The 62,247-nt window shown below is 44.2% G+C and overlaps 3 protein-coding genes and 1 long non-coding RNA gene across 4 annotated transcripts; 3 read left to right on the forward strand and 1 right to left on the reverse strand.

Annotated features, from left to right (window-relative positions):
* Positions 1-20,470: 20,470 nt before the first annotated feature.
* Positions 20,471-26,669, reverse strand: LOC123075364 (uncharacterized). The gene is made up of 6 exons (XR_006436121.1): positions 26,530-26,669; positions 26,346-26,435; positions 26,144-26,198; positions 25,612-25,686; positions 21,956-22,137; positions 20,471-20,915 (listed from the first exon to the last, which is right to left on the reverse strand). It is a non-coding gene; the product is annotated as an uncharacterized lncRNA (long non-coding RNA).
* A 5,214-nt stretch (positions 26,670-31,883) lies between these two features.
* On the forward strand, positions 31,884-32,656 carry LOC123075365 (protein LURP-one-related 11-like). Its single transcript, XM_044497990.1, has one exon. The coding sequence runs from the start codon at positions 31,927-31,929 to the stop codon at positions 32,518-32,520; it is 594 nt and encodes a 197-aa protein (XP_044353925.1). The 5' UTR covers positions 31,884-31,926; the 3' UTR covers positions 32,521-32,656.
* Positions 32,657-37,663: 5,007 nt separating this feature from the next.
* On the forward strand, positions 37,664-38,260 carry LOC123075366 (protein LURP-one-related 11-like). Its single transcript, XM_044497991.1, has one exon. It carries the CDS (start codon positions 37,664-37,666, stop codon positions 38,258-38,260), a length of 597 nt encoding a protein of 198 aa, XP_044353926.1.
* A 20,863-nt stretch (positions 38,261-59,123) lies between these two features.
* LOC123075367 (uncharacterized) lies at positions 59,124-60,521 on the forward strand. The gene is made up of 2 exons (XM_044497992.1): positions 59,124-59,995; positions 60,105-60,521. The coding sequence occupies exons 1-2, from the start codon at positions 59,306-59,308 to the stop codon at positions 60,129-60,131; spliced, it is 717 nt and encodes a 238-aa protein (XP_044353927.1). The 5' UTR covers positions 59,124-59,305; the 3' UTR covers positions 60,132-60,521.
* The last annotated feature ends 1,726 nt before the right edge of the window (positions 60,522-62,247 follow it).

The raw sequence follows: 62,247 nt of genomic DNA on the forward strand, positions 1-62,247 counted from the left end.
GCTGAAATTGTAGCAGCAACAACAACTATGGCTGAATGATGAACAGGTTATAGTGGTCAGATTAGTTCAGCAACAACAACTATTTTCAGTTTGTCTTATGGGTCATCTAAAAAAATTAGCTCAACAAGTTGCATCTGACTTTTACAAAGTTGTTTTGGCTTAAGAGGATAAGTTGTTGTATATACTGTCATAAAGTTCAGCAAGAACAGGGCATCAACAGTGCTACTCTAGTATCTAGTTGGGGAGGGACAAATGGACAGGCATCACTGTAGATGTACTGCACAACAAACTATTAGTCTTAGGATTAGCACTCCTCATATGAGATGAGAGGATTTTTTTAAATGGCTTCTTGCAGTTTTGAAAATTCAGTTTATTCGGTTACTGAAAATTCAGTTAATTCAGTTAGGCACACAAATTTCAGAACTTTTGTGTGCCCTAGTACTTGGTGTTTGTAGAAAACCAGGAGTGTCAATGTGACTAGAATTCACTTGTTCTTATATGGGTGAAACTTCACTTGTTTTTAGGCTAGTGCAGGGTGTTTCTTTATTCTGTCATCATTTGTAACTATGTCACAAATAAATTGTTCCTTCTTCTGTATTTGACAAGTAATGACTGTTGATAAGCTGAGGCATCGATTAAGCTGTTTCTTTGCTGTAACATACTGTATATCACTCCACAATGAAATACATTACATATTGATGTGCTTTGTAAAACTTGTTCATGTACTGAACTACTAATGCCTTGTGATGCTCTGAATTACTTGTGATGCCTCTGAATTACTTGTGATCCCATTGAGAAAGACTTGTAAAGATGGTGATCATCTTTTACAGAAAACAATTTCTGTAAACACCGAGAGGCCCTTGAGTTTGCTGGAATGTCGATTAACTTCCGTTCCGGCAAATTCGGGTACTCCATATGTCCTATTTTCAGCAAAGGTCATGCTGAAATTTTCCGTGAATGTTAGCATGACTTTGCTAAAAATAGGACATATGGGGTACTTGTGACTAATGCATGGGCCGGGGTCTTAGTACTTAATTAAGTAGGATCAACTGCCCCTTTATTCTTGCTGCATTAAACCATAGGTGGCAATAGAGCCAAGTGATTAGGCCCAACTTAGAATTCTCCTTCCCAGCTTAGCTTTTAGGGTGCCTCGGTGTCGATGAGAACCTAAATGATGTACGCTTAGGCTTTTAGGGTGCCTCGGTGTCGACAAACCCTAAATGATAAATGCTTAGCTTTTAGGATGCCTCGGTGTCGACAAACCCTAAATGATGAGACCATGATCTTGTTCCTTGACAATAACCAACTTTTTGACCAAACTTTTTCCCTATTTAGAGCGAAACATGGCCCACAACAATGAGGCTGGCGGTTCGGGCGGCAAGCAATTCTGGGAGCTGTCCCAGGAGATGGAGGAAGAACCTCACCGCTATGAGGACGCCGCCGTGGAAGACACCGATCCTGACTACACAACCCCTAGTGGCGTCGGGGATGACACCACTGATGGTGCCGCCGAGGATGCCACCACTGATGATGGCGGCGCACGCACAGATGCCAGCCAACCGAAGAGGCAACGGAAGGACCGGCGCCTGAACGTGCTCGGCACCGTCAAGGAGGAATTTACCGAAGTGAACTCCGACGGACATCCAACGGCACCCAAACAAGTAGTCAAGGGGTACTCGGTTCAGCTTGGGTGCATTCTCCGGAGCACCGTCTCGATCAACACCGAGAACCTAAGGCATAAGGACCGAGGGAATTTGCACAGCCTTCTCTTCACGAAGCTGCACGAATGATACAAGTTCCCCGCTGAGTTTGCAAACACACGCCTCTCAGGGAATAAAGTGAACAGTGCCGCCCTCACGAGGATGAGCACGGCCCTGTCTAATTGGAGAAGCACGGTGAAGGCAATGATTGAAAAAGGTGATAGTTATGAGAAGATCAAGGCGAAATATCCTTTGATGAGCGAAGATGACTACAAGGAGTTCAATATCAAGTGCGAGAGCAGCGCAACCTCCGAATCAAGTCAGTGGCGGAAAGAAATGCGGGAGTTGAACTTAGGGGTCCACCAACTCGGTCCCGGCGGTTACAGAGTGGCGGAGCCTATATGGGACAAGGAGGACGCGGAGCGTGCCGAGCAAGGCCTACCGCCCCGCTTCGAGAAATTACGTGACAAGCAGACCAGGAACTTTGTCAGGGCCCGGTACAAGGAGGACCCGGTAACAAAGGAGCTTACCACGGATCCGAAGACCAGGGCGCTTGAGCTTGTTCTGGTAAGGAATACACCCCCGCGTAATTAGCTCCATATGGTTGCATTCTAATTAATGAAGCCAAATTTCTAAATGGTTCACATTCCTTCCGCAGGAGGCTGAAAGCAGTAGCGCAGGGTCGTCTCAGAGCTCCCCTTTTGACACCCCTTTAAATAGGGCGTTGAACGTAATGAAAAACAAGGATAAGCTTAGTAAGCCGTCGTCAGCTAGTCGTGTGGCCGGCAAAGGCTTGTCCACAAAATGGTCGTCATACTATACCGTTGGTGGGTGAAAGGAGAAAAAGACCAGCTCGGAAAGCCAGTCGCGCGAGGTTCAAGAACTCAAGGCACAAGTGGCGCGGATTCCGGAGATTGTCCAAGAGCAAGTGCAACAACAACTGGGAACGACGCTCACCGCCATTGTGCCTACCTTGATTCAGGGGCTGACGACGTGGATTGCGGGCGGCCAACAGGGGCCTCCCCCAGTTCCCAGCTTCACGGCCAGCAACTCGCACAACGCGCAGGCAGCGCCATTGGTGTCTCCGGCGGAGGCGGTATTCGTGTCTCCGGCGCCGGCACGGGCATTGGAGCTTAATGCACCCGGGTGTATGCCGGCCGGCACCTCGCCAGCAAGCGGCCCCTCCGTCAGTTGCACGCCCGCCGTTGGCGGTGCCTCGACATTAGCCGAGCTCGACGGCATCACGGTAACTAAGCCTCTCGGCCGATGACTTCATCTCCTTGCCTTTGACTGGGCATCCCTGACGCCCTACATGTTTTCGCAGGGCGCCACCGATGTTCCTTGCACTCTCCTGCACTTCGTGGGCGGCGAGTTGGTCGATGTCGCCAAGGGCAGAATCGTTCAACCGGGCAACCGCGTGTTCCACGGTAATCCGATGCCACCCACCTTGTATAGGGTTGAACTGGTTCGGGTGCTGCCAGGCTGCGATGAGTTGTTACCTCCGATTCGACCCGCTGGGGCCGACGAAGATGATGTGATGACCCTCAGTGCCTGTGTAAGCTGGCCCCTGCTTTGGCCGAAGAGCCAGATTCGTTTGGGGGCGGGGGACACCACCCCACAGACAAGACCGCCAGTCGTGCCAGCGCCAAGCCATGGCAAGAACGCCGCAACGCTACCGGACATGCCGGACATCCCTATGGCACAGGATCCGGACATGCATATGGCATAGGATCCGGACGACGACGACAACGACGGCGGTACATTTTCCAACGTCGATAAGTACTTTGCCGAACATGGGTACGGTGATGAGTTCTGCGGGCCTCCTTCTCAAGAACCCAACCCTGAAAAAGACAACCGCGATCTAGCTGGTACGGCGGAGAAACCCAATTGCAACAGGTGTCGTCTGGCGTTCAGTTCTCAGGAGACGCCTCCAGCTGCCGCCTTCACCGAGCCTTAGATAGCTGAGGTGCCAAATATTATCAGCCCCAACACGCTCAAGAAGGCGGTCTGTGAGCAGAACTCGATCCCATTACAGCAGATCAGGAAGAAGGGACGGAAATGAAAGACTAACAAGGGCACCAGTGCGAGCCAGCCGGCACCGAGTACGATCCGTGCTCAGGACGGGCCACCTTCACCTAAGGATATCTCGAGGAGGGTGCATGTGGCGGGTAGGGCGATGCTACCGACAAATATGCTCAATGCTGCAATCGGTGCTATGCTGAGTCTGCATGACAGTGTTCTTTCTTTGGAGAAGCGGCGTCTCAGAGAGAATGATGTGGCATACCCGGTTTTCGTGGCCACGGTGCCAGAGGGCAAGGGCTTTGTGGATAGCGCCGTCGGGGGTACGATCGTCCTGCGGTTTGATGACATCTTTGCTATGCTTAACCTTCATCCGCTGCACTACACCTTCGTTCGGCTGTTTTCGCTGAGTATGGAGATGCGGATCATTAGAGACAAGACCCCGGACATTGTGATAGTCGACCCCTTCTACATGCGTGCCAAGATCTTGGGCAGCGCTGGGGACCGGCAAGTCGCGAGTTCACACCTCGAAGGCGTCATTCTGGCAAACCCAGATAAGGATAACTTCCTCGTGCCTTACTTTCCCGAGTAAGTCATCTCCTAACCGCCCCGTAACATATGATTTCTTAGATTTCGATCATTCTTTTTTTTTCTAACATTCCGTGTTCTGTGCAGTGACACACATTGCACACTCATCCTCTTAAGCTCGAAATATTCCATGGCCACGTATTTCGACCCGGACCGTGACTCCAAGATAGACTACACAAATATCAAGAAAGTTCTTGATGATGCTCTCCCCGGCTACGCCGCATCTGGAGCACCCACAATACGACGTTCCCCTGCGTCAAGCAGCCGCCTGGCGGTCAGAAGGATGCCTACTACGCCCTCCATCACATGCGGGCGATCATACGGGACCATAATCACCTTCTGCTACCAAATAATCTCAAAGATTGGGCCGCAAGCTTGGCGGCAATCCAGGACGCGGACATCCGACAAGAATTCTTTCGCATCCAGTCGGAGTTTGCAGAAATCATCCATCAAGATGTCCTTCGTACCTCGGGGCAGTTCTACCTCAAATTTCAACCGTCCAACAGTGACATAGACACAACGCTACAAATGCAGGCTGACAACGCCCGCGACTTCATGACCACCACGACAGACGGCGGCTGCATCCACGCTCCGGTCCCATGAGTCGAGTCGAAAGTAGTGATACTATGTGTAGTTCTGAAACATTGATTAGCTCATGTTGTAATTAAACTTTAATGAACTTGTATGTCTCTTTGGTTTGGACATTCGTTCAACTTAGATGTAATCGATGCTATTTATTAGTAGGACCATGAATCGTGCTATTAATGTCTTGCTTTTCTCTTCCGATCCTTTTGTTGCATACTTATATATTGCTTATGTATTGTCTATTGTTTGGCTAGTGCATAGAGATGCCGTCATATGTCGTGTACAAGGGTAAGGTTCCCGGAGTCTACGACGACTGGGAGGAGTGTCGGAGACAGGTTCACCGTTTCAGCGGTAACAGTTACAAAGGGTACACCACTAGGGCGGAGGCGGAATCTAGATACGCGCGCTATCTAGCGGGAGAGAGGAGGGAGCGTTGGAGGAACCGGATGAAGACCAGTTTCATTGCGATGATGCTCATCGTGATGACCGCAGCTCTCTTCTATGTGATGGTAGTTTAGATGATCGATATCGACTTGTAATATGAAGACAAACTCGCTACTCGCGGTCTCGAGACATGTAATGTTCTATCTTTGTTCGGTCTTTTGAATTCGGAGACTAATATGATGAATTGTATTCGGAGACTAATCTTCTATTGTATTCGATGAATCTGCTGTTGCTGTGTGGTGCTGCTTATATTCTATCCAATAATATATTTTGTAATCTGTGCAAAAATCAGAAAAGAAAAAAATCCCTAATATACATACTAATGGCGCATCACCCCAACGTGCGCCATTAGTATGCCAAAGGATACTAATGGCGCATCACACCGCAGTGCGCCATTAGTATGCCAAAGGATACTAATGGCGCATCACCCCGCAGTGCGCCATTAGTATGGCAAAGCACATGGGTAAATATGGCCCCCTGGGAGGCATACTAATGGCGCACCGTGGCCTATACTAATGGCGCACTGCCTGGTGCGCCATTAGTAAAAAATACTAGTGGCGTGGTACTAGTGGCGCACCAGTAGTGCGCCATTAGTAGGCAAAACTGGTGCGCCAAAGGCCTTTTCCTAGTTGTGTATCAATCCTCTATTCCTCTTCTCTTTTGATCGTTCTCTCAATCCCCAACCTCCTTAGTCGCACTATATCCCAAGAAGAACCACACTTGGTGCATGTGTGTTGACTACCAACCCCTAACCAAGTGATCAATTCCATGGCAGGTTGCGAGCGTTTGTGTTTTATGGACGCATATTCAGGCTATCATTAGATAAAAATGAAGTACTCGGACGATATCAAGACTTCCTTCATCATCCCGCCCTATGGAATTTTCTACTACATTTTCATGTCATTTTCTACCAGTGGCGTATTCGAAAATGTTTACACTATGAGGTCAATAGAAACGTCCACACCTATATCGACGACATTGTGGTAAGTCAAAGTGCGGGATGATCTCCTGGCGGATCTGGCAGAAAACTTCATAGACCTTAAGCGGATTAACTTGAAGTTGAACCCATAGAAATGTGTCATCAAAGTACCTGCAGGGAAACTCCTTGGTTTCATCATTTCTGGATGCGAGATCAAGGCAATTCAGAGAAGATCGAAGCGATCCTAAAGATGGCCAAACAAAAGAATCTGAAGGACGTTCAGTGATTCACCATGTGCATTGCAGCCTGTAACACCCCAGTGTAATGATGCTACAGTAACCCTGGGGTTAAGTTAATCCTTTTGCTTAACAAGTTTTTGATCACCCTTGGTTCTCTCTCATTTCAAATTCCAGTTGAATTCAATTTCAAATTCTGAGTGAAATTCAAAATTGCTCAAACATGAAAACTAAAATGTTCATCATGTGAAACATATTCTTCTGGTAATATTGGTGGTGAACCAACATTTTTGCAAAATGTCTAAGTGGCCTAAACTACTTAAAACAGTGACCTAAGCAATAAATTAAATGCCTTTTTAATTTATAAAATTGGCAAACTATTTCAAAAGTCTCACAATATTTTTGTGGTAGTGCACTTTAATTCTTTGAAATTGTTTTGGCCAGTGGCATAATTTTGCAAAGTCATTATTGGCTAAAAAGAAAATGCAAAAGCTGCTGAAAATAAAAAGAAAAACAAAAAAAGGAAAAAGGAAAAGCAGAGAGAGAGAAAGCCCCTGCCCCACTTGGGCTTCGGCCCACCCGAGCCAGCTGGCCCAGCAGGCTGGCCCACTCCCCCCTCACCGGTCGCTCCCTCCCCTTCTTGTTCCTCTGCTCCGTGTCGCTACAGGGGCGAGGTCGACCCCGACCACATCGCTCTCGCCCACACGCTCGCCTTCCTCTCCCCCGGTTCCCCATCCACTGCCCGAACGCACCTGCCGCCGCGCGCCGTCGTCCTCGCGGTCCCCGTCGTCTCCGAGCCGAGCCATCATACCGTAGCGCTCCCGCGCGGAGAGACGCGTTGTCTGGTGCCCCTCGTTGGAGCCGGAGAGCTCCACAGCGAGCGGTGCCAGCCGTCCCCTTCCGCCAGTGTCGCCGGCGAACTTCGTCATCTCCGGCGACTGCTGCTGCTACTAAGCTGACACCGGGCCACCTTGTGCCTCCTCGGTGAGCCCCTCATCCTTCTCCCTCTCCTTGTTGACTCTGGCACGCCCCCTAGCTGCTTTTCCCACGCACGCCCGAACGCGGCGCCGCGGAGCTCGTCGCCGGCGAGTCTTCGGTGACCAGTTGGTCACAGGCTTATGCCCGTTAGCTTCACCGCGCCGCGCAGCGCCTGCCTAGCCCTTTCTCCCGAGCCGTAGCATGCCGTAGGTCCGTTTCATCGTCACCCGTAGCTGCTCCGACGCAAACCTCGTCGCCGGCGCCGTTTCCAGCCAAGTCCGCCCGTGCCACCACTACCAATCGACGCGACGTCGAGTGGCCGTTCGAACGGACCCAGCCGCGTGTCGAACGGCGCCGTAAAACGCTATTCCGACGAGGCCCGAGCAGCTCCGCCGCCTCTCTGTGTCGCCGACGGCTGAACGCCGGCCGCGCCGACGTGGCCGACCGGGGGCCAACCCCAGGGCCACTGCCTGGTGGGTCCCAGGGGCCCCAGCTGACCCGTTGACCCCGGTTAACTGTGCTGACTTGCCGCTGCAGCCACTGACCAGTGGGCCCGTCCCGTTTAGTTAAGTTAATTAACTCGGTTTTAGTTAAAACCTAATCCAATCGTTAATTAGTCACTCACATGTGGGACCCAGCTGCTAATTAACCACGTTTAATTAAAATAACCCACTGTTAGCCCTCTGTCTATGACAGGTAGGACCCACTGGTCAGTTTGACCAGTCAGCGGGTATGTTGACCTGCTGATGTCATGCTGACACTCTGCTGACATCATAATTTCTTTTCTGTTAATTTAAGTAATTCCAGAAATATGCTTTAATCTTTGAAAATTCATAGAAAATAAACCGTACCTCAGATGAAAATGTTTTCTACATGAAAGTTGCTCAGAAAAATCCAACGAATCCGAATACGCGGTCCATTCATCAGTCAGATGTCTCTAAATATCTGAACATGGAACATTCCCCCTCCGATCATCTGTCTGACACAGGTCCGGAACCCGGAAAACATTCCCGGTTGAATTCCCCCTTCACCTATATCGTGTAGCCTTACGTTAGGTCACACCCGGCACCGCATATTGCCATGTTATGCTTTGTGATGCTTTGTCTGCTTTATATTTACGGTTTCTTCCCCCTCTTCTCTCTGGTAGACCCCGAGACTGATGCCGCCCCTGTGATCGACTACGTCGACGACGACCCCTCCTTGCCAGAGCAACCAGGCAAGCCCCCCCTTTGATCATCCCGATATCGCCCATTCCATTCTCTCATGCTTGCATTAGATTTTGCTACTGTTATTGTTTGCTCCTATTCTGATGCATAGCCTGCTTTTGTAACCTGCTCATTGTACCCTACCTGCTTATCCTAAACTGCTTAGTATAGGTTGGTTAGTGATCCATCAGTGACACCCACCCTGTCCTTGTTGCCCCGGCTTCATCATTGAAGACCCGATCAACGGGATCGAAGACCAGGCCCTGGCACCGCACATCACTTTCCCCTTAGTTGCTCGACACTACTGTGTTACTATTGAGTGCCGAGGGTGAGACCTCTATAGCACTTCTGATGTTAACCCTGTAGTGTAGCTATTCGGTCATGGTCATCGAGGGTGATTCTGCCTTAACCACTTCCGATACGACTCTGTCGTGCAACCCCTCAAGTGTGAACCTCGGGGGTGATTCCTCTTACGTTCACCTTGATGATTACATCGAGTGGAATTCACCGGGGGTGACTCCTCGGGTTTTCCCCTTGATGTTTGGACACATAGTTACTATGGTTACTATGACTTTACACTGAACCATGTTACTAAAGACGGGTCGGCCCTGAGGGGTACCCGCGCGAGCTTAATTGCGAGTGATGTGGAGTCGGGTTGACCTGGAAGGTGCCCGCGAGGTAATTACGAGGCGTGGCCGGGCATTCCTAGCCCTTGCCGCAAGTCCTCGAGACGGGGCGACGGGGTCACATCTTTCGTGAGTCTCTGCTTGTTACCGCGCGTTCCTAATCCACTATGATTTGGATATTTGATCCAAGGGGCCTCTGGCCTGATAGCACTAACCATCACGTGGGCATAGTATGGGTGTTCTGCGTCGTATGCATCAGCCGAAGCTTAATAGACGTCATGCGACTGAGCGGCGCGCGCCGGGTTGGACTGGCAAGCTCCCGCCTTTTTTAAGGAGGTAGCTAGGTCTGCTCACCGGCCGCCCACGCAACGTGCAGGAGTTCTCGGGGCGATGGCCCATGACCCCTGGGGGCATAGATTTAGTCCGGCGTGCTGACCTCTCTATTAAGCCTAGGTCGGGTTATGGTGTATTGTTTGGCCGAGGCCGGGCATGACCCAGGAAAGTGTGTCCGGCCAGAGTTAAGCGAGCGTGGTGGGTAAGTTGGTGCACCCCTGCAGGGAAGAAAACATCTATCGATAGCCTGTCCTACGGTAGCGGACACTTGGAGTTGTATCCCGATCGATACAACTAGAACTGGATACTTGAGATGAGACATGGATATGAGAATTGGATTATAATTGGAACTGGATAGTATGGCTCTGGGATTGCTTTCTCGCAGGGAGTCGAGAAAGGATCTCTGGCCGAGGTTGATAACACTTCTACTACTTTACTTTATGCTACTCTACTTCCTCCTGTTGCTGCAAGATGGTGGTTTCCAGAAGATGCTAGTCTTCAATAGGCTAGGCTTTCCCCTTCTCTTCTGGCATTCTGCAGTCCAGTCCACAGATACAGCCCATTTCATTGATACCGATGCATATGTAGTGTAGATCCTTGCTTGCGAGTACTTTGGATGAGTACTCACGGTTGCTTTGCTCCCCCTTTCCCCCTTTCTTCTTCTTTTCCTGTTGATGCAACCAGATGTCGGAGCCCAGGAGCCAGATGCCACCGCCGATGCTTACTACTACATGGAGGCCGCCGACGATCAGGAGTAGTTAGGAGGCTCCCAGGCAGGAGGCCTTGCCTTTTCGATCGATGTTGCTTTTGTGCTAGCCTTCTTAAGGTAGACTTGTCTAATTTATGTCTGTACTCAGATATTGTTGCTTCCGCTAACTCTTGTGTATTCAAGCTTATGTATTCGAGCCCTCGAGGCCCCTGGCTTGTAATATAAAGCTTGTATTATTTTAATTTTGTGTCTAGAGTTGTGTTGTGATATCTTCACGTCAGTCCTTGATCTTGATCGTACACATTTGCGTGTATGATTAGTGTACGATTGAATCGAGGGCGTCACACAACCTCAGTCGGTTCATCTCCAGGCTTGGTGAGAAGGGTCTGCCACTCTACCAACTCCTCAAGAAGTTTGATTCCTTCGAATGTACTAATGGGATGCAATCGGCCTTCAATGACCTCAAGCGCTTTCACTTCACGCCACCAATCCTCTCCGACTGGGCTGAGATGGAGCCCCTGGTCCTTTACATCGTCATCCACCAACCGTATGACCGAGCGTTGTCCTGGTGGTCATCATTTACTACAAAAGTAAATTTCTCTCCGAGTACAAGTTGAGATATCCACATTACCAGAAACTAGTCGACGGCGTGTTTCTGGCATCAATGAAGCTACTCCATTACTTACAAGCCCACTCGGTCATCATGGTCAGCAGTGCCCTTTGTCGGACATCATCGGCAAAAGGGATGTGATAATGACATCATTGGCAAAAGGGATGTGATAATCCACAAGTCTAGGGGATCGCAACAGTTTTCGAGGGTAGAAAGTTCTATATAAGGTTTTTTTATTTTCTAGGTACCTGAATTCTTTTGTTGCCTCAGTCATTTTCTTCTTCTTCCCAAGCGTATGAGATGTGAAGATCCGACCTGGCTGGACAAGAACCAGGCCCACTATCTATCTTACAGGAAAGCCATCTTATTAATTAGGGGGAAGCCATAGGCCCATTATCTATCTTAGGGGTGGGGGTTGCAGGGGATCGCCAGAGTTATTCACTTGTGTGGCAAGGCTTAGAGGAATGGTCGGGGCGGCGGCCAACACGGTGGAGGGGGGAGGTTAGGGGAGGACGAGGTGGCGAGGCGGCGATAGCCACCGGCCGCAGGTGGGAGGGGGTGGAGGCAGTCGGTTAGGCCTGGGTTGGCCGGCGGCTGCATCAGGAAGAGGAAAGTGGAGGTTGAAGATGAATAGTGCTTGATCTATTTTCAGCCGTTGGATAAAGATCTAAGGCCATTGATGAAGGTGACTGATAAAACATGTTTTCGGTTGTTACCTGTAAGGTTTTTGGCCCGGTTTTCCTCATAAACGGGGTCAACTTGTTTAGGTTTTTTATCCGGTTTCCCTTATAAACTGGATCAGCCAAAGCTTAAGGGGAGACTCTTGGCTTTGGCAGCTTTTTGAGCAATATATCCAGGTGGGGATCTGATACGTCTCTAACGTATCTATAATTTTTGATTGTTCCATGCTATTATATTATCCATCTAGGATGTTTTATATGCATTTATATGCTATTTTATATGATTTTTGGGACTAACCTATTAACCTAGAGCCCAGTGCCAGTTTCTGTTTTTTCCTTGCTTTTGAATATCGCAGAAAAGGAATACCAAACAGAGTCCAATTGACGTGCCAATTTTTGATGATTTTTTATGGACCAAAAGAAGCCCCCGGAGTAAAAGAGTTGGGCCAGAAGACTCCCGGGTTGTCCACAAGGGTGGGGGGCGCGCCCTACCCCCCTGGGCGCGTCCCCTATCTCGTGGACGACTCGGAGACCCCCCCTGACGTGAGACCTACGCCAAAAATTCCTATAAATACAGAAACCTCCAGAAAATAACCTAGATCAGGAGTTCCGCCGCCGCAAGCCTCTGTAGCCACCAAAAACCAATCGGGACCCTGTTCCGGCACCCTGCCGGAGGGGAGATCCCTCACCGGTGGCCATCTTCATCATCCCGGCGCTCTCCATGATGAGGAGGCAGTAGTTCACCCTCGGGGCTGAGGGTATGTACCTGTAGCTATGTGTTTGATCTCTCTCTCTCTCTCTCTCTCTCTCTCTCTCTCTCTCTCTTGTGTTCTTGATTTGGCATGATCTTGATGTATCGCGTCTTTGCTATTATAGTTGGATCTTATGATGTTTCTCCCCCTCTACTCTCTTGTAATGGATTGAGTTTTCCCTTCGAAGTTATCTTATCGGATTGAGTCTTTAAGGATTTGAGAACACTTGATATATGTCTTGCGTGGGATGCCCGTGGTGACAATGGGGTATTCTATTGATTCACTGGATGTATGTTTTGGTGATCAACTTGCGGGTTCCGTGACCTTGGGAATCTATGCATAGGGGTTGGCACACATTTTCGTCCTGACTCTCCGGTAGAAACTTTGGGGCACTCTTTGAAGTTCTTTGTGTTGGTTGAATAGATGAATCTGAGATTGTGTGATGCATATCATATAATCATACCCGCGGATACTTGAGGTGACATTGGAGTATCTAGGTGACATTAGGGTTTTGGTTGATTTGTGTCTTAAGGTGTTATTCTAGTACGAACTCTAGGAAAGATCGAACGGAAAGAATAGCTTCGTGTTATTTTACTATGGACTCTTGAATAGATCGATCAGAAAGAATAACTTTGAGGTGGTTTCGTACCCTACAATAATCTCTTCGTTTGTTCTCCGCTATTAGTGCCTTTGGAGTGACTCATTGTTGCATGTTGAGGCATAGTTATATGATCCAATTATGTTATTATTGTTGAGAGAACTTGCACCAGTGAAAGTATGAACCTTAGGCCTTGTTTCAATGCATTGCAATACCGTTTCGCTCACTTTTATCATTAGTTATCTTGCTGCTTTTATATTTTCAGATTACAAAAACCCATATCTACCATCTATATTGCACTTGTATCACCATCTCTTTGCCGAACTAGTGCACCTATACAATTTACCATTGTATTGGGTGTGTTGGGGACACAAGAGACTCTTTGTTATTTGGTTGCAGGGTTGCTTGAGAGAGACCATCTACATCCTACGCCTCCCACGGATTGATAAACCTTAGGTCATCCACTTGAGGGAAATTTGCTACTATCCTACAAACCTCTGCACTTGGAGGCCCAACAACTTCTACAAGAAGAAGGTTGTGTAGTAGACATAAAGCTCTTTTCTAGTGTCGTTGCCGGGGAGGTGAGTGCTTGAAGGTATATCTTTAGATCTTGCAATCGAATCTTTTTGTTTCTTGCTTTATCACTAGTTTAGTCTATAAAAGAAAACTACAAAAAATTTGAATTGAGGGTGCCTCATATGCTTCATCTTTTTAATGTCTTCCGTGAAAATAAGGATTCCGATAATTGTGCTCAATTGCTAGAGGAAGAATGCATTAAAATGTTTGGCACTAAATCTTTTAATGATGAGCATGATTGTACTGTTATTAGTATGAATTCCTTGAATATCCATGATGCTAATGATATGCAAAGCCACAAGCTTGGGGATGCTATGTTTGATGAAGATGATATTTTTAGTCCCCCAAGTTTTGATGTGCAAATTTATTATGATGAAAGCATGCCTCCTATCTATGATGATTATTGTAATGACACGTATGCAATAAAGAATAATGATAACCATGAAACTTGTCATCTTGATTTCAATTTTCAATCCCATGATAGTTATTTTCTTGAATTTGCTCCCACTATTCCGAATGAGAAGAATTTTGCTTATGTGGAGAGCAATAAATTTTCTATGCTTGTGGGTCATGAAAGGAATGATTTATGTGATGGTTATACTGTTGAATTCATTCATGATGCTAGTGAAAATTATTATGAGGGAGGAATATATGCTTGTAGGAGTTGCAATAATATCAAGTTTCCTCTCTATGTGTTGAAAATCTTGAAGTTATGCTTGTTTTGCCTTCCTATGCTAGTTGATTATTGTTCCCATAAGTTGTTTGCTCACAAAATCCCTATGCATAGGAAGTGGGTTAGACTTAAATGTGCTAGTGATATTCTTCATGATGCTCCCATTATGTTTCAATTCTTATCTTTTATGTGAGCATCATTGTCATCATCATGCCTAGCTAAAAAGGCATCAAAAAAAGCGCTTGTTGGGAGACAACCCAATATTTACCCCTACTGTTTTTGTGTGTTCACATGATTAAGCTACTGTATTAATCATGTTTTATAGCTTTTGTTTCAATAAAGTGCCAAGAAGAACCTTTGCGAAGACTTGGGTGAAGTCTTTGCGATCTTGCTGTAAAAAACAGAAACTTTTGCGCTCACGAGATTAGCTCCCATTTTTTACTGGAGAGTGCTTTTAGGTTGATTCTTTTTGAAGATGATTTATAGACAAATTCATCAGGTCCACCAATTTATTTAAGAATTGTTTGAGTTACAGAAGTATTCGAATGATACAGATTACTACAGACTGTTCTGTTTTTGACAGATTCTGTTTTCTATGTGTTGTTTGCTTATTTTGATGAATCTATGAGTAGTATCGGAGGGTATGAACCATAGAGAAGTTGGAATACAATAGATATTACACCAATATGAATTTAGAATGAGTTCACAACAGTACCAAAAGTGGTGATTTATTTTCTTATACTAACGGAGCTTACGAGTTTTCTGTTGAGTTTTGTGTTGTGAAGTTTTCAAGTTTTGGGTAAAGATTCGATGGACTATGGAATAAGGAGTGGCAAGAGCCTAAGCTTGGGGATTCCCAAGGCACCCCAAGGTAATATTCAAGGACAACCAAGAGCCTAATCTTGGGGATGCCCCGGATGGCATCCCCTCTTTCGTCTTCGTTCATCAGTAACTTTACTTGGAGCTATATTTTTATTCACCACATGATATGTGTTTTGCTTGGAGCGTCATTTTATTTTCTTTTGTTTTGCTTGCTGTTTGAATAAAATACCAAGATCTGAAATTCTTAAATGTTAGAGAGTCTTCACATAGTTACATAATTATTGAACTACTCATTGAGCTTCACTTATATCTTTTGAGCTAGATAATTTTGCTCTAGTGCTTCACTTATATCTTCTTAGAGCATGGCGGTAGTTTTATTTTGAAGAAATTTTTGATCTCTCATGCTTCACTTATATTATTTTGAGAGTCTTTTAGAACAGCATGGTAATTTGCTTTGGTTATGAATTTAGTCATAATATGATGGGCATCCAAGATGGGTATAATAAAAACTTTCATATAGAGTGCATTGAATACTATGAGAAGTCTGATACTTGTTTGGAGATATAAAGATGGTGATATTAGAGTCGTGCTAGTTGAGTAATTGTGAATTTGAGAAATAATTGTGTTGAGGTTTGCAAGTCCCGTAGCATGCACGTATGGTAACCGTTGTGTGACAAATTTGAAGCATGAGGTGTTTCTTTGTTTGCCTTCCTTATGAGTGGCGGTCAGGGATGCGCGATGGTCTTTTCCTACCGATCTATCCCCCTAGGAGCATGCGCGTAGTGCTTGGTTTTGATGACTTGTAGATTTTTGCAATAAGTATGTGAGTTCTTTATCACTAATGTTGAGTCCATGGATTATACGCACTTTCACCCTTCCATCATTGCTAGCCTTTTCGGTACCGTGCATTGCCCTTTCTCACCTCGAGACTTGGTGCAAACTTCGCCGGTGCATCCAAACCCCGTGATATGATACGCTCTATCACACATAAACCTCCTTATATCTTCCTCAAAATAGCCACCATACCTACCTATTATGGCATTTCCATAGCCATTCCGAGATATATTGCCATGCAACTTTCCACCGTTTCATTTATTATGACACGCTTCATCATTGTCATATTGCCTTGCATGATCATGTAGTTGACATCGTATTTGTGGCAAGGCCACCATGCATAATTTTTCATACATGTCACTCTTGATTCATTGCCCATCCCGATACACCGCCGGAGGCACTCATATAGAGTCATATTTTGTTCTAGTATCGAGTTTTAATCATTGAGTTGTAAATAAATAGAAGTGTGATGATCATCATTAATAGAGCATTGTCCCATGAAAAAAAGAAAAAAAAGAAAGGCCGAATAAAAAAAGGAAAGGCTAAAAAAAGAGAAAGGCCAAATAAAAAAGGAAGGCCCCAAAAAAAGGAAGGGGCAATGCTACTATCCTTTTACCACACTTGTGCTTCAAAGTAGCACCATGATCTTCATGATAGAGAGTCTCCTATGTTGTCACTTTCATATACTAGTGGGAATTTTTCGTTATAGAACTTGGCTTGTATATTCCAATGATGGGCTTCCTCAAAATGCCCTAGGTCTTCGTGAGCAAGCAAGTTGGATGCACATCCACTTAGTTTCTTTTGTTGAGCTTTCATACATTTATATCTCTAATGCATTCGTTAAATGGCAATCCCTACTCCTCGCATTGACATCAATTGATGGGCATCTCCATAGCCCGTTGATTAGCCGCGTCGATGTGAGACTTTCTCCTTTTTTGTCTTCTCCACACAACCCCCATCATTATATTCTATTCCACCCATAGTGCTATGTCCATGGCTCACGCTCATGTATTGCGTGAAAGTTGAAAAAGTTTGAGAATACTAAAGTATGAAACAATTGCTTGGCTTGTCATCGGGGTTGTGCATGATGAGAGCATTTTGTGTGACGAAAATGAAGCATAGCCAAACTATATGATTTTGTAGGGATGAGCTTTCTTTGGCTATGTTATTTTAAGAAGACATAATTGCTTGATTAGTATGCTTGAAGTATTATTGTTTTTATGTCAATATTAAACTTTTGTCTTGGATCTTTCGAATCTGAACATTCATGCCACAATAAAGGAAATTACATTGATAAATATGTTAGGTAGCATTCCACATCAACAATTCAGTTTTTATCATTTACCTACTTGAGGACGAGCAGGAATTAAGCTTGGGGATGCTTGATACGTCTCCAACGTATCTATAATTTTTGATTGTTCCATGCTATTATATTATCCATCTAGGATGTTTTATATGCATTTATATGCTATTTTATATGATTTTTGGGACTAACCTATTAACCTAGAGCCCAGTGCCAGTTTATGTTTTTTCCTTGTTTTTGAATATCGCAGAAAAGGAATACCAAACGGAGTCCAATTGACGTGCCAATTTTTGATGATTTTTTATGGACCAAAAGAAGCCCCCGGAGTAAAAGAGTTGGGCCAGAAGAGTCTCGGGCTGTCCACGAGGGTGGGGGGCGCGCTCTACCCCCTGGGCGCGTCCCCCTATCTCGTGGACGACTCGGAGACCCCCCCTGACGTGAGACCTACGCCAAAAATTCCTATAAATACAGAAACCTCCAGAAAATAAGCTAGATCGGGAGTTCCGCCGCCGCAAGCCTCTGTAGCCACCAAAAACCAATCGGGACCCTGTTCCGGCACCCTGCCGGATGGGAGATCCCTCACCGGTGGCCATCTTCATCATCCCGGCGCTCTCCATGACGAGGAGGGAGTAGTTCACCCTCGGGGCCGAGGGTATGTACCAGTAGCTATGTGTTTGATATCTCTCTCTCTCTCTCTCTCGTGTTCTTGATATATCGCGAGCTTTGCTATTATAGTTGGATCTTATGATGTTTCTCCCCCTCTACTCTCTTGTAATGGATTGAGTTTTCCCTTCGAAGTTATCTTATCGGATTGAGTCTTTAAGGATTTGAGAACACTTGATATATGTCTTGCGTGGGATGCCCGTGGTGACAATGGGGTATTCTATTGATTCACTGGATGTATGTTTTGGTGATCAACTTGCGGGTTCCGTGACCTTGGGAATCTATGCATAGGGGTTGGCACACATTTTCGTCTTGACTCTCCGGTAGAAACTTTGGGGCACTCTTTGAAGTTCTTTGTGTTGGTTGAATAGATGAATCTGAGATTGTGTGATGCATATCATATAATCATACCCGCGGATACTTGAGGTGACATTGGAGTATCTAGGTGACATTAGGGTTTTGGTTGATTTGTGTCTTAAGGTGTTATTCTAGTACGAACTCTAGGAAAGATCGAACGGAAAGAATAGCTTCGTGTTATTTTACTACGGACTCTTGAATAGATCGATCAGAAAGAATAACTTTGAGGTGGTTTCGTACCCTACAATAATCTCTTCTTTTGTTCTCCGCTATTAGTGACTTTGGAGTGACTCTTTGTTGCATGTTGAGGGATAGTTATATGATCCAATTATGTTATTATTGGTGAGAGAACTTGCACTAGTGAAAGTATGAACCTTAGGCCTTGTCTCAATACATTGCAATACCGTTTCGCTCACTTTTATCATTAGTTATCTTGCTGTTTTTATATTTTAGATTACAAAACTCATATCTATCATCCATATTGCACTTGTATCACCATCTCTTCGCCGAACTAGTGCACCTATACAATTTACCATTGTATTGGGTGTTGGGGACACAAGAGACTCTTTGTTATTTGGTTGCAGGGTTGCTTGAGAGAGACCATCTTTATCCTACGCCTCCCACGGATTGATAAACCTTAGGTCATCCATTTGAGGGAAATTTGCTACTGTCCTACAAACCTCTGCGCTTGGAGGACCAACAACGTCTACAAGAAGAAGGTTGTGTAGTAGATATCAGGATCTTCTCCCCCTGTGACCGTTCAGAAAAATAGACGGTTACATGTATGTAACGGTATATTGCATTTGCACGGCAGACATCATTACCTACGTGCATGTGGAACAGTTCAAAGTGTGGCTTCTTACCTTGCACACATGTTATAAGAATAGAAATGTACTACTCCTACAGTCCTACTTAGCACATGCATATGTTCAGAGGGGAAAAACTGTAGGATTAAGGTCTGCTTGGACTAGGTCTAAATAACAAGCAATCCAAGCAGGCCTAGATGTAAATTTTGTGTGCTGCCCAAGAAACACACAGGCAAAAAGTTCACTCAGACCAAGCACCATCATGTTTAGTTTGAAAATGCTTGCAAAAGGGAGGACTGGTGTGATCGATACATGCAGCTTGACACTTAACGCTCTTGCTCTGCAGCGTACAAACACATGAACTGTCTCGCTTTCCTCATTTCCAACGCATGAAGCTGAAACTCGGATCCAGTATCCAAGCAGCAATGTGTACCATGTGCGATTACTTGGATCTCAACGTCGATGACGGAAGTATCCTAGGGATTCTTCTATTTGGTGAGCATCTAATCCATAAAGCGGGTCCGACACGTACGTAGGCACAACCAAATGATGGTAGGTACTCCTTTTGTTGCATTGCACCCAATTAAGCTGCTAGCTAAAAACAGCTAGCTAGGTTTAGCTAACGATCGATCTAATCCTGTTCTTGTGTTTTTTCCCTTTCGTTGTCCTTGATGTCACTCCACGTAGCTAGGGCCACGACCCACATCATGAACTAACTGTTTTACAACAACAGTTATCCACACATGGCAATTGACAGAGTAACAAAAAAAATAAGTTTCATTCATAATTTTCCATGATCTAACTAGATTAGTGCGCATGAGTTTGTTTCCTGCATGCTAGCGGCAGTTTGTGATGATGACCTAATTAATTAAAATGCATATGGATGCCACGCATGCATGGTTCTGAATATATTTATTGGATTGATTAGCCCAACTGAGAAGAACAATGAAAAAAGATTGCCGGAGATGCAGTGTTAATCAAAGCAAGGGCATGCCATGAAATCGGGAGCCCTGTGCAGATCAGCAACTCTGCTAGTAATGGAGCATAAACTATATCATTTGGACGGGAAACTTCTCAAGATCATTTTTATTTGTTAATCACACAGTTAATCTTTTGGAGATAGCATGCAAAAACTGTTTGTACGTATGTGATACACTACTTTATATTTTACAAGAGACAGACAGGGAGGGGATCTCGAGAAGGTGAGCTTGCTGACCGAATTGATGCGCTTTCTCTGCAAGATATGGAAATCAGATAATAAACAGAATATGACACCTCATCGATTGGATGAGAACTAGGTGGGCGCGCCTCTTGAGGGGGAGCTGGGTGGTGCCTGGTTGTAGTCGACCCTAGCTTTAACACACTTTTCTATTCTAATTAGAGTGTGTGGGATGGTTGCTTTAATTAAGAAACTTAGCAGCAGAAATAGAAATATATATACAGAGAAACCCCATTATGGATCTGAACATGAACCATCTGACTAAGAATAGTGCACTTTACATAAGCAACAACATAGATTTAGCGTCTTCAAAAGCATGTGATAAGAGGGCCCAAAAGCAAACATATGTTATCATGGGATAGAGCATAATTAGGAGTACTTAGTGCTAGATTATATTGACACAGGGGTTACAGTGTCTTCAATGGTGCATCTAGAGGCGGTGCACGGTGAGAACCAGGCGGCACTTTGAAGTGATCCTGAAATGAAATGCACAGATGTCTCCTTCGTGAATGTTGGTGCGGCGACAAAACTCAGACCAGTTGGTGGTTATAGTGGCCCTCTTGTCAGTTCCTAGCATGATGCGACATTCGGTGAGCAGACGGCCATTTGCAAGTCTGACCATGAGTGTATCATTGTTTGGATTAGTGTAGTCCAGCAGGTTCTCTTCGTGCCTGAAAATACTGGTACAAGAAAGCAAGTAATTTACATGGACAGAAATTGTTGTGTGATATGGAAGATAAGAGCGTGTTCTATGGATATTAATGATATTAATGCTCATACAAAATTACTGTTATTGACTAAACGTCTTGAGGACCCAATTTATGAATGCTCAAGTAATATGGCTGATGAAACAACAAAGAGAAGGCAATATTTCTGGTCTCCAATTGACAATTTGAGTATGCACAACCTAGTGTATGAGCAGAGAACAAACGAATGAAAAAATGTTGTAGCAAAGTTGATATAGTAAGCAAGATAATGGTAAGCTAGAAAAGATGAAGTAGAAAACTTCCAAAGTGGCAGGAGAAAAATAACAACAGACCAGGTCTTGATCTATCTGGTATACAGTGAGAAAGGGAACATAATTGGTATTTGTGAGATGACTAAACTGCTGACTGTTAGGTAGTATGAACAGAACAAGAATTTTTTATATCTTAAGCATAGATAGAACAATAGTATAAATAAGAAAATCTGTAAGCCAACCTTCGTTTGTATCATCACAAACTTAGAGCTCTTAGGTAATTAAAATGCATAAGAGAACACCATTGTTTATTCTCTAAAATGGCTGGTGAAGCACATCAAAAGAGTGAAGCAGTAGAGGAAGATGAAGAACTAAAAATAGATGGGCGGGTAATCGAATGGTCGACTACAGCAGACTATAGAATTCTAAGAGAAACAAGTAATATTGCAAAAGTGAGTTCAATGACTCTCATTGAGTATAACAAAGTATTAGAGTGGGAAAGAATGCCGAAGAAAAAATTGGGCTTACAAAGAGACGTAGGAAAGCAAATATGTCATTTTCACATACAGCATGGGCATGGCACTAAAGCATTAGTAGTGGTGTTCAAAAGATAAAGGATAAAGCACAAATACTCAGTTTGAAACAATCAACATGTTTTCTGTTAAAAAAATCAATAAAAAGTGGGAGTTCTATAGTATGGAGATACAACTTGCTACATCATGAAGTTAGTAAACATTGGATAGGTTGTGCATTTGAGCATACCATATACTAGCCTGGTTTGGCAAACGTCTTGCTGATTGTGCACACTCAGTACTTGATGTCTGGCTCTTTGTGCCAAAACATAGCAAAGAGAGCATTTATGTGGTGCTCATAGAGCTTCACCTCATTACCCCAGTAAAAGTGGTCTTCAAGCTCACCAAAGTACTGGATGCCACCAGGTATTCCTGCATTCAATTGGAAGTAGGTGAGAAGCAAGTTAAGTATTGCTTGCAACAGCCGTAAATGTCATAGTTTGTTTGGGAAAGGAGATTTCAGTTATATAAGAGAGTAGGCTGGGTGTTAGGGTCTCTTTGGATTGAACCCAAACCAGCTGTACCAAAACGATGGGGTGCCAGAATTTTGGTGAAGAAAACTGTGAGCTGGAACTTGCTCGTGTGGTACTATAGAGTGACAAAGGTCGGCTAAAAAATTGGCAGCCATCGGAAAATTCGGCTGCAATCGAAACGGTTGCCCACGCTATGGTGAACGGCAAGAATTTTGGGAGGGTAGCCTTTGGCAGCCATCCAAACAGGCCCTTAGACATGAGGTCATATAAGTAAATTGAGTATTAATTTTTAAAATGAGAGAAGTGAAGTTCTAAAATATAGCAGATGGTGAAAGCAGATTGTAGAATAGAGAAAGCACAAACGATTGCATACAGATTCAGGTCTGCATTGTCTGACATGCTGAAGGAGATGACTACAAAAGGAAACAAACATTGAGCAAGCAAAAGTAGAACAGAGCAGTGTGATTGCCAATTTTGTGAGAGAAGTATGGTGAGACCAATCAGTAGGAAAGGAAATAAATATTAATCTAGCAGATGTAGTGAATAGTTGAAGGCAGTCGATAAAGAAATACACTGATACTTGGTTGGTTATGAAGCTGTGAGTTTGTTGTTTCACATATTAAAAACAAAGAAATAAGTTATGTGCTCACGGCGTATGATGTACTCTTGCTGCTCATTCTCTTCAGTCTATTCATCGTATCATAAAGTATAGTGTTAGAAATACGAAATGTGATTATTTCCACTGGAGATGGTGAAACATAAGAATGAAACTATTAACTTTGAAAGAGGAGTAAAACGGAAAGCGGGAGTGATGAATCTTAAAAATGTTTTGTTGCTTATAGAATTGCACAGAAAGCTAGTGAGCTACGTTCTCTGAATTAGGTTGAATTAGTGTGTGTAGTGTGCGACGTTCATAGAAAGGTTGAATTAGTGTGTGTAGTGGGCGACGTTCATAGAACAGGACAAACAGGAAATAAGCAAGTATGATATGTACTCCATATGGCGCTATAGATGTCGCTGAAGCAATTGATAAAATGGCGATATAATCGATATGGATAGCTGGTGGTGCCATTTAGAGATGGCTGTGATGAATGTATAGGGTTACGGATATATCATTTATTCTTATAGTTGTTTTACATCCACATAACGACATATGTGGGAACTAACTGAGACAGCACATGGTGGTAGAGTAGAGTACAATCATGAAAAACACTGATGAGAATTATGTGTACAGGTGAGCATGTATGTGATTAATCGGGAAGGCAAAATGTAAAACAATTAGTAAAATAGATTAATATATAATTGATGTAGTGATGACAAAGATATTCATGTAACTGAAACAGTAGGTGAAACTGAATCTTAATGTGCATTTAGCAGATTCGAAGCGCCAATTGATTCATGTGGTGTATGAGAACGAATCTGTACTTTTGGATGAAAAGTTGAATGATTAGAGAGTTGAATACTACTAACGTCAAGATGTCCCTGCCCAACAACGTCAGCAACACCTTGGAAATGCTCACATTTAAAGTCGTCTTGGTGCTCTGCTATGTATATTAGCCTGCCTTTTTCAACACTTGTGAAACTATCAACCTGGGTTGTACAAATAATCTTCCACAGCAAAGGAACGAATTGAATTGCTCTTTTTTATAATGACAGCAGTAGTAGTAGTACTCTGCCATTGACACACGACTTCTACCCTCAGGAACTTGGTGGTCACTCGTGATATCTACAGAGTGTACTACGTCTATTTCTCTGTGAGGTATGCCTAGCTGAAATAATCGTCGACCATACGGGGAAAATAAAGGGTATCGCAATGGCATGAAAGCAGGATGGAGGCTAGATACATGGTGTAGTCCATTTTCCACACTATCAACAATAACATCGTGTTTATAGTTTTCTACACAAAAGTCACCAATAATTAGACCAGCAAGTTCGTTGCATGCAGGGAGACTATACTGGACTGGATCATTTTTCTCTGCACCAACTGTTATAAAACCAATTCTTTCATCGCCTTGGTTTTCAAGTCGATATCTAGCCATTCTAAATGTTTGTACAAGAGGATTAAACTTATCAAGCATCTTCATTAAACCATCAGTTATTTCTCTATCAATGCCACTGTCTTTTTCTCCATCTTCGGTCATCACGGCATTAATTCGATTTTATACCTCATTTCGTGTGTCATGAATATATAGCTCAACAAGTTTTGGAGTGGCGCCTCTATTTGGCAGAAGTGATCCAATACGGTGATACACCTGACCATGAATTTTAAATACATATGGACCACCACCATGGTTAATATGTTTATCAATATCTGCTCCCATGGAGGTGAAAGCAAAAAGGGAATTATATTGCCTGCTTTTATCTAAGAACTGTTTAGAACGTGAATCACCGTCAAACCTAGTAGCTCTGATAGAAAAGGTGGTGGGTTTTTAAAAGCCGGCATCGACACTTTACCACCTTTGCAGCATAGGTTATATATGATGCGACGGTCAGGCACACATGTTTCATTCTTGCATCTCTCACGGAACCAAAACACAGCGCCACAGAACTGGCACCGGTACTCAGGCGCCCCCAAATACAACCTCTTTTTATATGCGGCTGTAGAGAGAATACATTAGATGTTTGCATAAAGCGTCTAAGGTCTAATACTTTTGCTCTCGAAGTTACCTTTTAAGAATTCTGTGTAATCGGAAGAAAACAGAGAGCGTGTGGTAGATGTAGTAGGGTAGGGGTAACCTTCAAACAAACGAAATAATTAATTTAGCACGCTTCCACAACCAGCAGGGGGTTGTTTGCACGGTGGATAGTGAGGTGACGCAAGGAGGGCAGACCTGTGCGACGCCATACACGTATCTTTCTCTTTTGCATTCCCTGACGACGTCTTAACTGGCTGTATGCATGCGACACAACTGGAAAGAAACCACCACCTGTGGTAGAATATTTGTTAAAAGGGTTCTACCGTAATGGCCACAAATTGGAACATTCACGAACCGTACCTATGAATGTTGTGTTTGCAGTAGGGGGTGATGATCCAGCCTCGGAATTCATAGCGTCTAAACAGGTGATTCACACATAAGTTGAGGTCGCACAAAATAGGATATCGAAGGATAACAATAACATAAGATCATGCTAAACCGTAACGCACTTCGGAACAAGGCTAAACGCGTTGCTACTCTGCTGCGGCGCCGGCAAAGAGATCGATCATGTGCAGCAGCACGATCCACAGCAGGATCAGTGGAATTCATGTCGTCTGCTCCTTTCACGCGTACCACAAATGATATCACAAACGGCGCAAGGAAAAGAAATGCGAACAAACATACACAATCAAAGAACAAGTATCACAAGTCGCATGGAAAAAAAGTGCAGACTGTACCTTAGTCCTATAGCTGACGCGCCGAGCAGATGAAACGACGATCCAAACACAGTGATCAATTGATCGCCACAATTTCTGATAAAACAAACGAGAATGTAGGTCAGTTAAGAGCAAACAGATGGCTAGAAGCGCATGCTATATGCTGAAGCTATATTCACTAATATTCATTTTCTTATCAAGCTTGTTATGATAATGTCAAAAACATCTTTGAACTCTTTTACGCTGTCATGGTCGTATGTGCTATTTACCCGGCGCCACGAATGGGGGGTGGGGGGGGGGGTGGTGATCTGTATTTATACATGAGTTTCGTATGTACACGCACCTATTCAATTCATCTCACACCCTATTTCTTTTAGCAGTTCTAAGATTTTGTTGCAAATGGCAGTCACATATTTTATGGTCTGCATCACAACACAACACATCTGATTTGACATGAATCTTCATGATGCCACATGCGACAATCTTGCTCAAAACAACATAAAATAAAAAGCAGAGCTGACCGGCATGGTAAGAAAGGTGCCGCAAACAGCACCTGAACGAGAGAGATGAACAAACCAAATCCGATGATGATCCGAGAACTGCGATTTCTGAAAAAAGGAAAGAAAATCCAAGGCGTCACACGAAGGAGACATAACAACAAACACGTGATGAGCGTGAATGAAGCGATACAGCCAGGAATCGAAAATGAACATATGGACACTCATCAATAGAGATGAACAGAGCATGAAACGTACCTTGCCAGTGATGAAAGGTGCAGCGAAGAGGGTGGAACCGGAAGAGCGATCGATGAACAGCAACAGATCTAGAAGTCAGTTAACACCAACCTGGTAAAAGAACACCACAGAGGAGCAGTAACAAGAGCAGCAACACCTATCAAAAAGAGAACAACAGGCTGGCTTAAGGGAAGAGCGATTCTACCTCCATGGTTCTTTACGAGCGGAGCGGAGGACTGGATGGGGCGACGCAGAAGGACGAAGAGGCGACGAGAGCGATGCATGTATATATGAAGGACACAATAGAGGGCAGACGCAGGAGCAGAGTGAGCACATCCAAACGACGGTGGCTGGATATGAAAGCAACCGAACCTCACTGAGCACACCCAGACAAGAGGTACACAGGAGGCATACAACGCGGGTCGGCCAACGTGGGGCCTTCACATCAGAGAGCATGTAACCCAGGGGGTGAAGAGACGTTGTGTGCCACAAAACGCGCCCTGACACCAGCCATCGCTATCCCCCACTCATCGCAGCCCAACCATCCATCGCTATCTCTCACACAGACGCAATGCACCCACACGCATCGCCCGCAATCCACTGACAGGTCGGCCCAGCATAAACCAGGCCCATAGGCCAGGGTGTGAGCGCCCGAGGTAGGCTCCTCCGATACTAGCAGCGTAGCTTGCGACGCATTGCCGACACGATTGGGCAGAAGAATTGGAAGCACGCGATTGGCGAGCACGAGAATGCACAGTAGCAGGTGATGACATGGATGATGCGAGCGGGCGCCTATGGTGTGTAGCTTATTGTTTTGGATAGTGCTAGCACAAGTCTAAGACTATAGCGACGTCCATGAAGAGCACACGTTTATCATCAAAAACCATTATGCTTCGCACCCTTCAGTTGCTTGCCTTTTTTTTTTTGCGGGTAATCAGTTGCTTGCATGCATAGTACGAATTTCGTGCAAATATTTTTTTTCCAATGGTTTAGGATGAAACATGCTCAGCTAAAACACGAAATTCGTTTAAAACAAGCTAGCAGATTTAAATACTTTGGTCCTTTAGAAAGCACTCACTGGAGAAAATTCCAAGGAAATTATGCTTAACCATAGGGGTGGCATTTTGGTTCTTGAGTCAATTTTGTTGACAAGAATGTTATTTGTCCAATTTTCAAGGAAACTGTCCACCATGAAAAATAATTAAAACTTCAATTTTGATACAGTACTACTTAGAGCATCTCCAACAGCCGCCGAACGCGCCGCGTGCTAAAAATCACTTTTCCGCGCGCCCTTCGCCTGGTTTTGCGCGGCCAGCAGCGCTGGCTCCAACAGCCGCGCTAAAATGCAGCGCGCGCGCGCCGCTCCAGCAGCGCGCGCGACTCGCCGGCGCATGCCATATGTTGCATTTTGGCACAAAATGGATTTCAAACATTCAAAATGCAATGAACATGGCATATAAATTTCACACAAACAAGTTGATGAATAAAAGTTCATGCCCACAAGTTCATCCAACCAAGTTCAAAATGCAAACCAAGTTCATGACACAAACGAAAGACACATCAAGCCTCGTCCTCGTCTTCGTCCTCATCTTCGGAAGACGATTCTTCCTCCTCCGAAGATGATTCTTCCTCCTTCTCCTCATCATTGTCGCGCACCGCATCACATGAAGCTCCGACGGTGTCGGCAAGATCTTCAACGGCATCTTCATGGGAAGGTGTGTGAGGAGGCACACCGGAAGACATTCCGCCCATGGCGGCCGGAGGTGCACCCATGCCTCCCATGAGAGAAGCAAAACTCATGCCTCCCATGGCGGCCATGGCGCCGGGCGGTGCTCCAAAGCCACCCATGGCTCCCATGGTCTCCATGGTAGCTCCAAAGCCACCCATGGCACCTAAGCCGCCCACGGTAGCTCCGAAGCCACCCATGGCGCCAAGGCTACCGCCACCCATGGCGCCAAGGCCACCGCCACCCATTGCGCGAATCATAGCTCTTTTTTGGATCAAGACTTCTTCATGGGCAAGATTGACATACTCCTTTTGCGCCTCATTGAGGATAGATGTGTCCAAGAAGAACAAGTGCTTCTCCCATTCCAACAATCTAGTTCTCTCCTCATTGCTCACCTTCCTCTCCTCCAAAGCCACCTTCCTCTCCTCGGCCGCCACCCTCCTCTCCTCGGCCGCGGCATCTTGGTTCCTTGCCATTTTCCTCACCTCGTTGGCTTCTTTTCTTGCCTTCACAATAGCTTCCATAGCATTTTTGAGCTCATCATCTCCTTTCCTCTTCTTCTTTTCTTTTGCGTCTTTCTTGCACCCATCTGGCCGTTTTGGCTTCGAGTATGAAACCGAGTTGGGTATGGGGCTTCTCTTGCCGTCATCAGTTGATGCATCCTCCTCCTCCTCATCATCATCATCCAACTCAATTGTTCGCTTGCGTTTGTTGCTCAAATCCAAATCATCACGCTTCTTCCATTTCTCATCATCCTTCAACACTTCATAGCAATGAGGCAAGGTAAATATCCTTCCTTTCTTGATCTTCCCCTTCTTGGTTCTCTTCTCCTCTCCTGTGAACAAGTTTTGTGCAATGTTGTACTACATGAAAGCAAAGCAAGTTCGCACTTCAAACACCAACAACAAGTATGATGAACATGGATGAAATGCCACTTACTCTATCGTCCTCATTGGTGCCACTTGGGTTCAACTTGTCAACCGCCTTTTGTGCGGCCGCCCACTTTTGACAATCCTTGTTGATTGTCGACCACCTGGACCGAAGTGATCGCTCGGAGCGGTCAATTCCACTCACGTTGCGAACATCAAAGTGTTCTTTCATCCGCCCCCAATAAGCATCTCTACTTTGATCACCTCCGACGGATGGATCCCTCGACACTTGCAACCAAGTATTGCATAGTAAGATGTCTTCGGCGTTGGTGTAATTGCCCGCTCTTCCTTTCGGCGCGTCGACAATGCCCTCACCATCCTCGTCCACCTCGAACTCATGGTCTTCGAAATCCATGTCATTGGTTTGAGACCAATGCGAATTGTTGGAGCCAACACCCATAGTTGACATGTATGCATCATCGTTGAGACTACAAAATATATAGAACAATGCAAATAAGCTATCTATATGAATGCATTCAAAAAATAACAAGAAAAGAAAAGTTGGAAAAAAAATCTACCTTTGGGGCATATCGTCGAACACGTTGTGCGCATCGGCCGCCGGTTCAACGAGTGAGCTCGCCGGCGCTTCGGTAGCCGCCGCGCCCGTCACACGCCCTGCAAGCTTCTTCCTCCTCGCCTTCGAGGTGCCGGAGCCGTCCGCCGCCTTGTTCTTCTTCGCGGATGTCTTGCTCTTCTTCGGCCGCGCGTTGGGGAGCTTCGGGGGGGGGGGGGGGGGGCGCCGGCGCGACGCCACCCGCCGCCGAGGTCATCCGTGGCGGCATGAAGAGGCCGCGCGCGAGGCCGATGCTCGGAGGAACTCCGGCGGAGGCGAGGCCAACGCTCCCCGCGCTAGGGTTTGCGGAGGCGGCGGCGGCGGTGGAGGGGTCGCGGCTGTAGGATGGGGTGAGCGGGGTGCCGGCGTGTGCGTCCATCGGGTCAAGTTCGCCGGCGCCGGCGCGCGCGGGGCGAAGTTGGCGGGGAGGAGAGAGTGTGGCGCGAGCGCTCGTGTGTGCCGCGCGCGAAAGCGGGCGCCCCAAATACACATCGCGAGTTGGCGATTCGGACCGCGCGTCCAACTCCATATGCCGCGCGCACGGTTATTGCGCACCCGCCGGAACCACTCTACCGGTTGCGGCGCGTTAAAATGGCCAAATTTGCGGCGCGACGCTTGTTTAACGCGGCTGTTGGAGATGCTCTTACTGTGAAAAGCTGTTTATATTCTCTGGGGAAAAAAGGCGTCAAGCTTCTACATATACTCCTACGGTCCTACCTCACATGTGAAAAGGAAGAATTGTTTAATCTATTCTTGTTTTGACTTAGGATGGAAAAAGTACATAGTGAAGTGTCGAGCAGCTGATCTATGGAGCAAAGACGCGGAGCAAGTCAGCAGTCACACACACCGTTTATTCGACGCACTGTCCTACATTTGAGAAGTCTCAGCTGTAGCGTATCGAATGCAGCACTGCTCACGTTTGAACAGATTCTCACCTCAACAAGAACGTGCAAATAAAAAAAAAATTTAACAAGAACGTGCAAATGAAAGAGCACCATATACTTATAGATGTTCGATGGGCAAGATACACGTGTACACAGTGTACAAGTACAATCAGTGTACTTGTGTAGCATCATCACTTTACAAAAGACGATAAGCAAAGGGAGGGATGGAGCTCGTAGAGTATCTGATTCTGATCCCTGCAGGTTAGCCATGTACCTGAACATAGTTTAGTCGAATTAACACACATATCCCTAAAGAACTCGTCATTGACACACATATCTCACAAGCACGTTGCTAGCTGCTGGCTAGACGTGTTTCCATAATTCTCCACGCATGTATAAAACTATAAAGGAGAAACATACTGCGTGCAGTGCTCATCGTTTTATTTTCTAAATATGACAGTAGAATATATTTTATTTTCCAACTAAGAATAAATGGGGTGAGTGTTTGTTTAGCTATATCATAACTTTTTTTAGTGTATTCTAAATTTCCACATGGATAATTAATGCGCTTGCCTATGGTTCACTTGAGAACTGAGTCACTTGACTAAGAAATAACTATTTTCTTACTTAATTTTAGATAGCCGGCTGATCAAGATTTTTTTTGTACTTGCAAGTACCAAGATGTCCCGATCGAATCGTTATTAGTGGCGACTTCAACGGTATAGTTATTTATTATTTTCCATGGAAATAACACAACAAATAAAATTTGTATTATTGGTGCTCCTCGCACATTAAAAGAAGTGTATACTTGTATAAGTAAATAATGTTACACAAAAAGTCCAGTGCTTAACAATCTTTACGTTGAGAAGAAAGTAAAGAAGTCCTTAGGAAGAGGTGGAGCAGGGAGAAGCTAAAGAATTATACTTTCATTTTCTGTCGTCGCTACTGAACAACCAATTGTCCAAAGAGCTGGGACCTGATTACACAAATCCAGGATTACTGTATTGTGACAAAAAATTGTGTCTTATTTTTATTCAGTATGTCATGTGTGGATAAGTGATGTTATAAGCAAAGTTGAGGGTCGCCAAACAGAACAATCTATTTTCTGACAAGTGTTCCAGATAGAACGATCATCGGTTTCTTTCTAAATGCGATCGCACACATGTTTTGTATTGCGTTGGATTACGGTTTAATAAGATCCAGGTTTTAACCCCATGCATTGGATTGATGTTCTGCAGAATTTTTTGGAACATCTACCATACAAGCACTAGCAAAACGTGATGCTAATCGGGTGCTGACTAGGAGCGGTACAGCAGTACTAGATGGAGCATAAACAACTTTGGTGTGCGGCACTATTCTATTCTTACGCGTGACGCACACACTGCCATTAACAAAGTAGTTCAAGCATCTATAAGTAGATGAAACCAACCACTGCACCCACCATCCAAATCATCGCAACAGCAGCAGCCGGGCAGAGCAATCTTCTTCTTCGATCTCTCGTCATTCATCAATGGCCAAGATCCAGCCCCTTCCTTCCTCTCCCTGCTCCACCTCTTCCTACGGAAACCAACAGAGCTCGCAGGCTTACACGGTGTGGATGAAGTCGCTGGTCTTCAACGGCAACGGCTGCGCGGTGTACGGCCCAGACGGCGCCGTCGCCTTCCGCGTCGACAACTACGGCTGCAGGGGCGGCCGCGAGGTCCTCTTCATGGACCGCGCCGGCAACGCCCTCATCAGGATCAGGCGCAAAGGCTTCGGCATGTTCAGGAGGTGGGAGGTCTCCCGCTGCGCCCACAACGGCGGCCAGGACGAGGAGGCAACGCCGTGGTTCAGAGTGCGCCGGGCCGAGAAGGGCGGGGCCGCCGTGGCGATGCACGGCGGCGCGGGGACGTGCTACACGATGGACGGATGCTGCGCGCGCAAGCCGGAGTACAGAATCCGCGACGTGGATGGCACGGTCGTGGCGGAGGTGGCGCGGAAGCAGACGACGGCGGGTGTGGTGCTCGGAGAGGACGTGCTGACGCTGACGGTGGGGCCGGAGGTGGGCCACCTGCTCGTCTTGGGCTTGGTCGTTGTGCGTGGCCTCATGAACGGATCCATGTGATGGATGAATTCCACTCAAAAAAAAAAAATGTGATGGATGAATGCAACGGGTGCTCGTTCTCCGGTTCTCCTGGCGAAAATCTCCAATTTTGTACGTACAACTAGTTTAGAGTAGCCGAGAGCTTGTTTCACACGAACATTTAGAAGCCATTTTGGGAACATTTTTAGCCAAACTGAGGACATGAAAACTCTTTTTGGTGGATGTTTTTTCACCCTTTATCAAGTGTTGTTCGAAGAAATCCTTGTAGACGTATACATGTGGTAACATAATTGCAAGTGTTTTCTGTTTGGATGGAACGCAACAACATTTGACAAAAGTCAGAGCTAGATTCTTTTGAGGACGGGATGCCATGAAAAGGAAATACCATATGGTAGGATGGATAGAGCTTTGCACCCTAAGGGCATCTCCAATGGAAGGCGCTTGCTTAGGGGCTTAACTAGCTAAAGTAAATGATTTAAATTCCTAGCGTCTGTGCAAGAGTCCGTGTCTCCAACGGTAGCAGCTATCCAATAGGCGCCTGGGCCGATTTTTCCTCTCCTAATACGTGAAAAATTCCTTGTAGCGCCCGGCGCATCAGCTGGCATTAGTGCCAAAGATAATCCTTGGATCGACCAGGAATTGAACACAACGGCCAGGGAAACAATCCTAGCGTCGGGCACTAGCGCCCGCGTTGGAGATGCCCTAAGGCTTTGGGAGGACTTGGGCTGTTCATTTGCAAGAAGATGAACATATTACTTCTCATGAAATGGTGTTGGAAGCTTTCTCATGATCCCACGGGGTTGTGGATGACGATCATAAAAGCCAAATATTTTCCTAATTATTTCTTGGATAACCTAGAGGATCTCATACTTGGAACGGGAGCCGAAGAGTCAAGAAGATTTTTAGTTTAGATACTAAATTTGCAGCGGGCAACGGATGGGACACTTTTTTCAAGTTCACCAAATGGCTTAGTACAACGCCCCTTCATGAGAAACACCCTCACATCTTTGTCCTAGCCTCTGAGCCTACAATTAGTGTTACCAACCTTTTGCAAGACAATTGAGTCAACATCAAGTTTAAGTGCAAGCTCAATTAACCGAGTGCTAGAAAATTGGGATTCGCTCCGTGGGGAGTTGGTTTGAGTTACCCTCAATGACAACACCGATACAACCTCATGGGAGTTGGAAGCGTAAGGTAACTACTATGTTAAATCTATGTATAAGTATTTGGTTTGTGGGCCTGCTATCTGCGATGCTAAGTGCCTTTGGTCGACAATGGTGCCACTGAAAGCGTGTGTCAACCCACTGAAAAATCATGGCCTGGGTGGTGGCACTTGTGTGTTACGCTTGGAACCTGAGAACACCAATCACATTATTTCCAACTATGCACCGGCCGGATCATTTGGAGATGTATTTACGAATGCTTTGGTTGCACTTGGGACCCAACCTCTTCTAATGAGGTGATTGGTATTCTTATGAATCTTAAGAGGTCATCTCGTACGCGTAGCTTGAAAGGCATTTGCGATGCTAGCCTTGAAGTTGTGTAATTGCTGCAACAAATTTCCTATTGAGGGGGCATCCCAAATCATCCAACTGACTATATTAAAATCTCTATTTTCTTTAGTTGTGGGAGTCCCTAGGGAAGATGAAGGCCATGGGAATGTGCACTGAATCAACAGAGAAAGTCAGATCCCATGATCATCACTAGCAACATTTATCTAGAACCCATTCCTATGTTTTGTGCTCGATGTCGAGGCCTTGTTTTAGTATTTGGTACTTATGTATCTTTGCAGTTTTGGTTTGTTCTATAAGACTATGTTATGTTGGTCTATCCACTTCTCGAGCGTTATTGATTTAATGAAACAAGCTTCAGGCACCTTTCATCTAAAACAACTACACATTTTCTCTTAGCGAGTACATTTTCCTGAACTTTACCATTAGCAAGATCAATGATTTTAGTCATGCTTTAATTTGAACTGGAGAATAGGATCGTGCAATTCCTAAATCACCTCCGAGAACAACTTACATAAAAGGAGGCACAAACATCATATATCCATTCTAATGTTTGTTACCTACTTATATGACAGCTTCAACCCGGTCAAATACATTCTTATTTGACCAATTGACTCAAGAAAAAGTGTGTGTGTGGTAAACCATACTTTCCTTGGAATTTCCAAGGGTGGCTGCTAGAAGGACCTCTTTTTTTTTAATCTGCTATCTTGATTCGTATTTTTTTTTTAAATTTCTGTAAGGGTTTGTGCTGATTGATATACAACTTCTGGCCTTTTAGCAAGAGAAAAAGTCGCACACACGTGGGGAGAATCCACATTTTGCGTTGGGAAAGGGGCACAAGTCACATTTATATTATTTCTAATATTTTTTTACCTACTTATACGTCAGTTTCCATTCAACCCGGTCAAATATATTCTTATCTGACCAATTAACTCATGAGCCAACATGACCCCATCTGATTAAGCATACTTTCCCTGGAATTTCCGGTGGTGGCTGCTATCTAAAGAATATCTCTATTTTAAATTTGCTAACTTGTTTCAAACTTTCATCAGGGATGAAGTTCCAAGGTTGATCATGCTTCACCGGAAACTCTTAGCATACAATTTTTTTTTGCATGGAATTCGTATCCTACATGCAAGCACTTTTTTCAGAAACACGGTACAACGGCGGACACTAACATACAGACACTACACTTATACTTATGAATGAACACACACTACACTTATACTTATGAATGAATACACGTACACCTATGAGCACCTTGAAGAGAGTGAGCCGGCGGGTCATGAGATTGATGTAGTCAGCACGGACGGATGGTTAATGAAAATATCACCTAACACGGAATGCATATTTTCCTTTATGAGACACGTAGTTTGATACCTCGTGCGTTGAGGGTACAACCACCCTCCCTAACCATTCAACCATATGTCAAGCACGGAGTCTTTGATGATAAACATGTGCTATATGGTTGTCCCTACTGCTGTAGACTCGTATTAGTCTGGTCCATTCGTTGAGGTGTCACTTTCATTTCTATTATTCCCACATCTTGTAGAAAAAGTGCAACTGATACGGTCAGCAAGCTTCACTTCTGAAGATTCATTTGTCTCGTATAAAGTACTCCAGTACAGTAGTAGTTCCGTATGCATGCATCTTGTGATCTCTATCAAAATGATTAATTGTCATCACTAAATGATTTCAGAAGTCTCCCATCCCAACAATTTTGTTTATGCTAAATTATAATCCGCAGAAGGCTCCCAATTTCGTGGTACGCATGCCCTTGCTTTGTTTAACACCGCATCTCTGGCCATCTTGTGTTCCTTGCTCTTCTGGTTTGGGAGATAGGCTAATCATTTGACCCATTAAAATATCTCAATTTCTCTCATATTAGTTGTCGCTGAAATAGATATATCTGAGTTCTCACTTCCGCATTATCCATGTAGTGCATCTGTATCCGTTTAAATTAGGTCATCACCACAAACTGCCGCTACATTGTAGGAAACAAGCTCATGTGTGCACTAATCTAGGTAGATGATGGAAACGTATGAATGGAGCTTAATTTTTTGGTACTTTGTCAACAGCCATGTGTGGATAACTATCTGTTTAGAAAGAAAAAAATCATGGCGTGGCCTTTGTGGAGTGACATCAGAGAAAACGACAGTGTAAACAAGTATGGGGATTAGATCGACCTTTAGCTAAACCTAGATAGCCTTTTTTTGCTAGCAGCTTAATTAGGTGCAATGCAACAAAGAGTACTTATATAGTTAGGTCGCTGTGCATACACATACCTGCTTTATAAATATACTATATGCTCACCAAATAGAACAAATAATCAGTAATATGTTCCCATCATAGACGTTGTGATTGGTCCAATAACTCGCACATGCTACATGTTGTGACTTGCATATTGGATCCAAGTTTGCAAATTAGGAGCAACTCTAGCAGAATCGAGATATCGGCAGCCTCCAGAACATGTATGGAGGACCTTTCATCGTAAGTTTGGATGCTGCCAAGTCAAGGTGCAAACTCGGAATCAGCTAAAACAGAGCCTCCAAAATTTTCATGTGGGTGGGACCCATTTGTCATAGACTATAACTATTTCTTCCCCCATTCTCCACCCACGCACGCAGAGTAAGCAGAAATTTAACACGGCCGATTTCATTCATAGGTAGGGGCGGAAAATTAGTCAGACCGTGATTTAGATTCATAAAGCTACTAATATTAAACTACTAAACCTACAACTAAACTAGTTGCGGCAGCGACGACGACGAGACTTCCGGACGTGGGACGTGCCGATGCGTAATGCGGCATTGGACACCTCAATATCATGGAAACAAGAGAGGATGGCCTCACCCCATGCTGGCGATGTGCGCAGGAAGACATTTTCGGGTTGCAATAGCGAATAAATGGGCCAGTTTGGCCTCATTGCACGCCAACCATTCGCGATGGTCGGCGTCGAAGCCAGGGCGGGCGCACGGTCCCAAATCGTTCGGTCCCTCTCGGCATCCATCCTCGGACTAACGCCAAAGGCATTATCAACGGCACCCCGGTAGACATCCAAGCCGTACACCTCCCCCTCCCCCTTGATGAGTGGGAAGGGAAGCTTGCTTAATGCTGGCTTTATCTCGCTTAATGCTGTGTAAAAAAAAGACTTCTTAATTCAAAGCCGGGCTAGGCTCGAGCCCCATCTCAGGCTCGGCTGATACCTTTTCTCTAAAAAAAACACCATATGAGCTGTTATTATGATGATCCGAGCGATATGCCGCATCTGCTAGAGTTTGTTCTCATTGTGCTGCTTCAGATGAATTTGCTCTTCTGGCCATTTGCAAATTTCATTAACCACTATGCCCCAGATTGCCATGTCATACTAAAAACCAAGTCCAAACAAACGACATGTCATGCTAAATGCCAAGTCCACATACAGGCACTATGTAAACGTGGCGCTAACTGAATGCTGACTGGTACGGTGCAAACAACTCGGGTGCAGAACTATTCTGTACTTACGTGTGATTTGTACAGCGCCGATAGACGGATCCCAGGGTAACGAACAAGCTGCGAGTATAAATAGGCGGAGCCAGCCATTAAGCCCACCATCCCAATCGTCTCATCTACTTCGTCGCAACACCAGAAGAGCAGAGCAATCTTTCTCGACGACAATGGCCAAGATCCAGCCCCTTTCTTCGTCTCCCTGTTCCAGCTCTTCCTCCGATGATCACCAGCAGGGCAGGCATGCGTACACGGTGTGGATGAAGTCGCTCGTGTTCAACGGCAACGGCTGCGCGGTGTACGGCCCCGACGGCGCCGTCGCCTTCCGCGTCGATAACTACGGCTGCAGGGGCGGCCGCGAGGTCCTCTTCATGGACCGTCAGGGGAACGCACTCTTCACGATCATACGCAAGGGCTTCTGGGCGTTCAGCAGGTGGGAGGTCTGCCGCTGCGCCCACGACGGCAGCGAGGAGGAGGAGGCGACGCCGTGGTTCGGCGTGCGTCGTGCTGAGAAGGGCGGGGCCGCCGTCGCGATGAACGGCGGCGCGGGGACGTGCTATAGGATCGATGGGTGCTGTGCGCGCAAGCCGGAGTACAGAGTCCGCGGCGTGGATGGCGCGGTCGTGGCCGAGGTCGCGCGGAAGCAGACGGCGGCGGGGGTCGTCCTGGGGGAGGACGTGCTGACGCTGACGGTGGGGCCGGAGGCGGATCACCTGCTCGTCCTGGGCTTGGTCGTCGTGCGTGGCCTCATAACCCGCTCCTTGTGATGGATGAAACGGGGTGGTGACTCTCCTAGAGATTTTGGCGAACATATTGAAGTTTCTGCTAGCTAGTTTAAGAGTTTGTTTCACGCGAAACATTTAGAAACTCTTACTCCCTCCGTCCCATAATACAAGAGAGTTTTTGACATAAGTGTAGTGTCAAAAACGCTCTTATATTATGAGACGGAGGGAGTATTTGGGAGCCTTTTTTTTGGAGTGGATTCTGGTCCCCCCGACACTAATTATCCCATTTAGCGAAATTTCATCCGTTTTACCCCATTTAGTAAAAGTTCTACCACGATTGCTGTTTAAAATTTCGTGAGTGTTCTGACCGACAGGTCCCAATTGAGTCCAGCTGGCATGCCACATCGATGGTTGACCGGCCCGATGGAGGTCGCTCGCGTTGCGTCCAAAGCATAATGCCTGAGTCGACCACGCTCCATACTCACACCCAATCGATTGCATCGCCCGTCCTGGCTTATGCCCGCACGTACCCGTCACGCTCGCTCGAACCTAGGGTTAGGGATTGTCAGGCATCGGCAATGGCTACGGCAGCAGCGGCACGATTTCATACCTCCTCGAGCGGCGTTGTATGGCCGCGACATGAAGGCAAGAAACGACCCCGTGGAATCCGGCTCTGTCAATCTCGCCGACGTCTGGCCGCGACATCTAGGCAAGAAACGACCCCATGTAATCCAGCTCCATCAAGCTCGCCGACGTTAGCGTGGGCGCGTCCATGTACATGACCCCATCAGGTTGTGCTCAGTTGCGGATCTATGGGGACCGCTGGTCCAACAAATCAGCGAGGTTACCCCATTCCACATGATTTTGACCATCTGCATCATATATAGCAAATTTTTGTATTATGAAATTTTCCTGACTCATGCATTAGCCGGTGAGGCGTTTGATTCGGACAGAGTTAAAAATGCTTATTCGGACATATTAAGGACAGTAAAACTGAGCCTAAAATGAGCACTCTCACGCCTCAACATTTTTGACCGTTCGATTTCATGTGTTGAATGTCCAGGGTCGTCAGATCTTCCTCATGCGTGCGATGGCTCGCTAACTGGGCCAGCTGTCCTATTGATGGCTACTCCGGAGGAAAAATCGGAGTGTTGTGGTTGATTGGGCCGTGCGCGTTGTTGCAGGCCCGTGTAGCGTGGTCGGGATAACGAAGGCATGTACTAGGGAATATCTTCAAGCCTCAACAAAAAACTAGGGAATATCTTCAAGCAAGACCATTGATTTTTGCCATGCTTTCATTTTTGTACTGGGGAATATCTTCATGCAAGACCGAAATCACCACAGTTGATCCACATGTTAATTTTAGGATGCCGATAACTGCCACACGTGTGGCACAATGGACACTCTCCCACACGGCCCTGTGTGGCATATCCAGCAGGCAGCCCACACGGCCCTGTGTGGGCGGATATTAGAATTGCCCACACGTGTGGCAGGAGGAGCACCCTACCACACAACTCGTTCAGTTCGAGGGGATCGATTCCCTGCACGAATTCGTTCGTCAAGGTGAACCCACAGCCCCACACGCTCGATCACACCAGGCCCTTTTCCATGTGAAAAAAGGAACAAAAAGCCCACCGACAACGAATTAAATGAAAAGGCCCAGATTTTGGTTTTTTTGTGACAAAAAAAGCCCAGATTTTGCTCAGCTACTGAAAAAAGCAAAAAAAATGCCATTCAAGTTTGACCAAACTATTTGCCATTGTATTGTTTTTAACAATGGCAAAAGGTATATAAACACATATTTAATCCCCTCAAATGAAATATGGCAAATCTGCCATGACAAAAAAAATCAATATTGCCATGTGAAAAAAACACAAATAGTTGAAAAGTTCATGTGAAAAAACCACAAAAAATTGACAGGACAACAAAAAGATAAAAATACAATGGCAATTAAAATTGCAGTGTTTTCAAGGAGATTTTTTTGCCGTGCGTGAGACAAAACACAAAAGGTTGAAAAATCAAGTATGAACAAAAGAGATTTGCCATGGCAGATTGGTATCAAAGAAGTGCCATGTTTTGTATGATGAATTTATCGTGTGTGAAAAACATAAAAATTGGAGATTCAAGTATGAAACAAGAAACTTGACATGGCAAATTCGTATCAAGAATTGCCGTGTGTTTGTATGATGAATTTGCCATGTGCGAAAAAAAATAAAAAATAGAAAATCAAGTATGAACAAGAAAAATGCCATGACAGATTCATATCAAAACTCGCCACGAGAAACTCACGTAAGCTAAATTGGCCATGAACAAGAAAATTGGCATGGCAGATTCATATTGAAACTTGCCACGCCAGAAAAAATCATGTAAACTAAATTGCCATGATTTGAAAACTAAATTTGCCATGATCAATAAACTAAATTTGCCATGAACCAACGAACTAAAATTTGCCATGATCAATAAACCAAATTTGTATCAAAACTTGGCAAGGCAGATTTGTATCAAGAAATTGTTGTGTTCCTGTATGATGAATTTGCCGTGTGTGTAAAAAACACATAAAAAAGTTGAAAATCAAAAAATGAACAAGAAAATTGCCACGGCAGATTCGTACAAAAACTTGCGATGGCAAAATTCGTATCAAGAATTGTCATGTGTTTGAATGATGAATTTGCCGTGTGTGAAAAAAACACAAAAAAGTAGAAGATCAAGTATGAACAAGAAAAAATGACGTGGCAGATTCGTATCAAAACTGGCCACGGCGAAATTCACTAAATTTGTCACAAGAAAATTGCCATGGCAGATTCATATGAAATTGCCATGGCAGATTCATATGTAAACTAGATTGCCATGATTTGAAAACTAAATTTGCCATGATCAATAAACTAAATTTGCCATGATTTGTAAACTAAATTCTCCATGAACTAATAAACTAAAATTTACCATGATCAATAATCCAAAATTGCATCAAAACTTGGCATGGCAGATTTGTATCAAGAATTGCCATGTTTTGGTATGATGAATTTGCCGTGTGTGTAAAAAACACAAAAGGTTGAAAATCAAAAAAATATGAAGAAGAAATTCGTAAACTAAATTTGCCACGTCAGATTCGTACCAAAACTTTCCATGGCAAATTCGTACCAAGAATTGTCGTGTGTTTGAATGATGAATTTGTCGTGTGTGAAAAAAAAGTTGAAAATCAAGTATGAACAAGAAAAAGTGCCATGGCAGATTCGTTTCAAAACTTGCCATGGCAAAAATCACATAAATTAAAATTTGCCATGATTTGAAAACAAAAATTGCCATGACTAGTAAACTAAATTGACCATGGACCAAATAAACTAAATTTGACATGATCAAATAAAATCAGTTTTGCCGTGATCAATAAACTAAATTTGCCATGGCAATAAACTAAATTTGCCATTATCAACAAACTAAATTTGCCGTGGTTAAGTAAGAAACAAAAGCATAAAAGATTGCCATGGGCATGTTAAAAAAAACCTAAATTTGCCATGGCAGATAAACATGACATTTCTGCCATGGCAAACTTTGAAAAAATGGGTCACAGGAACAATTTCTAAACTTGCTATGTGATCAAGTGTAGAAATTGCCATGCTATGTACACGTAGTGCGACAACTTTGAAAAAACAAGCATGGCAAGAACATGAGAAAAGAATTGCCATGAATAGTTTACAGCTAACAGGAAAACTTACTTGCAATTGCCATAACAGAAAACATAGCTAAAAGAAGTTTGTACTAATTGAAGACGAACTTAAGTAACCGATTCAAATTTGCCATGGTCAGTACTACTCACACGGCAATTAGAAAAGCTAATAAAGTTCACCATGGCCAATGTAATAAAAATGCCTTGTTCCGTAAGGTAATTTGCCGTGCTAAATCCAATAAAATTGCAATGTCAAAGCATATTGGACAATGTATAGCATTTCAGTTTTCACTGAAAAAAGAGGCACTGAAAAACTACAAATGAATTTGGCATGGTCATATTGCCATCTGGCCATTTGTGAATTTCGCATGGTCGGTGAAAAAATAATTTGCCATTGTCAGTATAAATAAAAGTGCCAAAAAAATACCAGTAGAGATAGACATCATCTGAGCTTAACGATTATAGCCATGAAAATTGATGAACAACATCTGAGCTTAATCATGGTTGCCATTTTCATACAATTTTAATGTTATGGGAGTAATTTCAAAAGGATAGTTGTGATGAAACATGGCAAAAATGACATAAAAAGTAACCATGGCTCAGTGGATGTAAGTTGCCACACACGTATGATAGAATTTGCCATGTTTGTGAGTTAGAGGACCTAGACATCTAGAAGTGTGATTTATCAGAAAAATGTCATGCTACTGCTCTACCACACACCCAAGGATTGGCTAACACGAACAGTCCGCTACCCACGCTCTCCCAAGAGCCAGAACCACCGCCTCTGCCAGTCGCCGGAAACAAATGACGGATGGAGTTATGGAACTCACTCACCTAGCAGCCCGCCGTTGATACGTCGCCATGGGGCTGCACTAGATTTGTGTCTTTGGGCTGGTTGGAGCATGAAAGGCATCGAGCGCGCCGGCGGGAGCACCGACCCGCTACCACGACGCTCGCGCCAGGCTGTTGCAGGCCTCCATCGACAGGTTGCCGCGCCTAACGCTGGCGAGCCAGGATCCCCGCTCCTCACGCCGACGATGCGAGCGACCAACAACAGGATTGCCGACTGGTGAGTAAGAATCCAAGGATGGAGGGGTGAGGGTGGCGTTGCTTCAGAGCGGGCGAGCAAAAGATGAGCAGAGGCCGGCGAGTACCTAGAGACAGAGGCGGAGGCGCGCGAGCTGCCGTTCCATGGCCATCGGATCCGGCGCGTGATGCAGATCAACGGAACTGCAAATGAGAGGTCGCCATGGGCAGCAGGCTAGGGCACCACAAATATGCCCGTCGTCAATGACGGCCAGCTGGTCCCCGGCGTCCCCCTCCAACCTCGGCGACGTGGAGGCGGACGGCGAGGTGTCGACTCCTGGCCTACCGCTGTGCGCGCCCAACCAGCTCTCCAGCTCGGCGGTTGGAGACCTCGAGGCGCAGGCTCTGCTCCCTGCTGCTGTCGTCTCTGGAAACGGCAACAGGAACCGGCCTCCCCCACCAACCTGGGCGAAGCGGAGGCGGTCGGCGAGGTCCTGCGCGGTGATGGAGATTGCAGTGGGGAGTGGCGAGAGTGACGAGGAGAGAAGGCAGTGGGGAGGGGAATGGGTTGGAAAAGCGGTGGAGCTGCGAATGGATAACTCGTCCGGGCGAAAGCGTCAAGTGCCACACATTCGGGGGAACGCTCTACCACCCGCACGCCTCACTATGCCTACGTGGCACGGGAGATGCCGGCTGATTCCTGTAAGATTCGCGCACTGCAAATCAACGGTGATTAGCGCGTGTGGATGAAGTGCAAAACTGCCACACGTGTGGGCATTAGTATTTTCGTAATTTTATTACCTCATTGACCGATTTATATAAATTCTATAAACCATCATCACCTAGACAAATTTACATGTGCCAAATCATGCACAAATAGTAAAGTTCTCACAACTTGATGCACGCTGTATCCACTCGTCTTTCTTCATATATTCCCATCAACCCACATTTCCGGCAAAATTCTTTTCCAAGCCTTCTTCTTTCTCCAGAAAAGTGCTTGTTCTTTTCTACTATCTCTGATCCATGGTCTCCATGATCGATAGTCCCTTCCCGATGTTGTCTACCAGCTTCCTAGGGCTCGCTCCATCAACGAGCCAACACTCCACTATTTCCCACCTTCGCAAGCACATCACAACTGCATGACCTAATAGTGCCGCACATTTTGTCTGATGCCATAGACGCCTCTCGCCATTCACCGCGGTAAGATGTCATCTTAGGAGGCCTAGGATATGGTAGGGATGGCCAAAAAACTCATATCTGTTTTGTCCTTTTTGCAGTATAGATATGAGTTGGTTGATTCGAAAATTGATGTGTTGGAGCTTGAAAGCATTGCTCTAAGACCAAATTTGAACCCATCACTTTTCTTTTTTGATGGAATGTCACGGTTTTAACTATGGCCTTCGTGTACTTCAAGTTCCTAGTCCTTATATGAAGCGCGTGTTTCGAATAGTGAAAGTTAGGTTTCCTTTTATTGAAACCTATGGATCAATAACTTGAAATATTTTACTGAAAAGCAAGTTGAAACATTAAACATGTGTTAAGCAGCTCATTATTCATGGATGATAACTAGTTTCAACTAAGTTTTGTTTGTGTGCATCGATAGATGTAGATGTTGGGGGTACCCAGAACACATATGTTTTTCTTAAAGGCAACGCCGTATGGCGGAGCACAATCTACGGTTGATTACTGCATCGAGTTCTATATTGCCTTTTAAGCTTTTTTTTTCAATGTGACCTTTGAAATTAGGAATACTAAGTACAATGTGGGCCTTTGCATGCACTCAGTCAATTTTCTTTCAGAAAAGTGTGCAGGAGAAAGTATGGTTGCACGCATAACTTTGGAGATTCTCTCCCCCATACAAAAGGCATGCATTTTAGTCCCTCCGTCCCAAAATAAGTGTCTCAACATTAGCACAACTTTGTACTACTAAATTTAGTACAAAACTGAGACACTTATTTTGGGATGAAGGGAGTGTTTCTTTGTGGCAATTTAGATTATTGAAAACTTCTGAACTAAAAGACTGATTTCTTATACAATTACATATTTGCATTCATTGCAACAAGAACTTGGGAGCTATGTCATCTTTGCATGCATTTTGACTAGTTCATATTTCTTTATTTAAATATATTTTTTGATAAAATTTAGAATCATTTTGATATCGGTACCAATAGCTTTGTCGTTACACATGATATGTTTCCAAAAAAAGATTTGTGATTTTTAAATTTCGAATTTGTTCAATCATTTCAATGCATTTAAATATCATTATAATTAAATAATTAATATTATTTTAGTTTTATTTAAATCAATTTTGGAAATATTTTACATAACTATTTCCTAAATAATCTGATGAATTTCTGTTATTTATGTCACATTGAGGAATATTTATAGAGATTTCACACAAATTTCAGTTATTTTAGTCACCTTCCAATAAAATCCTCAAAACATTTGACAAGATATTTTTAAATCCAATTTTTCCATCACATTTTAATCTAGTTCAGAAACATTTTTCCAAATTAGTTGAGTGTTTCAAACGAGCTTCAAACATGTGTCATAAAACTCACATTCAATTATTTTAGCCACAATTCAATTAGTTCCAAAAAAATCCCAAAGATTTTACACCAATTTCATTTATTTCTTTAAGATTTCATTGTCTCACACTTTTACAAATATATTTCATAAATATTCACATAGATTTCAAGTTTTCAATTGCTTCATATATCTAAGACTATTGTGTATTTTATCTTTTGAATATTTACATTTTTTATTTTCTATTTTAAGTAGTTACATTATTCTTATTTTTAAAGATTTTAGAACTATTATTATTAGGAATTTCCGGGTTGTTAAATATTTAAAATCAAAATGCAAATAAAAAGAGAAATGCAAATAAATCAATATGCTATCATGCATATGTGTTTGCTTAATCACTTCATGGACGGTCATGGATTTATTTTTATTAGCTTCATTAATCAGCAGCAATGCAGCACCTAGTGCAAGGGTGATCTGTGTCTTATCTTGTTTGCTTAAAGTTTGGGTTTCATGGACATCCAATCGCCGCCCGCCTCGCCTCGGGGTGCCTTCCGGTGCCAACGAGGTGGGCCGTGGGGGGAACCCTGGCTTGAAAATTAGTTGTGGAGTTTGCGTCGTTCTAGCCCTAGCTAGGGCTTAGTCTAACGGTCGGGCCTGCAGTGGCAAGGTGATGGCGTCACTGACGACATTTAATAAATTCTTCGAGTCTTGTCCTCGTTTCAGCGATGCGGATCGGGGTCGGTGGAGGGCATGTGGAGCTTCGGTTGGGGTTAGATCTGGTTCCCTATGTATGTCTATGTTTCGTTTAGGTACCTGGGCTCAGGAATTTGAAAGTGAAATGACTACCATACATAGCTTAGAGTTGGAAGTTGCACTACTATACAGAGAAGACTGGATGTGAACACGGGCGTCTTTGATGGTGTCGTTCGGTGGAGTGGACGATAATGGTTCGTGTTTTGGTATTGTGGCTTCTTCTCCGTTCGGTGGTCAGGTTTGGCTTCATGGGGAAGCTAGTGATGTTGGGCCTACTTGGTACTGTCTGGACGGATCATGGATGATTGTCCAACCCTCTTTGTTAACTACATGACACCCCGCGCATTGCAGCGGGAACATGCGGGAATTGGTTGTGATGTGTTATTTTGATGAGATTTGGTTTCTTGAATTTGAATATATGAGACTAAAGATTAACAATATGTGTAAAAATTTTATTTGATTATATATAATAAATATTAGGCAGTATCTCTTATGCATGTTGAGAGAAATCTTACATTCTTAAGAAGTTGGTCTCAATCCTCTCAGCATGCAAAGTGTCCACCTCAATGTCCCACTAAGCAATGCATTTAAGTCTTCTCTCCCACTAAGCCATACAAAATTTGCCACCTAAGTGAGTCATGCATTTAACTTATACTAAATTACAATTATTTTTGCATTAGTCTATGCATATAACGCTGCCACATAATATATTCATGTTAGTCATCCTTCACATTTTTGTTTGAAATAACATTTTTAACTATAATTCAAAAGTGTTATTCTATTTTAAGACACTTCCTTTTGTTGAAAGATTTACCTGCACAGTTTGATCAGATTTACCTGCTCTAATTAATTCCAGGACGGCCGGTGGCAATCTATCTTAGCTTCATCATCAATTACAATTAGGGGTAAACAATGTAGTAGTGCAATGTCGTACATCTTCGTGGACGATCAAATCAAATGGGATTTTGGACGTGCTACTTCTATGTGTTTTATTAATCATGTATCCTAGTTTGCATCCCCAGTTTGTCCATCATGTATTCTTCAGCATGGAGTAACTGTATTCTAGTATGTTTGATGATGCATCCAACATATGTTTGGTACCAATTCAGTTCGGTCAGATTATTCAACTGATACTATATCTGTGTTCAGGAGAAGCGTGGCTATCTTAATTAGCTTCATCATCACTTACACGTAGGGGGTGATGTAGTGTAACGTGGTATCTGTGTCTTATCTGTCAAAATTGGGAATTTGGGCATGCTATTATACATACAATGTGCTCAACTATTTTCTGGGATGGCATTTGCTTCGATCGTAGGATAGTAACTTTCTCTGTATTGCGTTACCGGTTATCTGGTATGGTTGTGAATCGGAAAGATCGACCCATAGTCACCGAGAAAGTCAAGATGAACTGCATCCTACATGTGTTGGTCAGGTTGTTTGGGAGGATGCATCAGTAACAGTATGCTTCCTACATGTGCCACACTTCAGTCAGTTTGTAGTTTAAAAAATGAGGGTGATTCAGATCATCATAGTTAAATATATTATGTAGTTTGTACTTCTGTGAGAAACTCACTTCAGTCCTCATTCTCGTGGAATGCTGATTCGATATCACAGGCTTTTCTTCTTACCGCACCTTAGTCCTAAGGGCATTGCCAATGCATAACCCTAGGGTGATGCCCCGCATTCCCGGACAACTGGCTCCGCCGGGGTGATCGGCGCAACCACCGACTCGGCACGAGCGGGGCTGCCGGAAGCGTGATGACCCACAAGTATAGGGGATCTATGATAGTCCTTTCGATAAGTAAGAGTGTCGAACCCAACGAGGATCAGAAGGAAATGACAAGCGGTTTTTAGTAAGGTATTCTCTGCAAGCACTGAAATTATCGGTAACAGATAGTTTTGTGATAAGGTAATTAGTAACGGGTAACAAGTAACAAGAGTAAATAAAGTGCAGCAAGGTGACCCAATCCTTTTTGTAGCAAAGGACAAGCCTGGACAAATTCTTATATTAAGGAAAACGCTCCCGAGGACACATGAGAATTATCGTCAAGCTAGTTTTCATCACGCTCATATGATTCGCGTTCGTTACTTTGATAATTTGATATGTGGGTGGACCAGTGCTTGGGTACTGCCCTTCCTTGGACAAGCATCCCACTTATGATTAAGCCCTATTGTAAGCATCCGCAACTACAAAAGAAGTACTAAGGTAAACCTAACCATAGCATGAAACATATGGATCCAAATCAGCCCCTTACGAAGCAACGCATAAGCTAGGGTTTAAGCTTCTGTCACTCTAGCAACCCATCATCTACTTATTACTTCCCAATGCCTTCCCCTAGGCCCAAATAATGGTGAAGTGTCATGTAGTCGACGTTCACATAACACCACTAGAGGAAAGACAACATACATCTCATCAAAATATCGAACGAATACCAAATTCACATGACTACTTATAGCAAGACTTCTCCCACGTCCTCAGGAACAAACGTAACTACTCACAAATCATATTCATGTTCATAATCAGAGGGGTATTAATATGCATAAAGGATGTGAACGTATGATCTTCCACCAAATAAACCAACTAGCATCAACTACAAGGAGTAATCAACACTACTAGCAACCCATAGGTACCAACCTAAGGCTTTGAGACAAAGATCAGATACAAGAGATGAACTAGGGTTTGAGATGAGATGGTGCTGGTGAAGATGTTGATGGAGATTGACCCCCTCCCGCTGAGAGGATCGATGGTGATGACAATGGTCATGATTTCCCCCTCCCCGAGGGATGTTTCCCCGGCAGAACAGCTCCGCCGGAGCCCTAGATTGGTTCCGCCAAGGTTCCACCTCGAGACCGTGGCGCTTCGTCCTGAAAGCTTCCTTCTTATTATTTCTAGGACGAAAGACTTCATATAGCAGAAGATGGGCATCGGAGGTCTGCTAGGTGGCCCACGAGACAGGGGGCGCGCCCAGGGGGATAGGGCGCGCCCCCCACCCTCGTGGATGGTGGGTGGCCCCTCTCTGGTTGATTCTTTCACCAGTATTTTTTATTAATTCCAAAAACTGTCTCCATGAAGTTTCAGGACTTTTGGAGCTGTGCGGAATAGGTCTCTAATATTTGCTCCTTTTCCAGCCCAGAATTCTAGCTGCCGGCATTCTCCCTCTTCATGTTAACCTTGTAAAATAAGAGAGAAAATACATAAGTATTGTGACATAACGTGTAATAACGGCCCATAATGCAATAAATATCAATATAAAAGCATGATGCAAAATGGACGTATCAACTCCCCCAAGCTTAGACCTCGCTTGTCCTCAAGCGGAAGCCGATAACGAAAAATATGTCCACATGTTTAGAGATAGAGGTGTCGATAAAATAAAATATGGACATGAGGGCATCATGATCATTCTTAGAACAGAAACTTCATTGAAAACTAGCAAACTAGCAATTTATCATAACATCGGAAATAGTCAATATAAGAGCTTTTCAGCAAGTCCACATACTCAACTATCATTTAGTCTTTCACAATTGCTGACACTCACGCAATACTTATGGGTATGGAGTTTTAATCGGACACAGATAGATAGGGGCTTATAGTGTTGCCTCCCAACATTTTACCTCAAGAGTAATGTCAACAATAATAGTTCATGATAACTTACATCCAATTGGATATATATATATATATATATATATATATATATATATATATATATATATATATATATATATCAGGATCTTTCCAACACAATGTGCTTGCCAAAGGATAAAATGTAAAAAGGAAAGGTGAAGATCACCATGACTCTTGCATAAGGCATAAGACGGAAATAAAAGATAGGCCCTTCGCAGAGGGAAGCAGAGGTTGTCATGTGCTTTTATGGTTGGATGCACAAAATCTTAATGCGAAAGAGCATCACTCTATATTGCCACTTGTGATATGGACCTTTATTATGCAGTCCGTCGCTTTTATTTCTTCCCCATCACAAGATCGTATAAAGCTTATTTTCTCCACACTAATAAATCATACATATTTAGAGAGCAATTTTTATTGCATGCAACAATGACAACTTACTTGAAGGATCTTACTCAATCCATAGGTAGATATGGTGGACTCTCATGGCAAAACTGGGTTTAAGGATATTTGGAAGCACAAGTAGTATCTCTACTTGGTGCAAAGAATTTGGCTAGCATGAGGGGGAAGGCAAGCTCAACATGTTGGATGATCCATGATAATATACTTTATTTCGGATATAAGAAAACAAAACCCATTACATTGTCTTCCTTGTCCAACATCAACTCTTTAGCATGTCATATTTTAATGAGTGCTCACAATCATAAAAGATGTCAAAGATAGTATATTTATATGTGAGAACCTCTGTTTCTTTATTACTTCCTATTAATTGCAACAATGACCAAAACTATGTTTGTCAACCCTCAACAACTTTTACTCATCATACTCTTTATATGTGAAGTCGTTACTCTCCATAAGATCAATATGATCTCATTATTTCTTTTTATTCTTTATTTTCCTTTTATTTTTATTCCCTCGAGATCACAGCAAGATAATCAAGCCCTTGACTCAAAACTAATCTTTATTATATATAGCTCACGGACTCGATTACATAGAAGGATCATAAAGCAAAGCTCAAAACTAGATCATACGTACTAAAACTTTATTCTACTAGACCAAGATATTACCAGAAGGATCGAACTAAGAACAACGGTAAAGATAGGAGTGTTGTGGTGATACGATACCGTGGCACCTCCCCCAAGCTTGGCAGTTGCCAAGGGGAGTGCCCATACCCATGTGATTATATCTCTTTCCTCGGGGGTGGTGATGGTGGAGTTGTTGATGATGTAGGCTTGTCGTCCATCTTCCAAGGCATAGGCTCACCATCGTAGAAGGATGATCGAGTCTCCGGGATCCTCAAATCTGCAGCCAAACTCATCCTCTTGAATCTATATTCATACTCACAGTTTTGGTTTTGCAGGTCATAGATCTGGGCTTGGAGGCGCTCAATTTTTTCGTGAAGCTTGAAGATGGCCTCCCCAATGTTCTTGCCATCCAGCTTGTGGTTGTTGGTGAACTCCGTGATCATTATGTGATTGGCGTCAAGTCCACGCTCCACCATCTCCTGGCACTTGAAAACTTGTTGCTCCATTGCTTCAAGCCTTGTCTCCACGCTTCCAGTCCTCCTTGGTCCCTCAACATCCTGGATGTGCAGCAACCCCTCACGCATCTCAATGGTTTGAGGATGTTGCAACACTTCCGCGAGGTAGGGGTTGATGACCTTCTCGAAGCACTTGTCCTTGGGGGCACTTGGGGACATCATGATGATATACATCTGTCAGAAAACAGCTCAAAACAAAAACAGGAGATATTTGCGTGATACGAGGGTCAAAACCTTCGGGAGATTATATAATGATTTTTTACCGACCAAAAGTAGTATCGGGCAAGAGAACGGAGTCCGGAGAGCACACGAGGTGCCCACGAGGCAGGGGCGCGCCCAGGGGGTAGGGCGCGCCCTCCACCCTCGTGGACGCCTCGTGTCCTTCCCGGACTACTTCTTATTTTCCTATTTTCTTAAATATTCCAAGATGGAGAAAAACTGCCATTAGAACTGTTTTGGAGTCGGTTTACTTACCGTACCACATACCTATTCCTTTTCGGAGTCTGAAACGTTCTGAAAAGTGTCCCTTATGTACTCCTCCGGGGTCACAGTGTCAATGACAATAGTTTCAACATTTATGGGATTACCTGAGATATAAAGTTTGATTCTTTGACCGTTCACCACCTTTGGATTTGTGCCTTCGAAGTTGTTGATTTTTATGGCACCGGAACGATAGAACTCCTCGATAACGTAAGGACCTTACCATTTAGAGAGAAATTTTCCTGCAAAAAGTCTTAAACGAGAGTTGAATAGCAACACATAATCACCTACATTAAACTCACGCTTTTGTATCCTTTTGTCATGCCATCTTTTAACTTTTTCTTTAAACAGTTTGGCATTCTCATAAGCTTGGGTTCTCCATTCATCAAGTGAGCTAATGTCAAATAGCCTCTTCTCACCGGCAAGTTTGAAATCATAATTGAGCTCTTTAATGGCCCAATATGCCTTATGTTCTAGTTCGAGAGGTAAGTGACACGCTTTTCCATAAACCATTTTATACGGAGACATACCCATAGGATTTTTATATGCAGTTCTATAGGCCCATAATGCATCATCAAGTTTCTTGGACCAATTCTTTCTAGACCTATTAACAGTCTTTTGCAAAATTAATTTAATCTCTCTATTACTCAGTTCTACTTGACCACTAGAGTGTGGATGATAAGGAGATGCAATTCTATGATTAACGTCATACTTAGCAAGCATTTTACGAAAAGCACCATGAATAAAATGTGAACCACCATCAGTCATTAAGTATCTAGGGACTCCAAACCTCGGAAAAATAACTTCTTTAAGCATCTTAATAGAGGTGTTATGATCAGCACTACTAGTTGGAATAGCTTCTACCCACTTAGTAACGCAATCAACAGTAACTAAAATATGTGTATACCCATTAGAGGAAGGAAACGGTCCTATATAATCAAAGCCCCAAACATCAAATGGTTCAATAACAAGTGAATAATTCCTAGGCATTTCTTGACGTCTACTAATATTACCAATTCTTTGACATTCATCACAAGACAAGACAAACTTACGGGCATCTTAGAAGAGAGTAGGCCAATAAAAACCAGATTGCAATACCTTATGCGTAGTTCTATCTCCAGCGTGGTGTCCTCCATAAGCCTCGGAGTGACACTTGCGTAGGATCTGTTCCTGTTCATGCTCAGGTACACAACGTCTAATAACACCATCTACTCCTTTATAAAGGTGTGGGTCATCCCAGAAGTAATGTCTTAAATCATAGAAAAACTTTTTCTTTTGCTGGTATGTGAAACTAGGTGGTATAAATTTAGCAACAATGTAATTAGCATAATCAGCATACCACGGAGCAGTACGAGAAGCATTTATGACAGCTAATTGTTCATCAGGAAAGCTATCATCAATAGGCAGTGGGTCATCAAGAACATTCTCTAACCTAGCTAAGTTGTCTGCAACGGGGTTCTCAGCTCCCTTTCTATCAATAATATGCAAATCAAATTCTTGTAGCAAGAGAACCCATCTAATAAGTCTAGGTTTAGCATCTTTCTTTTCCATAAGATATTTAATAGCAGCATGATCAGTGTGAACAGTTACTTTAGAATCAACAATATAAGGTCTGAACTTATCACAAGCAAATACAACTGCTAAAAATTCTTTTTCAGTAGTAGCATAATTTCTCTGGGCACTGTCTAGAGTTTTACTAGCATATTGAATAACATTTAATTTCTTATCAACTCTTTGTTCTAGAACAGCACCTACAGCATAATCACTAGCATCACACATAATTTCAAAGGGTAAATTCCAATCAGGTGGCTAAACAATGGGTGCAGAAATCAAAGCTTTCTTATGTATTTCAAATGCTTCTACACAATCATCATCGAAGACAAAAGGAATATCTTTTTGTAAGAGATTAGTCAGAGGCCTAGAAATTTTTTATAAGTCTTTAATGAACCTCCTATAAAAACCGGCATGACCAAGGAAACTTCTTATACCTTTGATGTCCTTAGGACACGGCATCTTTTCAATAGCATCAACTTTAGCTTTATCAACTTCAATACCTCTTTCAGAAATTGTATGCCCCAAGACAATACCTTCATTAACCATAAAGTGGCACTTCTCCCAATTCAAGACAAGATTAGTTTCTTCACATCTCTGCAAAACTCGATCAAGGTTGCTTAAGCAATCATCAAAAGAAGTTCCATATACGGAGAAATCATCCATGAAAACCTCAACAATCTTTTCGCAAAAATCAGAGAATATAGCCATCATGCATCTTTGAAAGCTAGCAGGTGCGTTGCATAAACCAAAAGGCATACGTCTATAAGCAAAGGTGCCGAAAGGGCAAGTAAAAGTGGTTTTTTCCTGATCCTCTTTTGACACAGGTATTTGAGAGAAACCAGAATAACCATCTAGAAAGCAAAAATGTGTATGTTTGGATAATCTTTCTAGCATTTGATCAATAAAAGGTAAAGGGTAATGATCCTTTTTAGTAGCTTTATTTAATTTGTGGAAATCAATCACCATTCTATAACCTGTACCAATTCTTTGTGGGATCAATTCATCTTTATCATTAGGAACAACAGTAATACCTCCCTTCTTAGGGACACAATGGACAGGACTTACCCACTGACTATCAGCAACAGGATAAATTATACCTGCCTCCAAAAGCTTTAGTATTTCTTTTCTTACCACTTCTTTCATCTTAGGATTTAACCGTCGTTGGTGATCGACAACCGGTTTAGCGTCTTTCTCCAATTTTATTTTGTGCTGGCATAGAGTGGGAATGCCCTTAAGATCATCAAGAGTATATCCAATAGCAGCATGGTGCTTCTTCAAAGTTTTCAATAATTTCTCTTCTTCTTGCTCTCAAAGGTTAGCACTAATAATAACAGGATATATCTTTTTCTCATCAAGATAAGCATATTTAAGAGTATCAGGCAATGGTTTAAACTCAAACACAGGATCGCCCTTGGGTGGAGGAGGATCCCCTAGGATTTCAACAGGCAAGTTGTGTTTCAAAATAGGTCCCTGTTTAAAGAATACTTCATCTATTTCCCTTCTTTCATTCATAAACATATCATTTTTATGGTCTAGCAAATACTGTTCTAAAGGATCATTAGGAGGCATGGCAATAGAGCAAGACCAATAATTTCATCTTTACTAGGCAATTCTTTATCATGGGGTTGTCTAGGAAATTTAGCAAAATTAAACTCATGAGACATATCCCCCAATCCAATAGTAACAACATCCTTTTTGCAATCTATCTTAGCATTAACAGTATTCAAGAAGGGTCTACCAAATATAATAGGACAGAAGTCATCTTGTGGGGAACCAAGAACAAGAAAATCAGCAGGATATTTAACTTTCCCACACAAGACTTCAACATCTCTAACAATCCCAACTGGTGAAATAGTGTCTCTATTGGCAAGCTTAATTGTAACATCAATTTCTTCTATCTCAGCAGGTGCAATATCATGCATAATTTCTTTGTATAAGGAATGAGGTATTGCACTTGCACTAGCCCCCATATCGCACAAGCCATGATAACAATGATCTCCTATTTTAACAAAAATAACAGGCATGCCTACAACAGATCTATGTTTATTTTTAGTATCGGGTCTAGCAAGTCTAGCAGCTTCATCACAGAAGTAAATAACATGCCCATCAATATTATCGGCCAAGAGATCTTTAACCATAGCAATACTAGGTTCAACTTTAATTTGCTCAGGGCGTGTAGGTGTTCTAGTATTACTCTTACGAACCACAATTGAGGCTTTAGCATGATATTTATTCTAGTAGGGAAAGGTGGTTTCCCAATATAACCAGTAGGAATAATAGGATCAACATTATAAGTGATAGTCTTTTCTTCAACTTTAATAGGTGCAACTACTTTTACTTCAATGGGAGGATTATATTTAAACCACTTCTCCTTAGGGAGATCAACATGAGTAGCAAAGGATTCACAGAAAGAAGCTACTATTTCAGAGTCAAGTCCATATTTAGTGCTAAATTCACGGAAAACATCGGTATCCATAAAAGATTTAACACAAGCAAACTTAGGTGTTATACCTAACTCCTTACCTTCGTCGAGATCCCAATCTTTAGAGTTGCATTTAATTCTTTCCAATAAATCTCATTTGAATTCAATATTCTTCATCATAAAAGAACCAGTACAAGAAGTATCGAGCATGGAGCGATTATTGAGAGAAAGCCGAGCATAAAATTTTTGAATAATAATTTCTCTTGAGAGCTCATGATTGGGGCATGAATATAACATTGACTTAAGCCTCCCCAAGCTTGAGCGATGCTTTCTCCTTCGTGAGGCCAAAAATTATATATATATATATATAATTACGATCACGATGAACAAGATGCATAGGATAAAACTTCTGATGAAATTCCAATTTCAATCGGTTGTAGTTCCATGATCCCATATCATCACATAGCCTAAACCATGTCATGCCTTTCCCTTCAAAGATAAAGGGAAGACCTTCTTCTTGATAACATCGTCGGGCATACCTGCAAGCTTAAATAATCCAGAAACTTCATCCACATAGATTAGGTGCAAATCGGGATGTAATGTTCCATCACCTGTAAAAGGATTAGCTAGCAGTTTCTCTATCATACCCGAAGGGATTTCAAAGTAAACATTTTCAGTAGGTTCAGTAGGTTGAGGAGCAACTCTTTGCTCTACTGGTCGGGGTGAAGATACCCCGAACAAGCCCCTCAAAGGATTACTTTCCATAGTAACAAGTGACAGTAAATTTCAGCACACTATATAAATTTTTCCTTACCAATTTCCACTTACCAAAGGCGCTTCACTCTCCGGCAGCGGCGCCAGAAAAGAGTCTTGATGACCCACAAGTATAGGGGATCTATCGTAGTCCTTTCGATAAGTAAGAGTGTCGAACCCAACGAGGAGCAGAACGAAATGACAAGCGGTTTTCAGTAAGGTATTCTCTGCAAGCACTGAAATTATCGGTAACAGATAGTTTTGTGATAATGTGATTTCTAAAGGGGAAAAAGTAACAAGAGTAAATAAAGTGCAGCAAGGTGGCCCAATCCTTTTTGTAGAAAAGGACAAGCCTGGACAAATTCTTATATAAAGGAAAACGCTCCCGAGGACACATGGGAATTATCGTCAAGCTAGTTTTCATCACGCTCATATGATTTGCATTCGTTACTTTGATAATTTGATATGTGGGTGGACCGGTGCTTGGGTACTGCCCTTCCTTGGATAAGCATCCCACTTATGATTAACCCTTATTGCAAGCATTTGCAACTACAAAAAAAGTATTAAGGTAAACCTAACCATAGCATGAAACATATGGATCCAAATCAGCCCCTTACGAAGCAACGCATAAACTAGGGTTTAAGCTTCTGTCACTCTAGCAACCCATCATCTACTTATTACTTCCCAATGCCGTCTCCTAGGCCCAAATAATGGTGAAGTGTCATGTAGTCGACGTTCACATAACACCACTAGAGGAAAGACAACATACATCTCATCAAAATATCGAACGAATACCAAATTCACATGACTACTTATAGCAAGACTTCTCCCATGTCCTCAAGAACAAACGTAACTAATCACAAATCATATTCATGCTCATAATCAGAGGGGTATTAATATGCATAAAGGATCTGAACATATGATCTTCCACCAAATAAACCAACTAGCATCAATTACAAGAAGTAATCAACACTACTAGCAACCCACATGTACCAATCTGAGGCTTTGAGAAAAAGATCGGATACAAGAGATGAACTAGGGTTTGAGATGAGATGGTGCTGGTGAAGATGTTGATGGAGATTGACCCCCTCCCGCTGAGAGGATCGATGGTGATGACGATGGTGATGATTTCCCCCTCACGGAGGGTTGTTTCCCCGGCAGAACAGCTCCGCCGGAGCCCTAGATTGGTCCCGCCAAGGTTCTGCCTCGAGACCGCGGCGCTTCGTCCCGAAAGCTTCCTTCTTATTTTTTCTAGGACGAAAGACTTAATATAGCAGAAGATGGGCATCGAAGGCCTGCCAGGTGGCCCACGAGACAGGGGGGCGCGCCCAAGGGGGTAGGGCGCGGCCCCACCCTCGTGGATGGTGGGTGGCCCTCCTCTGGTTGATTCTTTCACCAGTATTTTTTATTAATTCCAAAAACTGCCTCCGTGAAGTTTCAGGACTTTTCGAGCTATACAGAATAGGTCTCTAATATTTGCTCCTTTTCCAGCCCAGAATTCCAGCTGTCGGCATTCTCCCTCTTCATGTAAACCTTGTAAAATAAGAGAGAAAAGGCATAAGTATAGTGACATAACGTGTAATAATGGCCCATAATGCAATAAATATCGATATAAAAGCATGATGCAAAATGGACGGATCAAAGCGACGGGCCCGGCCCGTAAAGCCAACTAGACGTGCTCAAGCCCATTCGGAGGGACGGCGATCCCGTGAAGGCCCGGCTCCGTGTGATGGAAGCGGTTAGATCCCAAGACAACGTCGGCCTCCAAGGATCTGGTGCATCGGCGCGCCACGCGATAGAGATCTGCGGTGGTGAGCACCCTTTGTGCAGCGAGCTCCGCACGGACCCCAATTTGATTTTTTGTGCCAAACATTAATAAACGTTTTCATAGTTTCCAAAGTTTCTTCACCGGATTCTTTTTTAGTATTCACCCGAGCTCATATGAGATCGGTATCAAAACAACACTTTCGGTTTGAAAATGTATATGAGCTTGGGATAAAAACAACACTTTCGGTTTGGATATGTCCTTCACTCCTAGCTCGCCTTTCTTCAAAGCTCCAACCTCTCCTCTCCCCTCACCTCTTGAAGTCAGCTCATAGAGTCAACAAGTGGAGTGGCAGCCATGGCAGGAGAGGTGAGTAAGGAGAAGGTAGGGAGCGTGCTCATGCAGGCCATGCTGATTTGGAGGAACTTACGGCGGCAATGCAACCTCCTCCAAGAGCGCTAACGAGCCACCTACCACTCGGACAACTAGGATGGCAATGTTCGTGCTCGCTCGATTATCGTTGTGCTGCCCAACTCGACGGCCTTCCCTTTGCACCTAGTAGATGCTAGTAGATGCAAATCCCCGCGTTCCTATGATACAAATTTACAACAAAAATCCACCGTGTTGCCAGCAAGCACATTTTTTTTTCTTAGGGTTTTGAAATTTCAAAAATCACTACAGTGATGGTAGTTGTCCTGTAGTGGTAGCTGAGGTAGCACGCGACCCTTGGTGACGGCGGCCAAAAGGAGTCAAAGAGGCCGTTCGAGTGGGCCCACCTGGCAGAGCCTCATCGCCTGCAAAGCCAGAAAGATTCGCGTCCGTTGCCCCATCCCGATTCCCTCCTCCATTCCCTCCGCCATTGTTCAAAAATCAAAACTCCAAACTTTTCTCCTGTCCTTCCTCCCATCCCACAACTGCGATCCGAGAGAGAGAGAGAGAGAGAGAGAGAGAGAGAGAGAGAGAGAGAGATCAGGAGGCGGCGGCCATGGCGGGAGAGGTGAGCAAGAAGGAGGTCGGGAGCGTCCTCATGCAGGCCATGATGGCCGCCAAGAACCTGCGCCCGCAGCGCGACCGCCTCCTGCAGCTCCAGCGCCGCCTGCAGCGCCTGCGGGCCGCCACCCCCGCCCCCGCGGACGCCGACGACGCCAAGCTCCGGGAGCTCGCCACGGACCTCTTCAAGGTCTACTACATCGGCATGGAGGCCGGCGCCCGCATGCTCAGCACCTGCCTCGAGCTGGCCGTCAAGAACGGCGGCCGCTTCGCCATGAACCCCTCCTTCGCCGTCATGCCCGACGAGCAGCTCCACGACGCGCTGCTCGCGCAGCGCCTCCCGGCCCGCCCCACCACCCAGCCCGAGGCCTTGGCCCGCGTCGAGGCCGCGCTCTTCGCCGTCAAGCTGCCCGAGGAGTACCACATCCCGCGCTGCATCGAGCACCTCGTCGGCTCCCGCCCCCCGCACCCCGGGGGCAAGCACGGCACCGCCTCGCCGGACGGCAAGCCCAAGACGGCCATCGACCTGGACAAGGCCCTCGACTTCCTGGACCGCGGGTGCACCATCCTGAGCCTCGCCGTGAAGCACGTCGACCTCGCCGTCGCCGTCCTCTCCCGCTTCCTCGACCCCAAGGAGCTCGCCAGCCTCGCCGAGTTCACCGACAAGGTCACCTACATCTCAGAGGTCTGTCCAAAGCCCAACGAATCTTCCTCTGCTGTCCAATTCATCCATCAATCTGAGTGTCCTGTCCAATTCATCCAACAATCTGACTGTCCAATTCGTGTTGTTGCAGGACGGGCCCTACCCATCATCATATTAGCCAGCTCACTACTTCAGCTGATCGATCGAGGCTGTTGACAATGGATTGAAGGGGGTGGGAACCCTCCAATTGTTGATCCAAGCCATGCTCCTCCTACCAATCAGTCTTTTTTTTTTATCTATCATGATCTCTAGCTACTTCATTATTCAGACTTACGATTTCAGTTTAGTTCAGTTTGGTCAGATTAATCTGCTGCTATGCTACTATCTGTGTTTACTTAATTCCTGAACGGCCGTGGATATCTTTCTGGATCACTTCATCAGTTAGGTGTAATGTAGTAGTAGTGTAATATGCATCTTATCTGTGGGACAATCGAATCTGATGTCAAATTTGGGATTTTGGACATGCTGCTATAATTTTAATCATGTTCTGTGATGTTATTTGTATCGATCCTAGGATGGCAATTGATATTAACGCGTGCATTCCCCGGTTTGTATATTGTTCTAGCTGTGATGGTGGATTTGTGGTCAGCAAGCACCTCATGGACCGCACGCATTGTTGATCATCAAAGCTAAATTTAACTAGTTCGTTATGCAGACTTATGATTTAAATTCATTTCCGTCAGATTAGTAATTTCCTAGCTGCTGCTAGTATCTGTGCTTACTTAATCTCTGAACGGCTCCTACTATCTAGTGTAATGTTGATCTGCATCTTATTAGTGGGACAACCGATTGAATCGAATTGCTGCACACAATGGATGTCAAATTTGCGATTTTGGGCGTGCTATGTTTGATCATGTTCTAATTCTAGGATTGGTAGCAATCTTGCATAACGATATGTGCATGATACCCTGTTTGTGAATATTGGCCTGAAAGGCGTAACAGCGATTCTCTTCTGGTTGATTTTTTTCTGCTGAAATGATGAACTGATGATCGATAGTCCCCAACAGCTTATGGACTGCATCCTACTCCATCCGTTCCTAAATATAAGTCGTTTTGGTAGGGAGTACATGCTAGTTGATTATATGGGATAATTCATGAGGCATAGTGTGTTAGTTGTCCCTTCTCCAGCATGTCTGGTAATTTTCTGCCTCATTTTAGTTATTTTTGTATGTAATCTTATCCCTACTTGCTCGATACGAATCTATGAAAGTTCTTGGCGATAAAAAGCCGATTTTTTATAATTAATAATTAATAATTCGGTAATTTCAAAACTAGTAAAGAAGACTTGAAATTTTAAAAAATGGGAAGGACGCCATAAACAACGGCGTCCAGACCTGGATGCCATTAAGAACCATGCCCATGTCTGGACGCTATTGCCAACAGCGTCCAATTGTGTGTTTCCGTCAGTGCTTCAATTAAACTAAACTGAGTCGATACATGGAGTTGCATGAGTTGTAAAACCTAATTCGCTGGCAATCATTGCTCCTCCTCCTTGTTGTGCGGTAAGCAACCTCGGCCGATGTTACAAACCCAGCCACTACTCCATCAAGCACAGGGGATTACTGCTCTCTCGTATCGATTCACTCAAATATCAGGTCTGATTACAGGAGGGGAAAGACTAAAGAGGAGAGATTGGGGAGGAAGAGAGCAAAGAGCATCTCTAGCTCTGCATTGACTTGCTCTGGGTAGAGGTGGCGGAGCTCCGCCATGTACGCCTCGTCGAAGGCCTCCGCCGCCAGCCTTTCCCTCACCTCCCTGTGCTCCCTTGCCTCCTATGCGGAGACCACTCGCAGGTTGACGACATCTAACCACGACATCTCATCGAACTCAAAGTTCCGGTGGCCGTCAGTGTCGTGCAGCCGGACCGACCAAATGTCATATTCTTTGGTGTCTTGCTCGGCGGAGTGGAAGGATCCGAGCCAAAGCTTCTCGTAGGTGTGCCAGTTTGTGCTCTCGGCCACCCGCGTCCCCATGCCCGCTGCCGCACACCGATGTACGACCTCTGAGGCGGCAGCGTTGCGAGGAGCTCGGGGAAGCCGGAGAGCCTGCCGCGGAGGCTGATGGGGTGGCGCTCGAGGAAGCGCCACGAAGACGGCACAAGGCAGATGGGTCGATGCTGCGCTCGCGGCTGCGCGGATCCGCGCTGCCAATGGGCGGCGGGGCGGGGCATCCACAGGATTTGTCCATGGTGGCAAGGGCGTGGGCATGGGAGTTGTGTGTGTGTGCGGGGGCGG

The sequence above is a fragment of the Triticum aestivum genome, chromosome 3D, assembly GCF_018294505.1.
Source record: "Triticum aestivum cultivar Chinese Spring chromosome 3D, IWGSC CS RefSeq v2.1, whole genome shotgun sequence".
NCBI classification, from domain to species: Eukaryota; Viridiplantae; Streptophyta; class Magnoliopsida; order Poales; family Poaceae; genus Triticum; species Triticum aestivum.

Excerpts from the sequence above, each read along its gene's own strand:
- LOC123075366 (XM_044497991.1), top strand. The coding sequence starts at position 37,664 with ATGGCCAAGATCCAGCCCCTTTCTTCGTCTCCCTGTTCCAGCTCTTCC.
- LOC123075367 (XM_044497992.1), top strand. The coding sequence starts at position 59,306 with ATGGCGGGAGAGGTGAGCAAGAAGGAGGTCGGGAGCGTCCTCATGCAG. Across the intron at positions 59,996-60,104 it reads AGGTCACCTACATCTCAGAG|GACGGGCCCTACCCATCATC; the intron begins GTCTGTCCAAAG and ends GTGTTGTTGCAG.
- LOC123075365 (XM_044497990.1), top strand. The coding sequence starts at position 31,927 with ATGGCCAAGATCCAGCCCCTTCCTTCCTCTCCCTGCTCCACCTCTTCC.